Genomic DNA, 62,360 nt, shown 5'->3' with positions numbered 1-62,360 from the left:
ATGACAATAACATTATTTCGGATGCACAATTCGGATTTCAGAAAGGGCGATCTACTATTGATGCGGCGTTTATTCTCATGTTTTTAATTCAACATTACTTGTATAAAAACGAGCGCTTGTATGTTATCTTCGTCGATATGATGAAATGCTTCTATTCTATTTATAGAGACGGCCTATGGCTTAAATTGTACAAATCCGGAATTTCCGGTAAAATTCTTAGAATTGTACGGGATATGTATAGTAAAGTAAAATCGTGCGTAAAACATTGTTCCTCATTTCTGATGTCTTTTCATATGCAGTAGGGCTTCGTCAAGGTGAGGTAATGTCACCTCTGTTATTTTCTATATTTGTGGAGGACCTAGAGTGGTTTCTACAAAATGACATAGAATGTGGAATACAAGCTGACGATATTTTACTTATACTTCTACTTTTTGCCGATGACATGGCTATTGTTGGTAAATCACCGAGGGAAATTCAGACTCAAATGGATAATGTATACGAGTATAGCAAAACTTGGGGGTTACAAGTAAACACAGACAAAACAAAGATTATGATTTTTCGTAAAAGAGGTAGACTATTGCGCTCCGAAAAATGGACATATAATGACATACCAATATAATCTGTAGATAACTTCAATTACCTTAGGCTGGTATTTAAATATACAGGAAACTTTAATCTAAATCAAGAGCATCTAGCCGGAAAGGCCCTTAAAGCGATGAACCTTTTATTACACAAATGTAAAATTTATGACCTAAAACCAAAAGTTCTTTGTCAACTATTTGACGCATCCGTTGGCTCTATTTTAAGTTATGGGTCAGAGATATGGGGCTTCACAAAAAGTAAAGTAATTGAAAGGATTCACTTAAAGTTTTGTAAGCGTTTACTTAATGTCCCTACAAATACATGCACTGCCGAAGTCTATGGAGAACTGGGTAGATACCCTCTGTTTATAAATCGCTACGTTCGCATTTTAAATGATTGGCTCAAGATTATTTCGACTGATAATATTATCTTAAAGCGTATCTATTCCCAGGCTGTAGCCGATTTTGACGATGGTAACCGAAATTGGGTACACAATATAAAAAATGCTTAACGAATACGGACTTACTTTCTTATTTGATAATGCGCATTTTTAGATGTAAATTCATGTGTATGTACCTTTAAAAACAGGGTAATAGATAACTTTAAACAAGAATGGTCTCGTTCGCTTGAACGTAGCTCTGTGCTCGATATGTATAGGCAGTTCAAAGTTACCTTAGAATATGAAACATATTTAAATGAAGTCCCTAGAAGCCTAAGATATTTTTTTTGTAGATTGAAAATGTCTGCCAATCCTTTACTAATCCAGACTGGGAGACACATTAATAAACCTAGAAATGAAAGATATTGCTTGTACTGTTTAAATAACAACACATTTGATATAGAAGACGAATACCACTTTGTATGTATATGTTCTTGCTTTTCCGATTTAAGAAAAAGGAATATAAATAAGAAATATCGTATACGACCATCAGTGTTTAAATATATAGAGTTATTGAAAAGTGTAAATAGAATTGAACTTATCAAATTATCTTCATTTATAAAAGAAGCATTAGGTGTACGTTCTGCCTTATATAACAATATTGTGTAATTGTTCATCTCCACTGCCTATTGGCAGTCATTAATAAACCGACTGTAATTAACTATTGTTACATGATTAAAACTTACTTCTTTCTTGCTGTTTATAAACTGTATGTTTATTTAATAACTATTGCTGTAATGTATTTCTTATACACCATTGTTTAAATGAAATGTTGTTAGTGTGTAAAATTCACGTTGTCACTTTGTAAACTATTTCTTGTGTTATAGACGATGTACCATGTACAAGTCTGAAATAAACTATATATCTATCTATCTATCTATCAGCATTACTTTGTAACATAAACTACATATGCTAGAGCTAAGTGATTGTTTATGTGTGCTTGGCACTAACAGACAAAACGTTAGCAATAATGTGGTAGATACATGAATACTCATTTATTGTCTACAAAAAATCTGAAGATATGTTTCTTGTAAATTTATAGCACAATCATAAGTATTTAAAATAGTACAGCAAAAAAATAATTGATATACATATGTTAACAGGTTTTTAATAAGGTGACAAATAAATATTTACTTCCTCACAACATTCCAAGAAGACAGTTAACATTGTATACAGATTGGATGACTTATATTAACCATACAATGCACATTTTTGGTGCATTAACAATTCATTTCATATAACCATTTTTTGTTCAATAAAACTTGTTTATTGTATTGTAAGGTAGGGACAATCGATCACTTATGATGGGTGTTTTTTCCATTGTTATGTTTACTGCACACCTAAGGCATTTTTGCAAAAGTAAGGCTTCCAATATCAGTATGATTATTTGTGAAATTAATATAGTCTAATCGACAAGCTTATGCAGAGTTTATGCAGATATATGCGTGATTATACAAATGACACTTTCAAAATTCATAGGAAAAACAAATACAATATTTATATGTTCCCAAAACTGTAACATTTTCACTCACGAGAGACATTAAAACTAACTCTACAGAGAATTAATTAACACATTTGGCAGACATCCAGATTCAAGCTAGAGGGTCATATTGAACTATTCACACATTTGAACACAGTAAATACATGCAGAAATCTTGTGACAAATTCAATAATTGCTTCCATGGTGATGAAACACTGTTGATCAATTTGCGCTAAAGACTTAAATGGTCACTTGCACGCAAACTGTCTACAGGCTGTTATCACACATTTCAAACAGATTTTATGAAGTAGTTAAGGGTTTGCTTCTAAAGAACAAATTATCCAAATATTAAGAAGCATTTTAAATTTATGTGCTGTTTAAACCGGTGGTCTATTGCATACCAAGGTGTTAAAAGGCAGACAGAACAACATCTAGAAGGATAGTATTGCCTCCATATAACATATTCTGAATGAATTTATATGTGCTTTTTAGTTTGTTAATGTCAAGTATAATATTGATCTTTTAGGTTCTTAAGTCATTTCATCTAATATTTCTCAATATTCATACCAAAATTATCTAAACAATATTATATGTATGTCTAAATAAATATAGGAATCTGGCACGAGTAGTCATATCATATCATATTTTACGAAACGAGTTCAGAATTTTGTTAGTAAACGAGCCTTTGGTGAGCTAACTAACAAATTTCCTGGACGATTTTAATTAAATATGGTATGAAATGAAAACGAGTGTCAGATCTTTTTTATCACATGCATTGCTCTGAGCAAATTAAATAATATTTACGCAAACAAAATGATAAATCCCGAATGTTGTTTACAGTTCGTGACGTCATTTGACGTTGCAACGTCATTTCAGCAAAATATCAAAATGCGACTGGTCAATCAAACAAAATAAGCCAATGAAAACGCTTAAAAATTATATAAAACATGTGTAAGATAAAAATATTCGTAATCGTTATATTACATGGGAAACAGGGTATGCCATGTGATAAATCAATATTTGCAACGTCATTTTATACCATACATTAACTAGCAAGCAAAGAAGAGAGTTGCTTCATACATAACGTTGAAATTATTGAAATCCAAATTGACAACAGTTGGGATATTTTTTCAACAAAACACAGCCGGCCATTGTTGCATTTTTCAAGCAGGCCAATTTGTTAATGTTGAAAACAATTATTATTTCAAACGTGATTCCCTGATTCACAGTATACCTTTCTTTCATTGTATTCACAAGTTAATTATACAAATGATGCAAAACAGAACAAATCTGACATGGCTGTTGTTTTTTCATCGTAAATCAAATCAAAGCACAAATATTTCACGTACTACTACTTCTTAAGAATCACAAGTGTGAGAAACTGGCGTTAAGTTAAATTAATTTAAAGCATAAGCATCAAGAAAAACATTTTCAAAGAAAGTCGCAAATTGGCCGTTTGAAATGGTATTAAATTTAGTAAAATCTTACGTATAGTTATAACATGTTATATGAACATATATTGTAAATTATTTAAGCTGAATACATGACAAACATAGAAATGCATACCATTCACTTTAAAGTATTGCTAAGGAAGAACTGAACTATGTACTATTCATGAATGTGATATTAAAAAATACCAAAACACAGAAACAATTCAGCATGTTTTAGGTAAAATAATATGATTATTTAGAGCACTACAAGGAATAATTATTATCTAAGATAAATGGGACACTTTCCTGTTAAAAATATTTCTCAGTTTTGTTATTAATAGAATGATCAGTTTGCAACAACTGAATCATAATGGGATAAAGCTCCAATCTGTCTGTCAATTGTATTTTCTCCCGCACAAAACATTGAATGAGACTAGATGATTGGATAAAGCGTAACCTGTTATGTGTACTAAAATAACAGGTGGTTAGCGTGCTGCTATGATATTAATTAGTGAAAACATCATTGTGAATGATGAATAAACATATTATAACGAAAAATTAACTTTTTTGAAAGATAAATGCACTTTCAAAAATATATATATATATATATATATATATATATATATATATATATATATATATATATATATAACAAGGTATTCAACTCGAAATAACCCGAAAACAGGGGTGCATCGCTTAGAACAGTCAATACCTATCAATTTTGCAGCGATGTTCACGAACCTGGTCTTATTCAACGCAGAAATGAATTTTCTTTCTGGAAATGTAAATATCTTGTTATTTTTCGACAAATGCTGGGTCAATTTCAAGAAATAAAACGATACACAATTCGCTTGACCTACTTGAAGGCGATCAGACAGTATTCATGAATGAAATCTCCAGTTGTAAAGACACACCTTCGCATTGGACCAATGAAATCACTCGTTTGTTTAAAATGTCAGTTAGTGTAAATGTATGTAAACAAAGGTTTCAAACGGCGCTGGACGTTTAGTTTTGATGCACAATGCAACGGCAAGCACGATAAGAATGTTGTTTTTTTCATACGTTTTATTGAAATATGGTAACTAGGTCCGTGAACTTTGCAGGGAAAATGCCCTTTACTCCGTGAAAATTTCAGTCTAAGATTCTGTCTGATCGGTGTCAACTGGGTCATACGAATTGTGTATCGTGTTGTTTCTTAAAAGTTGACTCAGTATTTGTTAAAATATTGCAAGACATATACATTTTCAGAAAGGGAAATCATTTCTGCGTTGAATAAGACCGAGATCGTGAAAATCGCTGCACACTTGATGAAATTAAGGCTGTTAAAAAATTATGTAAACACCGTGGCATTTTCAGTTTGTAACGAACAACGAACCAAGCTCTGAACCATGCGATGATGTAACACGCTGAACAATTCACTCCCACAAACATGTTCTAACAGAACAGATACATCAACTATACAGTTTCTTCTAACAACGTGCATACACATGACGCTTGGGCTTGAACATTAAGGGTTTGTTTATATCACAAATGTATGCATGTTGATTCAACTTTCATCTCTGAACGTTATAGAGTGAACTACTGGATAGTGTTATCGGATGATTTCGATCCGCAACTTCCGTTCAATGCCTTGATTTAATCAATCGTATCGCAAAGAAGTAACTTGACTGACCACTCTAGTCACTAAGCAAGAAGCAATCTATTTAACGGTCAGATTTGGAAACACAATTTACGCAACAATTTTGTTTTCGCAGGAAAAGTTATTTTACAAAATGAAAAATGTTCCATGTACTACCTTAAACATGGAGGTACCTCATGTAAACAAAAACGAGCGTTTATGTACGCCATTGTTTTCAGACCGAAAATATTGTTACATGTAGACAACAATTAATCTTAGCAAATTAAACAGCGGTGCAAAAGATTGTCAATTTAATTTCTGATTGTTATCGTGTATACTAGAGCATTACAATTGCATGTTTTGAGCAAAATAAAATGTAATCAATACTAATTCAATGTTTATGACACGATTTCAAGATATAAAACCAACTTCTATCCTGTTGATTTGCCAGAAAACTGATACGTGCAAACATACCATTAATCATGATTTACTGATGACAGTTGCTGAAGAACCACAAAGCATTTTACATCTTTAAGATATTGCGTGGTTGACGTGAATATTTCTAAAGAAAAAATAAAATCTGTTGATTTTGCTTTTCAGATGATAATTCCGAAGTGGTAAGCACATTTGAGTTTCAAAACGTTTCAGAGTTATACTGTCGCGTTTTATACGCTGATTGCGTTTCTGTTTACCTTGCATTCAATTAGGTTTGCATTTTATGTTGCAGTGTTTAACATGACTGATATCCCCTTTAACTTTTTAATTAAAAGTCCTATATATCAAGAAAGAAGCTTTCACATCACGCTCACTTAATTATAACCTAAATTACTTATGCAAATGCATAATTCGATTTAATTATTTAATTGCCATGTGCCTTAAGACTGACTAAAGTAGACTAAAACGGCAATTGGTCTAGACTGCGTCAAAATCTAATGGGACCCGACGGTTATTTGAATGTTATTTGTTTACATTAAAAGTTGATACTGTTCTTATTACTTTACTATACTTTCAACCCTTCTAAAAATGTTCAAGCATTGCTTGGAAACTCTAACAATGACGTCACGTTTTTAAGATCGTAAGCATGAACTAAAGGGACGTTTCTTGAATTCCGACTCCGAACAAGTTGCTACATAAGTTGCGCTTTAAAAATAATTTATATATTCCCTTACAATAATTCATCGTTGTTCAATAGAGACGTTAAATACCCCTGAAAACGATTCATGTTTGAATGCAGCTAAAATAAAAGCTCATGAGTTAAATAACACACTATATTTTTCACTGATTTCAATTTATTGTGTAATTAATATGTAAACAACAAAAAAAAATCACAATTGCAATGTATGTAAGCAAATGAACAATACATTATTACTTTTTTTAATAAAAAATAATATAGCAAATGTATCGTTATCGTCTTAAAGTAAATGCGAATTAATATTTTGTATATTGTAATTGTTGGATAACTCGAATAGAATTTCCCAACAAACTTCGTATACATTCAATTAATTAACTTGATAGAAAACCAGTAAAACAATAAACCGCTGATCTATATCCTTGTTAATACGCCTTGTGGAAAGTATGTGTGATTCAGTATATAGGACTTAAAGCATATATAGTTACCTGCTTCTGTAGCTCCGCATGCCGATTACTGTTTGTTCTTAACTATTTGGAGAGGCTAAACATAAAAATTAATATTTTGAACAAAATTGTTCGCAGATATTAAATCGTAAAAAGAGTGAGAACGATTTCAAAGGAAAGGGCAGTTTTGTATTATTAATTATTCATTGTCATAATCTCCTAAAATAGTGCGTTGTATAATGGTGGCGGCGTAACATGGCAACCAAATGAGGGATCGCAATTTACGGCTTATTCTTGGAATAGAATTATGGAGAAATTTATGTTAAGAAATGAACACTTTTTCGTGAAGACAAAATGTATACACTAACAGATGCACGTGATAATGGATAATTATATTCGATTTTGCTATGAACTGTACACGTGTTTGATGGAACAACAACTGACACACTTGTTCACATGGATCACTGTTGAGTCCCGGTAGGTCGATATGTCGCCATGTAAGTGTCAATCAAAAAGGAAAGAATGCAGAAGGAACTTGTAGTACAAATGTACATGTATATAGTTATTCGGCATGCATTGATCTGCAATCATTGCAACTTCATTATATCAAATAACTTATTGATTTGCCTTGTTGTTGAATGCAAAATTCAACTGCGCACGACGCATTGATATTAAACAATCGACTATAACCCGTTTATTGCTGTTGATGTTAATAAATACATGGTGTCATTCCAACACGCGTTATTCGTAGAATCCTACTTGTAAATAATCATGTCTGAGTGAAAACATATTTAGAACTTAATACATATGCTCATGATTATTAAACTATCATAGCAAATCGTGCCGTCAAATGATATGATTACAACACTCATGGTTTAATATTAATGGCAATTTAGATGTAACTTGAATTTTCTATAAAATCCGATTAAATCAGTATTACATTAACCTTAAGCTATGTTTATTCACAAAACGATAATATACAAATGTTTACTGATACCACTTCAGACCAAATATAACATTGTTGAGTGAAAGAGTAATTTAAATTCGTATCAATCAATAAAAAATAAGGTCTTGATAAAAAATTATTATAGGAAATGTTAAAACATGTGGTCTCTTAGTACATCTTTTAGGTTTAGATAGTTCACCAACACATATTTCATATTTTAAACGTCTATGAACACCAAAATTGAATAAACTGTTAAGAATAGTAGTGCCAGATTGCCAACGATAAACGACTTTGGGCAACTAAAAATAATGTTCCTTTGTATAATATCAAACTTCTTGAATAAACAAAAGACTTTGTTAAGGAGACACACAGAAGCAATTACTTTTTTGCAGCATAAACAAGTTAAAATCTGGGTACGGTCGTAACCTGTTCGTGTTGAATGTCCTTGAAGTAAACAACACTTCATTGAATGTATTCTTTAAAGATAGTTATTGGCCACTGCAAATTTATCTGTTGGTCGTCGGATTAGCCGCACCTATTTTTTCAAAATGTAAAAAAAAAATTTTACCAATCGCACTAATTTATTGTGTCCTTCTGTAACCATAACGCATGTTTTTGTTATTTTAATATGTGAAAAAACGCGATCTAGCAGAAACGATTTTGACGCTGAATACGAATGCCAAATATAGTGATTCTTAACCTTTTTAACCGATAACTGCAGACGCTAATAAATTCGATCGAGACGACCAGAAAATAATGGATTCCTGTGCGAGCAGTATATGTTTCGCTGTGGTGACCGTTTTAACAAATTGCGGTGAAATGTTGCTGCAGCCAACCCTTAAATATATAAAAACATCTTTTACGTTCTGTGACTTATTTAAATGTTTTTGTTTGCGTTCGAACATGCAACTATCAGCAGATACCGTTGAAGCATGCTCAATTTCAAACAACATCGGGAAACATAAAGTAAGATTTTTTTACCGTTTCTTCATTAAATGGGCATATGGACGGTATTTCCCTATATGTAGACAAATGTTTCTTATAACAAAATTTTAACTGAACAAAAAATAAACATAAAAGCATTAAATGCTGGTTCTAAAAGTTTAACAGGGACATTTTTTATTAATTTTTAAATACATGGTTGACGGAACATGTTTATCAGCTAGGTCAGTGTATTTCAGAAACATCAAATACGTTTTTTGTAATATATGCATTTATTTCAGAAAAATACAATACCGTTCTAGCCATCGATATGCCCCTTTTAAATAAGGAAGCGACAATGGATTATATGCATGGCCTTTTCCGACTGTCTGTCATTATTATTTTGATGATTGTCCCTCTTCAAGTGCTATTGCAACACGATTTACCTTTTCACAGCTTCCAACACGGTATACCTTTTCACAGCTTTCACTGTATAAAACTTTACACAAATATAAGCAGCAGTAGGTAGACATGTGTCCCTCACGTAAATGATATTGTTGCATGTACATGTATATTTCGTGGTCAATGGTCATATGCAACTTACTCCTATAAATATTAGGTCGACATATATTCTTTGTATAAGAATTGATTTGAATGTAAAATATAGCTGTTTGAACCTGTATCTCTTGTTAATGCAATATTTTTCTATCGAAATGTGAATTTGTTTTATTCTTCGCTCTTCGCTCGCTCGAGAATTTTCATGTTTTCAAAAAAAAAACATTCGCTCGCCTCTTCAACTTTTTTTTTAAATCCGTAGACCAACAAATCAGTTTGGAGTGGCCTACTTCATTTAATTTACCATTGGCCGTTTAAATTCATGTTTTGGTTTAAAATGGCAAAACAACCTGTTTACATTAAAATCGTTTAAGTTCGCTTTCAGAGTCAAAACATCGAATAACTTCGAATGTGCTTATAAAACTGTTCTTGACGAAAACAAGACAAATTCATGTATACCATTTGTCAGATTGAAAATACAGATTAATCGGCTTTTATCGAATTTTATCTTAATCATGTTACATGAATATTTGCATATTTATAAAAGAATAAAGGTCACTTTAGTTTTGAATAAAATTAAATAAGTTTACCCAATACATTAAGGTCAATTTTATTTGCATTCGAGTAGACTAGCAGAAATGCAGTTTTTTCCTTGATTTCAGAAAAACATATGTTAGGAATAAGCGTAGCCTGATAGAATTATTCAAGGCAAGCCCTTGCCGAGGCTATTATATACTTGCATGTCACAATTCAATATCATACAAACTACGCATGAGCAAGGGCCTATAAAGAGTTTTTCTTTCTAGTAATATACAATATCGATTTGAATAAAGATAAACATGCATACCGTTCTGATATAATGGTTAATATGAGATACAGAAATTTCTTTTATATGTATGTGTAAGGAAATATCAGAACATTCATCGCACAAGTTAATTATTATAAACACACATGTTCTTATAAAATATGCAATAACAAGATTAATATTGTAACATCATAGCAACAAAGCACGCTTAAGTTTTAAAAATACAACACAATTGAAACAACATGGTAAATAAACATTTCGTGAAAATGATAATTTGATACATTATGCAATATAGTGCATAGTAGACATGAATTGTATAGGCCAAAACTGAATGACTATCATCTTCGCTGCCTACTCTGCTGACGTCGCCATTTTGCATTTTTCGCCAGTGAAAGGCTGCCGTAAGACAATAGTATTGACAACATCGAATTATAAACCCTTTATTACACATACATGTTCACACAATACCGAAACATCACATATAGTGTGTGTTTTTAATATAGTTCTAACGTGTATACTAAGGCCATTTGTGGCGATTACGCATTACAATGTTGATATCTGTCATTCATGAATATGAATCCAACTTAAACCCACAGGTGGTTAGCGTATGGCTATGATATTAAATAGTGAAAACATCATTTTGAAAGACAAATAATCGTATTATAACGAAAAATTAATTTTTATGAAAAAAAATTCACTATCAAATATATATATAACAATGTATGAAACTCAAAATCACCCCAAAACGGGGTGCATCGCTTTGAACAGCCATATCTTTATCAATTTTGCAGCGATTTTCACGATCTCAGTCTTATTTAACGCAGAAATGAATTTCCTTTCTGGAAATGTATATGTCTTGCAATATTTTTACACATGCCTGGTCAACTTTTAAGAAATAACACGATACACAACTCGCTTATCATAATAAATGATGCATAACTGGTTGCATTTTATTGACCAGTGAATTTTCATAAGCCGAGATTATTATTATCACGAATTTATAAATTCAAATTATTTTAACTAAGCAAGTCTTAAACACAATAAAATAAGCTACAAAGCAATTTATTCGTCCATAAACTTACTAATTTTACAAACATGAAACTCCAGTATAATATTAACAGGAAAGACATTATTGTTACCATCCGCGAGTCTTCAATATAAGTAAATGACTAATTGTATATTTTATACAGGACAATCCTTTCAACATTGCAATGCTATGCATGCGGGATTTATACCTGTTTGCAATTAAGTCAAACCTCGCACTAAGACCACAATATATGCAAAACAAGTCCTTAAACATGTATGTCTTATCGATTGTATTAATACGCACTGCAAAATAAGGTTAATTACTATTCAATAAATCAACGTTACCATTTTTTTCAAAAACGATGTGCGAATTTTAAGCTCCGTAAAATAAAATAAATGCATACTTCAATGTGTATGACACGGTTACGTGACATTTAAACCAACGAAATCCTGTTGATTTGCTAAAAAACTGAACCGCGCAAACATTCCATTAATCATTATTTACGATGACATAAGCTTCAGAATCATTTGTCATTTACACAGCCGCGGTATCGCCTGGCTTGCAGAATAGCCCTCTCTACAACCGTGATCGAGCATGTTAAACTAATTTTTTTCATAAAGTGTTGGTACCAAAACATTAATGCCAACTAATTGAAGGATTTACCGCTGAAGGTGACATTTCCACCGCGATATAATTATTATTACTGTTACGCCCGAACCCCGTAATAGATAAACACCTTAGGGTAGCGTGGTGTGATCCCCGAGCGGCAAAGTACTGATTTATTCTATAATGATACTAGGGGCTGGACGCAAGCATTTATAAATAAAAGAACAAACACCATAATCACTTACGTATTTATTAATATTTTGAGTACGATAAGACCTAGCTAAGATATATCATACAGGTGTATTTCATTCACTAATCTATACCTTCAACGTACAAAATTAGTTTAACATACCATCGAGCACGGAGACTCGGCTTCCCTCGTGGAATCGAAAGCCCCGTAAACTAAACTATTTTTTATGACGTCACTTTACACAGAGCGTTCTTAGGTAAAAACCGAGGGACACCGAAACTAACAAAAATATAGTTTAACAATCAGCGGTATTTAAACAGATAATTAAGACGTTTAAAGTCGTCGAACAGAGTTAATATTCGGCATAAATATATATTAGTTTCTATATTTTCGATTACATGTACAAATGAATAGTCAATGAGACATGTATCTTCTTAAAACAATAAAAAATATTAACCACATGGAATGGAGGTTACAAACCACTACAATTTCAACTGTGGCGAAATCGACAAGTTCGCAACATTAAATTCACTTAGTATTGCATTTTAAGCTAGAGTTCTAATCATTACTGATGTGACAAGTAATTAATCTATTTTGAAAATATTCTTCAACACCACTCTTACCTTAATAAAAGTAAAAATGTCATCTCAAGTACAAAGTTTGAATGTATGACCATTCATGTTTACCATGCATTATGGCATCCGAAGTCGTCACGCCCTGATTACAATTAAGGTGTAGACAACAAAATCAATACCAATTATAGACTCATCGCTCACTTCATCAGTCTTTTTGTGGAACGTCATGTAGATCTAATGTTTAATATATTATTACAGCATGACAGGACATATGACCTCATGTTTTATTGTCATCTCACTTTGAATAAGGTATACATTACAAATGGGCATACGGGTGGTACATCTTAATGTACATACATATTTACTGATTAGAACAAATTGTCCACTCGACAATGTCTCACAATGACTCAGCCTAACAAAATTACTGAGCGGGGTCCAGAGTCATGAAAATTTAATCCGAAACCCTTGTTCGGTAATCTGTACGATTGTATTGCCTTATACAATATAGTAATAGCTGACATTCAGACTGACTTTTGTGTCACAGACAATTCATTTATTTACGAATACGTGATTTTCTCTTACTTTTGAGCAATATTTCCTAATTTAATGAGCTTATAATCAATTGTGTTTTAGTGCGGTTAGTTGTAACTGACCGACATAATGACATCATTTTCTTCCAATTTCAAGTTTCAAAGTGTATTGGCCTTCCCACATTCTGATTTTGGCAAAGTACATATATACACAGGAAATATCGCCAAGACAGGAAATCGTACAATAATACAAAATAAAGATTATCAAATACGACAATAATATAATATGTGTGACTATTAAATACAGTTTTGTTTGTTAGCATGTAATTCTATTCCGCAACTGGTTTAGTCGTCATTTAAGAAATAATTCGTGTACGTTATAGTTTGTTGTCGAATAACCCACGGCCGGAAGTTTAGATGCGTAGGGATTAAATCACGAGTGCGAAGCACGAGTGATTTGAAACCACGCATCTAAACTTCCGGCCGTGGGTTATTCGACCACAAACTATAACGTACACGAATTATTTCGATTCTAACACGATTTTTACTAAAGATTTATAGAATGTATCTTATTTTTCTTGCATACTATTTTATGTGAAGCTCCGCCCATAAAAATAGCTTTCGGCTGTTCTGTCGATCAGATCTCCGCCCTCAATAACGGCCAAACTGGATGGAAAAAACCCATTTCATTTCTCACGTTTGGTTAACTAAGAACAACAACTTGCGTAAACTAACATGTTTTCATTGTACTCTTTAAATTAACGCAAGAGTGTTGAATCTACAAGACAACAACTCCGATTCGAACTTCAGCCATTTCAGTATCGAAGCAGCAGACGAACACCGTGGGAAATTGGGTCAAGTTTACGCATTTCTGTTCATAGCGTAGTATTTTTTCACGTGACTTTCATTCATAAAATACCGGATTATTACGCTGGTGGAAAATGTATCGGCATGTTTTGTTTAGCTACAGCGCGTGCTTTCAGTGTATAAGCTCCGCCCATAAGTTATTGCAGAATAACCCACGCTTGATTTCCTTCTTTGTCTATAGAAAACAAGTCACGTGCCGTGTTAGAATAAAAATTATACAGCAGCTAGAATATTTAAATTCTCACCTCTAAGTTTGAACGCTTCCACACCAAAAAATGCAATGTTTTTTTAGATTAAGAACAACCTACTATATATGCCAACTTCTATTTCAAGACAATGGTAACTTAATCGAAATTTGCATATGTCGATTCTTTGCTGTTCTTTAGATATACAATCAATGTATTTTTCATTTTCGAGGGTTTTTACATTTTAAATAGAATTCCTCTTTGGAATGTAGAGCTGATGTATCGGTCTACTTTTGAACAAATTTTTACTTTTATTCTTTGCTTTACCATTTATCAAATGTCGCACGTGATGTCAGATGTATAAAGCATATAACCCAAGCCAAGCTTGTCTAAATTTGATCTCAAAGCAGGACAACATAGATTGTTGTTTTTCTTACGATTGAAATAAGAACATCAATTTGTCCACAACCAGTCGCTTTATATTTATATAGTTTGTAAATAAATGTGCTCATTGGGTTCTATGTGATTTGTGTTTTCGTCTGTTTCAAGATCGTAGACGTCAATTTAAAAAATGTTTTTATGGAACCGTGTCTTTCGAGAAATTGGGCGTTTAAATACTATTTTCTATCATGTTACTCAATATGTGTTTAGGTGTTCAATACAATATTACACAAAACAGGACACTTAATGTTCCTGGAAATGTGTAATAAATATAGAAAATATTGCTTAACCCCTTATTCATATCACGCCTTTGTATATGTTCCCATGGAAATCAGACATACTGAAATATGATTTCAATCACTCTAAGAATATCTAGGTAATCTCTGCATCGTAAACGCACTATCAGTATTTTATTAATATAACACTATCACAATTAACCATAATCCTCTAAACTTAACATGCCGCTAGTCGTATTATATATGTTAAAAGACCGTTACAATAAACGCTTGTAAAATAAAGAAACGGGCAATATCATAGTAAAAATGCAATCTTGTAGTATTAAGTATTCATCTTCCTAATCCCTTACGCTGTGTTTTTTCCAAATATGGCGACCTAACATTAAAACCAAATGACATATTTTAATATCCTCCTAATTCATTGAATCGGAGAATCGAATTATGGAATAAGACTTCTTCCGGAAGTGAAGCTTATATTCATCGGGAAGTAACAACTCTACACTTACAGATCGCGTGGTTATTGACAATGCTGCTTGATGGCGGTGTAAACATACATGCTATTTTATTGAATATCTAACAGACACACTTGTTCACAGCGATGACTGTGAAAGACCAAGGAGTCGGTATGTGGCGACCTAAATGGCTATCATACATGCAAACATGCAGCTGATATGCCCTTGTAATGCTACGAAAGCGAATTAGTCTGCATGCATCTGTAGTTCGCACTTTATTTAAGAGCAATTTAAGTATTCACCAGCTTTAATGGACAGCACAAGAGATTGGAAACAATTGCAGTAAATAAGAAACGGTTACTGGTTTAGTTTTAATCATGTTAATTAACACATGTTGTCATTTCAACTTGTTGTACTCTATGCGCGCCTCAATAGGAGCACATCCTGAAAATATTCGTGTGTGAGAGTATAAGTATTTGGAAAAAATCTTAAACATGGTGACTGATCAATTTAAAAATTCGAAGTAAATTTAAATTGCACTATTTGTGCATTCCACACAGCTTGTAAACCTTAGGAATATCAGGCTTCTGTTCATATTTCCACCAGCGTGTCCCAATAGTATTGGTATCATAATAGAAATCTAAATGTAGCTTTACCATTGAAAGATAAATCGGTCGAACGTGTTGAATAACTTCATATAAATTCATGCCCTCTATTCATACATTTGAAATCAAATTATTTAAAAGGCGTGCGCAGAAACTGCATGAATATGACAGATAAGGATGTAAAGACCATAAATAGCATTTACTCCATGTAGTTTTAGAAAAACGTTATGTAATCCTTTATCGTCTTTTTACATAGACAAATAAAGTTAAATTTAGAACAAGTCTTCACCAATTCACTTGCTTCATTCATCCCGAGGTTCAATTATTAGCTCATATATTATTGCACACAGACATTCAGTAAAACACAAACACTGCATGTTCAAGTAGGGTCTTGTTTTTTGTTCTTTGTTGTAACAGCATTCAATTGTTTTTAGAAAACTATATCGGAGTTATGTTCCGAAGTAGTGGTTCTAATAAGCTTTAGTAAGAACTTTAACATAATAAAGCTGAGAAGCAATAAGTAGATGCATCATAAACGTTAAACATAATTAATAACACTGTCCGTTTAAAGCGGCATCGTTTACACAAAACATAGCATACATGCCTTTGGAACCTCAATCGCACAAGTTGCTTCCCATTTAGTTCAATAAAAATAGAATAAAAATCAAGTTCATTGTCATCTATCATTATATAATAAAAGATAGAATACAAAAAACACACACAACAATAACAATATAAAGCAGGCATGAGTTATGCATAAATACCTTTATCATAAGATTAAACTTGGTTTCGTTGCAAGATGAAAACTTGCATTCCAATGCAAAAATATGGTTACTGTAAACATTAAAACAAAGCTTTTCCAAATACAATAGTCATAAGCTGTACATTTTACGAAATTTTACGCATTTAATTAAGCATGCATTCATAAACATTTGTAAGGTAGTTTATATTACATATTAGTTGTTATATTCAATGTTCTTGTTATTTAATGGTATTGAAAGTGCAAGGACTAAGTAAATCACAACTCATGAATTGTTTTATGATTACCAGCACTTACGTTAAACAGATTACACGGTGACAAAACATAAATCAATGATACAAAAATAAGTTGAAACAAAATAACGTATTGACGCATAGGTTCACTTAACATGCAAAAAAGGAACAAACTGAAATGGTACGCACATTTTAAATTAAAATGCATACAAACTTATTTATACAAACAACGAATTATTTAGTCAGTCTATTTATAATAACGAATCAAATTATCTGGCGCCTTTATATGGTAACATATGAAGAGCAATTATTAAAGTAAATTTTCTGGTGCCAATATTCCTTAATTTGCAAAACTGTCAATAACCACTACATAATTTAATGCTTTGCTATTCAGTGAAATCGATGCACATATTTTATTTTTTCAGTATCAAGTTTAATACAAGTGTCACATGCATTGTTTTACTTTACTTTGCATATATATTTTAATTGTTAAGTATCAATTTACATACAAGTGTCACATGCATTGTATAACTTCACATACATAACATTGAATACTGTTATGCAATCAAATTGACTCCTGCTTTTTTCGCGTCATTTTTTCGATTCTCTCCGCGCTTTTTCCTCGTCGTTCCGTGAGCGCCCGTGAGGCATGAAGAAACACGGACAACATCACTCCCTGAAAAATGACACATTTATATAGTATGTGTTATTGGATGGTTTGGTTCAATTTTAACTTTCTTATATTCTATTATAATTATGAATCATTGTTTCAATGCAATAAGAAATCAATCATTCATGTCATTTTACAGAGACTTGTTCACATATATTTGTCATCTTAAAGACGTTTTTAAAAGTCGTGCCTTGAAAAAAAACACCTAGTTTTGAGAAATCTGTTCACTTACGTAAATAAAGGAATAAGAAACAATGCCTTTACCGGTATCAAACCAATTACAATAGAAGTCATATAACGACCGCTGTTTCTCTTATTGTCGTTGAAGGTTTTCTGTACTCATACTTAGGTAAGAATAGCTTTTAAACAGGTTTTAACCCCAATTATTTGTATTAATCATTCCAATGCGATGACCCCGACTTAAAGGGGCCTTTTCACAGTTTTTGGCATGTTTTGAAATAAGTCATTAAATGCTTTATATTGATAAATGTAAACATTGGATTTTAAAAGCTCCAGTAAAATATCAAGAATAAAATTAAAAAAAGGAAAAAAGTAGCCGCAGCTGTACTCGAACCAGTGACCCCCGGAGTCCTGGAGTAACCTGGAGTAAAACGCATTAGCCCGCTCGGCTGTTCTACCAAGCATAATTGGTTGAAGTATTTTATGCATTATATGAGAAATCTTCGTAGTTTCACAACATTTAACGACAACAACAGAACTATCCAAATTATTCAATCGTTTCGCGTTGCAACGCTTTATAATTTTAAGGATTTTAAATGATGCATATATTGGCTATATTAGAGCATGCTAAATCTTCAGTAATACTATTTCCTCACAAATATCATAACTAAAACGAAAATTTGCGAATGTGAAACAACTTTTTTCAATTTTGTCAATTTACCAAACCGTAAAAAGATCCCTTTAAATCCGTATTACGTACACGGTTTAATATTCTCAGATGTCTAATATAATAGTTGGTTGTAACAGGACTACCTTTATTTATGTTTCTTGCATACATTTCTAAAATTGTCCATTTGCTTTTCGAGAAGGTAATGTTATTATGACACTACATCAATGGCGTGTTTTATTTATGCCAATTTACGCGGATAAGACAATTAACACGCTAACGAATCGAAGAGCCACTTATCAAAAACAAACATCCTCAATGTACAAGTGGTTGATATTAGCAGCACACACCTTTATTAAAAATCATGACTTTCAATTAATAATAAAATATTAAACAAACGAATTTCGGCGTGGACATTAAACAAAAAAAGTAACTTAGGATAAGAAATACGTATTTTAGTAAATAAGTAACCAACAAACATACATATATTGAAATAGTATACTTATGATTGCAAACTGTATACCTGATGATTTGCGGCGCGTACGAAGCCTGAGTTCGCAGTTACCGTTACTGCACGAAGGCTATCACCTGTGCCGAATATGATCTGAAATCACGTGAGATGGAAGGTCGAGATTCCATTAAAAAAAGTTATATCAGATATGCAAACACGTTATAATTTAAAAGTAAAATGTATAAATGTTGTTAAAAGGTAGCTTCTTAACAAAAGCAAGTAACTATCATGCAAATTGCTTTGAAGTAAACATCAATTGGTGTCAACACATTTTCTTTCACACATATAATAAATACCATGATGTATAAAGTATACCGTAACATGTATTTAAATGTGCATTGCATTTCCGTTCAAAAGAAACATACGCCAGGTGTTCCCAATTAATCAATTGAGTAATTTGAATAGCATAAAACATTGTATTAAACAATTATTGAACACAAACAATAAAACAAACAACAACCTTAGACCTATCCCTAATCTTCCCAGTAATATGCATTGAAGTCGTTTAAAATGATGGGTCATCAGGGACGACGGTTATCGTTGGCAACAAAGTCTCTACTCGAAGGCGTTCATAACGTCTACATTTTAAATCGTATTGCGGCTCCACTTCCATATTAGTTTCCGATGAAAATTGTCTTCCGTTGCTTAATTCACTTAGCGACATACTGTAGCCGAGCTCAGAATTCGGATTTCTTTCTCTAATACGTTGGCAAGCATTTATATCCCGAGAGACGATTTCATCAGAATTGTATTCCTTTTGTGTTTGGCCACATAAGAATCAGTTGTGCCTAATTTAATGTCATGGCTGTTGTCCATAAGTTATGTTCGATTGGTTGTTGAATGTTCAATGTTTGTGCTTGTATTTTGGAGATGAGAACATATAGTCATGTCGACATGCTGCTTTTCTTCACAAGGATCGAAGAAATCTGTTCTCTCACTTAAGGTTAAAGGGGGTGTTGTCAAACTTAGCTTGCTTTGAACGACCGAATCATAGCAGCCGAAAGATGTACATGAAGTAACAGCAGTGCATTTACCATCATCAGATATATCTTTTCGCATTTGTACAATTGATTGCTCACCAACTGACACCAGCTGTTTGTCTTCGTCGTCACCCACAGGACGAAGATAATTAGTTGCCAGCCGCTTCTCAAATCGAGATTCATTTACTACACAACCCGTTCTATATACACCTTTTAGTACTGGTTCTTTTTTACCATCGCTAAATGCTATCCGTGCATCGACACTATCAAGTATCTCGGCGGCGTTTTCTGTTCCGATTGCGAGGCCTTCACTATCATCCGAATAACTCAGATACACGCTTTCTAGCCTAGCTTCAAACGCATACTGGTAATCAGATTGAGGCATTGAAACTGAACTTTCAGACTCGTGAAAGACACCTTGAACAAAATGGTCCCACTCGATATCCGCTTCATCGCTTTCGTCACCCAACACACTTAAACTTGCTATTTTCTTTACAACTGCATCGTCTAAAGAAACGCTATGTCCTATGACTACAATACCAAGATCGCGTATTTTTTCCGCCAGTGTAGATGTAACCCCGCCATAGAAGGCAAACACAATAATCGGGTCCGTTAAGTCTACCGGATGTACCTTCGACGCCGCTATGTAATCCAAACCTTGGTCATAGGTCGCCGTTGTGTAATGGATATGGTGTCCGCCTAGCGACCGGGAGGTCACGGGTTCGATCTCCACCGTGGAGGCGTTCTTTATATCTCCCCAAAGACACCAAGTACTGGTTCTAGGCCCAGGAAACGGAATCGAGAGCGTTTTATATAAGCCTTAGGCTTTCGATGCAATCCAGCTAAAAAAAATAGGTTTAAACTAAATCTTGGTCAACAATATCTCGCTCACCAAATTGACCTTGTCCTATACAACATAAAACCCGAAAATCATAAAATAAAACAAATAATAAACTGGTTTGTCTCATGAAATCAATCAACCAGGAATTTCATGCATCAGTGTGATCTATAAATTTTATTAAATCCGAAAATAACACTACAAATTACAAAAACCTACAGTAGAGCTGTAAATGAGAGGCAACAAAGGTAGCCCAGATGAGATGCAGAGCTTGCGCTTTTCTTGCAACGACTTTTATCTATAGATGCCCTTGGGCACTCACTACGTCAACGTGTACGGCTTCCGACCGTTCAGGACATCTGAAAGCTTCCAAAAGGTGTGTTACCTGCGGTAGAGATTTAGCTGCATGCAGAACACCCGCGTAGTGGTTGATGTTGCTGCTGCGTAAGTGAGTGACGTCATAACCACCCCGTCGCCTTGACAACTGGAATAAAATAAAGTACACTATAATTAAATGTGATACTTACATTCAGCAATCTTATAATGTAATATAAAAAGATCCATTAAAAAAGTAATAAAACAATCAGGTAAACCTTCTTAATAATACACAGGAGCTGTCTCCATGCGATGACATATGCCCCCGAAAAACGCTTTGATAGAAGAGTTATGAGCATTTTTCGAAACCTAAACGCAGATTTCGAAACCTAAACCCGGACCCTAAGTTCTAGGTCAAGGTCACAGGGGTTAACATTTGTGTGCGTATGGAAAGGCCTTGTCCATATACATATTCCTACCAAATATGACGGTTACATCTGAAGCGAAATAGGAGTTATGAGCATTTTTCGAAACCTAAACTCAAAGTGTGACGGAAAGATGGACAGACAGAGAGACAGACGGACAGACGGACGGACGGACAGCCGGACAGTGCCCCCACTAGATGCCCTCCTGCGGGGGCATATAAACTTAACAGGAATTATGTTAACAAAATTGGCTTGAAACATAAACAGAATAAGTATTTTCCACTTCAAAGTAATTCACTAATAAATCAACGTGCATCTTAAATACATCAACATATTTAAGCAATGAATAATAATAGTGCTTCGTGACTATTACACTACTTAATCTAGATAAAGGCATTTCAGTATTTCTGCACAGTAAATACAGAAGACTATGCAAAGACAATATTTCAGCAAACTTGGAAAGCGTGTTGCAGCTTGTTTTTGTATAATACAATATAAGATGAAAACAGCTTTCAAGACACGTCATCATCGACTTTATGCAATACAAAAATCTTAGTGTATGTTGTAAACGCCAGATTCCGCATGAGTGTTGAAATTGCTAATTTAACAATGTTTGTTAAAAATGTTCGCATTAAGATAGAGAGTGAGTTTCCAATGACTTAACCCGTTATCGACCTATATTAAGTACAATGAAACATAGACACAAGTCCTGGACGTTATCAATACCATCTCTCGCAAATACTATTGAATCCTTGTTTTTTTGGCCGGATCGATCAAGGTCACGTCCACGATTTGTTAAATTAAAACATAGTTTCCGCTAATAAACTTAATTTTAATAAATATTTTGCACTGCAACGTTGTAAATATTACGCTTAGACAAAGACCAAGTTTGAAATAGCGATTTGAACACGGCGGATCGAGGTCAAGGTGACTGTTTCGTATAACGGACAAAACAGCAAATATGTGGTTTCCGATGAATTCATTTTATTTAAATCGACCAACCTTGATGAAAGGCTATGATATTGCAAGCTTTCATGGTGATTTAGATTGGGATTGTATTTTTGGATTTTCTTGCAAAGGTCAATGTCGCTTTTACTAAAAAAATGAGTATCTCTCAATTACGTGACGTTGGATAGATGTATTGTGACACAAACTTATGAGTAGGTCAGTTACATGCAGAACTAGCTTAGGGTTGTTTTTGGGACCAGTAAGGTCAAGATCTTTGTCACTGTAACGGAAATATAAAATTGGTTTCCTATAAATAAATATAGTTGTTATGAAGGTATGTGCTGAAAATTGATTTGCTAGTTTCTTCTATGCATAGGCGTGGGTTTTAACTTTGGGTAAGTCGGGTTATTTCGTTCGAAAGTCGGAATATTCCGTTCGGAAGTCGGGTAATTCCGTTCGGGACAAGTTGGTTCAAGATCTAGGTAACTTTTTCAAAAACAAATCACAAAGTGTGTTCACTATATATGTTTAGTTTTGATGCTGATATTGTTCTAAAACTTTGTATGTTGGTAGCTTATATGTATACCTAGCTTGGTATTGCATTTGAAGAGAGTTGGATGAAGGTAATCACAGCAACTGAAATTAGATAATACTTAAGTTGGTATGTTACTAAATAGTTTGGGTTTTAATTGATGTATCGCGCTAGAATTGTGTGTGTATGACTGTACATGTATTTATTATAGGCTATTTTAAACAACCAGTTACCTACGCACTTTCGTCTCGACTTTCAACTGTGCTCAAACTAAGGCAAGACGCACTTGTGTCTGCTTTATTTCACGCAAATTTAGAACATGTCTGATACCGTGTCGTGTCTTAAAAATATATATTAATTTTTCACGTGTAGCGGTTGTAACTTAAAGGCGCGCATACGATGCCTGAAGGAAAGGAACCATTAATATGTATATATCAACATGTTTATACATCAAAACATCTGAACGTAAACTGATATTTTTATTTTTTCTTAAAATAAATAATTTTTCATTATTTTATTTCAGGTAACATTTTACAATTTGTTTCCTAGTTTCCTGTAAAAGAAATTGAAAAGCACAAACATTTTGTCTGCATGGTAAAATTTAGTTATTGTGAAAAATTACGAGTTTTAATTTCGGAGGACGTAAAATACTTTGGTAGTATTATGATAGAACAAACGTACAACGCATTCCAAAGAAGCTCTATTAGAGATACGATACTTATCATGATTATTTTATTTGGTACCTTGTAAAATAAATAATTTACTTCAAAGTTCGAATACTGTTCACAATACTTCAAGTCATCTTTAACACCGACTAGTACATTTCATAAAAATCAATGAGCGGATTTTAAGATACATTTAACCAACCGACCAGTTGTATTCCGTTAAAATCTGTAACTGATTCACAATTTTGAGTCTACATGCATTATTGTTCAAATTGAAGGACCTATATATTCATGTATAAAGTCTTAATTAACCGATAGCCTAACTGCACAAAAGCACTAGAGGGTAGTTCAAGACGCGAATTGATGTTTTTAATGTATTTTTTCATGATGCAAATGAATGTTCACATTAACTGCAAAGTTGTTTATGTATATAATTGTTTCGAACATAAGAGCATTATATTGCAGTCAAGAACAATTCTTATTGGACAATTTGACATCCCGTGGTTGGCTATTAAAGACCTGCAAATAAAACACAGCTCACATTCCTCATTGTTGCAACCGTATTTATAAAGAAGAAAATGTCATCGATGTCAAAATTGATAATTGGCTATGTGTCTGTCAAGTGAATATTTCAAATCTGCGGCAAATATACCAACGTCAACATTCCTCATCGTTACAACTGTACCAATATACCGGACAATATAATGGCATTGACCCTTCAAAATAGTAAATTGGTAATGTTCATTTCACGGGAATATTTCTACGCTGTGGCCAATGGTCCAGGACAGTATTGTTTCAAAAGTGCAATCTGTATGAGACTCGTGGGAAGCAAGTCATACACAGATGGAAACATGATATTATTAATTATGTTACATCGATTAGGCAGGTAAATTGTTAATTTGAATAATTTGAATAATACATAATGCTATTGCGTGTCCGCCATTCATAATCTTGTTTCTATGTTCGTGAAACAATGATTACTCGAGAAACAAATGTATTTGTGTTATTGTTCAAAACTATCATTACCTTTAAGACGGTACATGCTTCCCAATCAGTTACTACATCTGGCACATGTATTCATGGTATACAATGATATAAAAAATATGTTTAATGTCACGTGGAAAGATTTAAGTTGAAACAAGTCTGCGTTGACGACAATTTATTGACTTCAGGTCACAAAGAGTGGGTTCCTGAACCTTTCACATTTCTCCACACACATATATTTTTCTAATTAGAGTCTATTATCCTTAAATGGCGACAGACTGAAATCTTTATTAAAAACTGCGATTATGGCCAGCTTCACTTAAAATCCGTTGTTATGCTACAAACAAATTATCTCTATAAAATGATCAAACAGTGGCAGTTGACGTTCATAAAATATTTATTGGATGCCATTATAAGGCTCTTTGAAAATGTAGAGATATGTGTTTGTATTTTTAAAGTTGATGTGGTCTGGTTTCATTATGTTCGAACCGTAGTGTTTCCAGCACTCCTACCTAATATATTTACCAAAAGAGGGTACTCACGTGATTATTTAAATGAAGTCAAGATGACGGAGTTCATGCCAAGACAGGTATTTTAAGACGAGTTTTACCCTTTATTACTTATTAATAGTTTATATGCCGCTAACTTTCCAGCCATATCAGCAAAACAGTGACAGTGTCTTTTAACATTCGCTCTAGTTCTCGACTTTTCTCGCAACGAAATTTCTAAGCGGGATCACAAAATTGCAGCCTCCGTTTAGAAAATTCTTTGCGCAACAGTCGAGATATAAAAGCGAATATTTTTAGGAAATAAACGCCGATCACTTTCTTAATGCTATGGTTGAAACGTGAGCGGCATTTACACTTTAAACCCAGGTAAAAATGCGAATAAAACGGCGACAAATACCTGTTTCGGCAGGGACGTAACCATCTTGATTGTCACGTTGTAACCCACTAAATTACCAGACTCAAAAAAGTTTAGACTTATTTTGAATAGCAGCATCATTGTCATGCTTTTCAGATTTTACTAATAGATTTTTCAGTTTTAGTGTTGCCTTATGCTGTTGGGGAAATTCAAAGTACTCGTAAGTAACCACAAATTGGCAGTATTAAGACCACTAACAAGATGTTGCCATGGGCTGAGATTGAACCACTTATCAATAAACATGTTATTCTGAGAAATATTCATTCATCAATCAGAGCTGGAATCTTTAGCACGAGATTTCTCGATTCTTCGTATAATAATCGTTTCAAAGATAACACACATATTTATTTTTAACTGTTCGTTTTATAAAAGATACAGCAGTGCGCGGCCATGTATCTAAGTGTACGTTTCTTCATTATCATATCTTTAAAAAAAATATAAAACACCGTTTCAGTAGAAACGCACGCATAAAAATAAAAGCTACATTTGAAGTTTTACTTCTTAAACAAATATCTATCAAAGCCACTGTGAGATGAAATGCAAATAGCATATATTTATGTATAAAAGTGCAGCACAACTTGTAGAGTATAACATTTACACCCACGTTCATTAAATGCGTTAGAATATAGCGTAATTTGTATTTCTATATTAACAAAATCATCGCAGCACATGGTGAAATCAAATGATTTGATAAGGGCTCTCCAATCTTATAATAGCATTAACTTTAACTCTGTGAATGACATTCACCATATCAATTACGCCCATCCGTGCCTGAATATCAATAAACATCAATTCAGACCAATAAAAATACGAACTTGTGCCATAAATAGAACCCTTATCACTATTTGATTTTAAGGTCATGATAAAGTATCTTTTTGGAAGATGGTTAACTGCATTTAGCGTAGTTTATCATGATGATTAGTTTATGTTTCTTCGAAGTTGAAAATTTAGAAACGATATTGTCAAAAAATAAACTTGAATGATTTAAATACGTATTTCATTTAAAAAAAAATCATATTTCATTAAAATCATTGGAAAACAGATTATATATTATAATCAACAAGGGTTGTGTTTGTAAGAAACAGAATGTCCCATTATGTGCCCCTGTGAAGCCATATATTTTACCTTTGACCTTCGAGTATGACCTTGACCTTTCACCACTTAAAATGTGCAGCTGCATGAGATACACATGCATGCCAAAATCAAGTTGCTATTTTCAATATTGCAAGAGTTATGATTAATGTTAAAGTTTTCGGACGAACATACAGACTGATTGACAGACAGACAGACGGATGGAGTGACGGACAGTTAAAAAAAAAATGCCATCCTTCGGGGGGCATAAAAAGGATTTTTTAATCAAACAACGTCGTGATGCTCTATGCATCAAATATAAGCATTTTTAGCGGAAAATACTTCTACAAATACATTTGTTGAGTAGAATGCTGCGTTTGTTGGTTCTCTGTTTCTGCTTTATTATCAACAATAAAGATTCCACAATCGAACATCAATTTAAACGTCAATTCAAAAACGAAATTTTATCTTTAAGTGGAAACGACTAAACTATGGTAGGTTTGTAGGCAAAAAAAATGAATCGTCGATAATTAGTCCAGAAATCGTTATCATGGCAAAATCATCGCTTAAATGCAAAGCTTCGTCCGTATGGTACAGCCGGTCTTTCTAAAGCAAGAATTTTTTTCTCTATACTCACTATCGACGAACGATCAATTTCGTAACATTGACTCGCAATCGCCATGCTGCTTCTTCGCTTTCTTGTGGCATTTATAAATATGTACAGCGATGCTCGCAATAGAATGTCATCTATTGTCGGCAGGCAGTCAATATATGGAGTATATTTATTTTCACAATACAAGTTACTAGATACGTGACTGGAAATGTCAGTCACCGATGTTCTATGATAAGTAACGGAACGGAATTGTGGATAGCTAACATAGCAGCCAATGCGCACGCTCTGGTTTTATAGACCTTTGGGAATCGTGTTTAAATACAAATAACCACAGTGTACTTTATCAAATATGCAGATTGAAAAATATTTTGCTTGTTTGTTTATGTGTTATATATACAATTAAACGAAATTGAAAAATAAGGATATTTAGTGTTGTGAGTGGACTAAAACCGTATAAAATACACATCAGCTACCTGACAATATCGGAATTCAATTAAGTTCAACGAAGAAAACAGTTGTATCAAAAGGAAAATACCACTGTAAGTAAACGATATTAATAACTGATTAGTACAAATATATAAATGACTTCTAAACAATTTAACTCAAAAAGCTGATAACATTGGTCCGCATATTCAACCATTAAAATGTCATCACGAATGTTTCTTTTGCAAAAAATAAAACCATATCTAACCGTTGAAATGCGTAAGCTCTTCTATAATGGTTATATCTCACCTATATCCGACTACGCATGCGTTACCTGGAGTTCAGCGGCCAAAACGGAAATTAATAGAATAGTCAAAATACAAAAGCGTTGTGGTGCACATATTTTAAATAAAAAGTACAACACTAATTCAAAAACACTATTTAAAGATCTAAAATGGTTGACTTTCGAACAGCGTAATCACTATTTCACGTCAGTTATTGTATTTAAAGCATTTCACAATCAAACCCCAACATACATACGTGACCTTTTGACACCTTCACAAAATAATCACTATAACTTGCGATCTTGCGAAAAGGGGGATTTAAAGCTAGTGCGAATACCCAAAACAAACTATTTCAAACAATCGTTTGAATTTTCTAGCAAAACAATTTGGAATTCGTTACCCCAATATATACGTCAAACAAACAATTTAATTACATTTAAGAAAAAATTAAAAGCTTATCTTATTTCCACACTTTATGAAATAAACTGAACATGCTTCATGTTGTTTTAGTAAATAACATTAGTTTAATGTTTAAATACTGTTCTTGCATAGATGGTTATTGTATTTTTATGTCTGTCATTTGTTTTAAATTATAATATATATCATTATATGTGCATGCATATATGATTCTGTATGTTTTGTTCTTATTGCTCAAGATGAAATATGATGTATTTGTTGTAAATTGTATCTGGTTAGAAGACCTTGTTGAAAATAAGAAATGTATTATATAAATTGCATATTATGTAATTTCATCTGATGTATTTCTTAACAAGTCTATCTTCTTTAAATAAAGATTTTATTATTATTATTATTATTATTATTAGTAGTAGTAGTAGTAATTTAATATTTTGCTATGCGGTGTATGAGTGGAAAATTCCATAAAATTTTAGTTTATAATGCTAGATCTACTATAGCAAGAGTGAAATTATCATGTGTATTTTTTTAAATAAGGTAACACTGAAATACTTTTTTTAATTTGTGAATATCATTCTTGTCAATGTAAACTTCAAACTCTTCAATAATAGACACCAATGAAGAAACAAAACATTTACGACAGTGAGTTACATTTTTGTAATCATATGACGTCTTATTTATGATGCATCAACTATTTTCGCTTCTAAACAAACCTTTGCGCGCATTCGCGTTGTACAACATATGATGTGAAATAGTAAGTACTATTTGTGTTTTGCGCCAATATATGCATGAGACGCTTTCAATAAACATTTGCTCAAAATCACCACACGATTTATTGGTTATGTAGCATTTAAATCAAATTTAAAATGCTTTCTCGCTAGATATGATATATAAATAAACGTTCATATGAAATTGTGTGCTTGTGTACGCAAGTTAGTGCATTAAAACGCGCAATTTTAGTACATATACGTGTATTAAAACACTGTAGTTTGGTTTCCATACAATGGTAACGTTATCACGTTAAAACGTTCATGAAAGTATCCTTGTTAAGAAATAATTTTATTTTTTCCATGGACAATATATTGGCTATGAAATTACTTCTTATTCGCGCGATGATTTATACTTTTGATATTATGAAAACATAAGCGTATGTAATTTAAATAATAAACCTTAATGTGAAAGTCGTGTGTATATTATTGGAAAGTCCGCATAGAATGTTGAAACTCTCGGAATCAAACCAAGATGTTGTTGTAATGTGACTTAACGTCCGTGAAAACAGGTTAAATTACGAATATGTGCAATCCGGAGAGCATCGAAACCTTATACCCCGCATTAACCTGTATGCGGTGTATACAACAAAATAGGGAGCATTCCAGGAAAAACATATGTTTACGAACCATTTAATGAAGCTAGTTTGTTGACGTTTATGAAGAGAACACATATCAGAAAGATTGGACAACCTCCCAGATAAATTGGACTTACTCATATAAGAAGAGAAAATAATCATCAATACAAATCTAATTCAGTTGTGCGCAGCTTTTAAATTTCGTTTTTTTTTCAAGATGTCGTTTGTAAATAATTTTGTTCAAATCACGATTGTTTTTCCGATAAGATGTTCCTTCCCGAAGTAAAGGCAGCAATTGATGGATCAGATGCAATATCTTGATTTGGTATCTATTGTTCTTTGTGTCGTATTTCGGGGGAAAATCTTCTTTAGAAGATCAATTCCGGACAGAAAAGGGTTTTGGCTTGTACTTATTAAACTTGACCTCAAAACACAGTTTTATATAACAAAATAAAAAGGTTCGCATTTACGAAAGATTTCGTGCGTGTTTATAAATACACATATGAACCATTTACAAACAATCGTAAGTTACATGCTAAACAACGGTCATATACAAGAAAAGCTGCACATTAACATAAATTTTTAAATAGTAATTATAAGGTCAAAGAACTAATGAAAAAGGCTACAACAAAAATATGTACGGTATATACATATATATATATATATATATATATATATATATATATATATATATATATATATATATATATATATAGGGAATCATATATATATATTAAGCAATTCAGTGCGTTACTTAGGTCACAGGATTGTCAAAATGAGTGGATCAATAATATTTGCACTATTCATTCAAGTCGCATGTGAAGCATGTCACTCGCGGTTTAAGTGAAACTGAATATCACCCATGGCAATCGCACAATACTTGTCAATCAGCATAATCATCTATCAGATCAGTTCCGTCTCTTATAAAACATTTCAAAAAGGTAATGGTTGGTTCCATATGTCATTCGCGTTTGCCATGCACTTCCAATATACAAAGCACACATCAACCTGCGATCTTTAAGCGCATTTAAAAGCGACGCTTGCAGAATATTGCCATGATTTATTTATTTATTCAGAGAATAATTCATTTATTTTGAAGTGCAACGAACACCTGCAGACATATATGCGGATATGATTTTACGAAAATTTGACATTAACATAATAATTACAACAACACTTTATTGCTAGTTTTTGTGAAAAACTGAAATTCGTGAAATCATGTTATACATAGAGGGTCCAAATTTACCGTACTAGTATTCAACTAACGGGTCGAAAGTATAGAGCTTATTGTAAACGACGTGTTAAAAGCCCAACAAACTCAAAATCCACGAATTTTCGTACAATATTTCGTAAAAAAATATTAACATAAACACAATCAATGTTTCTTATAGCAATAGCTAAAATTTCAACGCTAGATGTGGTCTGGTTACAAAGATTTGACGCGATAAAATATGCTCGTTCTTTTTTTGTGTCACAATATATTCCATGTGAATTTCCGGCTACGATATCCGACCATTTACGAGCGAATGCGATATTAGCTTCGGGTAGCTTCGAAGCACGACGTAGTTCTCTTGCATACGTCGTTCTTCCGACGCTGCCCACAGCCAGTCTCGCGTTCGCTCGAAGCAGTTTGGATATCTTGGCGCAAAATTGACATGGTTATAGCTTGGAAAAAATATTGAACAAATAACACATCAAAGTGACGTGATCCGATCGGAACTATGTATAAATGCAGAACATATTAGCATACATATCACTTTCACGGCGTTAATATCTCTTCGAACGCAACTGAACGTTAGAAGTCAATTCATATGGAATAAAAAACGAATATATCTACTAAGTGGTTCCTATAAAGAGTTTTAATGAAACGGTCAAATCTAATGAATTTTTCATAATTCTCACGCATTGTATTGCATAATCATTTACAGTCCCAACTTTGAAATACATTCATTAACGAACAATCAATTTTATAAAAAATAATAAATTTTAACATTTTTATTAAATACTTTTGTGATAACGGATGAGACTGCATTAAATGAACATAATTATATAACCAGACTAATTAACATTTACATGGAACACTCAAATGCGGTTGTGAGTTGAACCATAACCCATTTATGGCTGCCTTGATGGCAATTCTAATGCCATATGGGCCTAAATGGAAGTTGTATTGTGTTAATACATATTGTGCATACAAGTCGCGTTGATTGTATTCTTAACATCAACAACAACTTCAACATTCCTGATCGTTAAAACCGTAAACAAATAGAACAAAATGTCGTCGACGTCAAAATGGCTAATTGGCAATGAGTCTGACAAGGAAATGTTTCTACGCTGCGACAAATATATTAACGTAAACCTTCCTTACCGTTTCAATTTTACCCATATACAATGTAATGTCATCGACTTCAAAAAAGCTTATTGTTATGTTCATTTCACGGGAAAGTTTCTACACTGTGGCGAACGGTCTATGACAATATTGTTTCAACCGTACAATATGTATGAGACTCGTGGGAAGCAAGTCATACGCAGATGGAATTATGATGTTATTAATTTTACCACATGTCATACCCTGATTCCACTGTAATATGACCATTACATGATACGGGCAAAAGCCCGCGAAGCGGGCGTTGACCGTTCATACAATTGGGAATTTATACATAAAATTACATAAGAATACCACATATGGATACGTCTCAACAAAATTTGCCTAGCGACATATATTTTCGCGATGCTATTTATGACCTTGAACAAATCAAAAACACTTTGACATATGCTTATTCAACTGAAAATACATACCTCAGGAAAAGTTATATCAATGACATCATAATTGTGTAGCGAATCGCACTAAATATTCTCGCATTATTTGTTTTTCTTCGCAACCGTTCCAGAATTAAGTCATCACTCAATTATCTCCCCTGAATGCTCTTCTTCAGTGGGTATAAGCCGAAGACTGGTTCACTTCATATAGTGACAGTCTTTACCAAACACAAGTGAACATAACCCGTCTTTAATATATTGCCGAATCTCAAATTTCTGTCGAATTTATTTGCTTTGATCTTTTCGATATCTTATTGGCATTATTATCCTGACAAATCAAAAACGCTTGTTAAAAAAATATTTGTTTGAAACATTATAGTTGGCATCTCAATTCTTCCAGTATTCTCGCGGTATTTCAATAACGACACCCTACTGTTTATTTGTCAGAATTTGTGACGCATTTTGCATTCGCTCTCAGAAAGAAGTTTTACGTGCGATCATGGGCAATATTCTGGTAAGTTGTCGTTTTTGTCCACCAGTAACACATTTATTCACAAAATTTAATGATATTCCGATCTAACTTTTTAGTCTTTTAGCTTTATTTTTTAACGTATTTACACCACGTCTGCTCGCACTTTACCGATATCCCGAAAGGTTACATATCACTATAATTAGTTTAGGCCTAAAACCACAAAATCCGATACCGTTGGATTTTCTTACCACAATCTTACATAAAAAAATCTTCCAGATTCGAAATGAACAAAAACAAGACATTTATAAATTGTCTGCATAATTGATCAAATTTTAAGATATTTGTTGGTTTTCTGTTTTTAGAAGCTGTTCTGCCAAGGCAAGAGCTGGGCATCATACAAGCCATTCTATCCAGCAAAACTGACATTTTGGTTTACAGAAATCAACAAAGGAGGGATTCCTGAACTATCAAAATTTCCAAGCTATACACACAGTTATTATCTGTGGTGATCTTTATTGGTTCTGTTTGTTTACTTGGATGGAAGATGTGTGAACTTTTATAGAACTTTAAAAAGTCTGTATATATGTATATCTATAAACAAAAATCAGCTATGGTATAATAAGATCAGATGTGCAAACAATGTCAAAGGGTTGTTAAATTAACAATTTGAAGGCAAGTATGCTGAAAAAATATGAAAGTTCCCATGCAAATTGTGTCTGTATATCGACAAGTGTCTGCCGATAATTGTCAAACTAGTAATACAAAACTTACCACAAGTTTTGTAAAAGCACTAAGTACCTGTGATCATTTTTAGTAAAATAGTGTAATTCTAAACAGTAGCAAATAGATTGTTTAGTAAATGCATAATGCAATTAATATGATTTTGCGTTCTATTGTGTAATTAATAAATTGGTTGTTACTTGTTAATCCATGATAAATGTTTTATGGCTAGTACAAAACCAGCAATGTTAATTTTGTAAAAGGTAATACAATAAAACCACTTTGTAATTTCATATACGTAAATATTTTTGAAATGTAGGTTGATGACAGTGTTTTAGTTTTACTTATTTTGTAACTATTATTTTATGTGCAAATAAATGATGTGAAGTGTTTTGTATCTCCACACAATACCACATACCTTTTTATATATGTTCTGTGTTATGTGTTATTTGTATGTTTAAATAAAAAAATATGGATGATATAACATGATGCATTCTAATATTTGCATTCAAATTGTAACTATAGAGCTAAGTGTATGCAGTTTAGACTGTGATTTTAGAATTGCTACAAAATGGCTAGTTTTTTAGTGGCGACAAAATTTAAACTATTCAACAATAGTTTGCGAAAGAAAATTAGAAACCTGCAAGATACCTGTATTTATTAAATATTTTAATTGCAAAACAAGTATGTTGTTATGCTATTACACATAATTATACATTGATAATAAATAATAAGACAATTAGTGGTGTTAACGTTTCCCAACAGTAGAAATTATTCTTCTGATGAAGTCAGTGATATACAGACAAAAGCTCCAGGTATGGCTTTCAATACGTAGTGTGTGTTATTTGACAGTCTAAAACTTATTGAATTAAAAAAATCCTGTCAAATTTGTCAATCAAAATTGATTTGACACATCACATGATTTTGATTATGTTAAATCAGTGTACTGTATGCTAAATGCAACTGCTTTAGCAAGCTGTCCAGTTGAATTGAGACATTTGATGAATCAAACTGTTTCCTGGGTAGGACCAGTACTTAGTGTCTATATGACATACCATGACGTCGAAAGTCTACAAGACCTTCTAGGTAGAACAAGTAATGTACTTCGACGTACAGTTTTTACCGACCTTTGAGAGTAAGCCAATCAGAAGACACCTTACGTCTGTTGCTTTTAGAGATTTTTGACATTGAACATTATTATCATTATTATTTTTACCGAATTATGCGACTATCGACCGCTAACTCATAGATATTGTGCGTATTTATTAAACATTATTATTATAATTATTTATACCAAATACGCACAATATGAGTTAGCGGTCGATAGTCGCATAATTTGGTATAAATTACCCACTTAAGGGATCAATACAGAGACCTCCCAGTGACTAAGCCAGTTAGCAGACACCCCATCCCTATACCACAGACACCGAACAAGCTATAAATTCCTGTGGCTAGAAAAAAGAAATAATAAGATGCTAGATCTTTAAGCTAGGAACATGTAACTTGTTTTAAGATTGATTTTTTTGGATGCATTACTTAATTATTGCAACAATTATAATATTTTGAACACAATCATGTCCATATATTTATTAAAAATACATGGTTATCAAAAAAACTTAAAAAGCTTTTGCCCGTAAATTAGGTAGCACCTATAATCATATTATTTTTATATTGCACATGTGTAATATACACTTTACGCATTTTCATTGGCTTATTTTCGTTCGATTGACAAATTGAATTTTGTTATTTTGCTGAAATGACGTTGCAACGTCAAATGACGTCACGAAATGTAAACAACATTCGGGATTTATCATTATGTTTGCGTTAATATTTATTTACTGTGCACATTTAAAAGCATGTGATAAAAAAAGATCTGACACTCGTTGTCATTTCATACCATATTTTATTAAACTCGTCCATGAAATTCGTTAGTAAGCTCGACAAAGGCTCGCTTACTAACAAAATTCATGAACTCGTTTAATAAAATATGGTATGATATGACAACTCGTGCCAGATCCTATATATATTACATCGATTCAGCAGGTGAATTGTTACTTTGAATAATAGATGATGTCAGTGCGTGTCGCCATTCATAAGATCGTTCCTTTGTTCGAGGGACAATTATAACTTGAGAAGCAAAAGTATAGTTGTTCTTATGCAAAGCATCGTCCGTCGTTTGCAGTCGGTCTATTTAGAGCAAGATTGTTCTCTATACTCTCTTACTACGAACGATCAATTGTTACATTGACTTGCAATCCCTACGCTGCCTCTTCGCTTGTGGCATTTATTAATATGTACAGCGAGGCTCGAAATAGAATTTCATCAATTGCCAGCAGGCAGTCAATATATGGAGTATATTTCTTTTCATCATACAACGTTACTAGGAACGTGACTGGATATGTCCGTCAGTCGATGTTCTGTGATAACTTACGGAACGGAATTGTGGATAGTTATCATAGCAGCAAATGAGTGTGCTAAGGTATTATAGAGCTTGTGGAATCGTGTTGCAAATAACCACATTTCATTTAATAAAATATGCATATTGTTAAGTATTTTGCATGTTTGTAAAAGTGTAATTCATTCAATTAAACCAACTGGAAAAATGAGAATAATAACTAGTTTTGTGCGTGAAATAAAAAAAGTTTAAATATATATCAAAGCATAGGGGGATTCCTGGCAATATCGGAATTTAATTTAGTTGGACAAAGATAACAGTTGTCTTAAAAGATTCATACTACTATCAGTAAACTATATTGATAACAGTTTCATAGAGACCTATAATGACTTATACACAACATAATTGAAACAATTTACAAAATATCCGCATGTACTTCTATAAGTTATTTTATGACATGCTACGTGGTGTGTGCGTGGTAAATTCCAATGAATTTTAACCTTGTAATGTTACTCTTGCTAGAGTGAAATGATAATTTGTGATTTTGTTATAAGATAAATTTGTGAATTATTTTTAAATAGTTTTTTTTAATTGGTAAATAACTATTAAACAATAGATGAACGGCAGTAAATCACATATTTGTTGTAATCATACGATGTCATATTAATGAAGCCTACATGCCATTTCATCAACAATGATCGCTTCTAAACTAACTTTTGCGCGTATGCCCGTCGTTTGATGGTATATATGAAGAACTATTTTGCGTCAATATGTGCATGAGACGCTTCCAACAAACATTTGCTAAAATCACCATACTACTTATTGGTTGTGTACAGCTGTGCAGCATTTAAATTAATTTTAAAATGGTTCCTCGCTGGATATGATAAATAAATAGAAGCCTATTTGAAATGTATATGTTTGCATACGAAAGTACAACTTGTATTACAAAGAGCATTTTGTAGCATATATTTGTATTAAAACACAGTTTTTATGATTGGATGTTCGAATCATGATGCCGTGATCACGTTAAATCATTCAAAAATAGTATATTTTATAAGGCATAATTTCATTACTCCGCGGACAATATCTTAACGAATGCGCATTCGGAAAGTGTAGCAATTCTAGAGCATTTTATGCTGTCGTCTAAAAGCATGAACTAAAAGAAATTTTCTCTTTATCATGAATATCGAATATCAAAATACTTGTTCTTCGCGTTGTAATTGGTACTATTGAAATAGCATATTCAAAAGTAGTTCATACGCGAATAATGCAATTTATATCATGTAAAAGTTCGCACACATAATTGAACAAACAAGCGTGAAAAAAGCCAAAAGTTGAAACTTTCGGAAGCCACCTAAAATATCGCTGTAATGCGATTTTACGTCCGTGAAACCAGGTTTAATTACATATATTTTCAGGAGATATTCGAAACCGTATACCCCTCATTAACCTGTCTGCGGTTTATACAACATAATGGTAAACATTACCAGGACAACCATGCGCTGGATTCCAGGAATAAGAGATATTTACAAAACATTAAATGAAGCTAATTTGTTAACGTTTATGAAAGGAACGCATATCAGACAGAAGAGCAAGATAATGATGAATATCAGTGTAATTCTGTTCTACGAAGATTTTAAATTCTATCTCCTTTTCTTATATGACATAATTTTAAATTATTGTATTCAAATCTTTATTGCTTTTCCGATTAGATGTATTTTCTTGAGTTAAAGGCAGTGGATCAGATGCAAGTTCTTATTTAATAATCTCATTATGTCGTGTATGTTATATCTTGGGGAAAATGTTCTTTAGTAAATTGGTTCCAGACAGAAAGTGTTTGTTGGGTTATTTTATATAGCTAATATATAAATGAAAACATTAATAACAACAACACGTTTTATAGTATATGAATGAACACCAAACTCAGGTCAAACGTATGCGCTAAATGTTAATGATGTGTGTATCACCTGATGTGAAATAATCTTCCATTAGGATTAAAAAATGTTAACGATAATATGATAATAATATCGAGCATTATCTTTAGTAAACAATGTATTTTATGTGTAATTGCAAAATAATTACAGTTGTTTTATTAATAAACTCAATATTGTCTGAAAGTACCTGTATTTATGACAAATTCGTCGTTGTTATGGCTTGGACAAAAATATTGAATAAATAAAGACATCTAAGTGACGGGATCCAATCGAAACAATGTATAAACGCAAATGAATGTTTTTTCGCAGAAATTATTAGCATACATATCACTTTCACGGCGTTAATGTCTCTTCGAACGCAAGTGAACGTGAGAATCCGATCAATACGGAATAAAAAAGACGAATACATATGAAGTGGGCATTAGAAACTGATGTAATGTAACGGACATATCTCATGGATTTTTAATGAATGTCACACAGTGAATTGTGCAATCATTCACATCAAAGTGACTCAGCGTTACAATACATTAATTAAAGAACAAACAGTGCTTGAATGGAATATATATAAAACATTCTTTCTTTAAATACTTGCTTAAAACCAGATACGTCTTCTTGCCGATAATATAAGTGCTTATTAGCAGACTTATTAAGAAGTACAAGTCCGAAAACATACGTACGTTTAAGATTTGGCCATCCTCAGCTTTATGGCCGCCTGGCTTGCCACTCCTAACATATTTCTTATATATTGCGTGTGCATGCATGTCGCGGTGATTATATTCTTCACATAAACAGTGCGTCTGTTTATATACATGAGCGTCATTAATAAACTTGGTGATAATTCAAAACATTTTAATAGATCTAAAGCTTAGAAACCTTCATTACCACTTAGTTTTAATGTACTCGGTCATCAGTCATACAAAAACAATCTGAAGCGTATTACATTTCACATGAAAGAAATGCAATTTCATTCGCAACCATGCAAGACACATTATTTTAATAATTTACATTTGAAGAAATCATTTGTTTGTCTTCATGTATTATGGAAACCTTTATGTTTTAAGGATTGCACATCTTTAAGTACATTTTGTTATGTCTCGATTGCTAATAGTTAATCTCTTGTCTCCAAGCAATAATCATCCGCATACTTATACTTCCCTTGTTCGTCATACAATAGTTAATCTCTTGTCTCCAAGCAATAATCATCCGCATACTTATACTTCCCTTGTTCGTCATACAATAGTAAATCTCTTGTCTCCAAGCAATAATCATCCGCATACTTATACTTCCCTTGTTCGTCATACAATAGTTAATCTCTTGTCTCCAAGCAATAATCATCCGCATACTTATACTTCCCTTGTTCGCCATACGATAGTTAATCTCTTGTCTCCAAGCAATAATCATCCGCATACTTATACTTCCCTTGTTCGTCATACAATAGTTAATCTCTTGTCTCCAAGCAATAATCATCCGCATACTTATACTTCCCTTGTTCGTCATACGATAGTTAATCTCTTGTCTCAAAGCAATAATCATCCGCATACTTATACTTCCCTTGTTCGTCATACAATAGTTAATCTCTTGTCTCCAAGCAATAATCATCCGCATACTTATACTTCCCTTGTTCGTCATACGATAGTTAATCTCTTGTCTCCAAGCAATAATCATCCGCATACTTATACTTCCCTTGTTCGTCATACGATAGTTAATCTCTTGTCTCAAAACAATATTCATCCGCATACTTATACTTCCCTTGTTCGTCATACAATAGTTAATCTCTTGTCTCCAAGCAATAATCATCCGCATACTTATACTTCCCTTGTTCGTCATACAATAGTTAATCTCTTGTCTCCAAGCAATAATCATCCGCATACTTATACTTCCCTTGTTCGTCATATGATAGTTAATCTCTTGTCTCCAAGCAATAATCATCCGCATACTTATACTTCCCTTGTTCGTCATACGATAGTTAATCTCTTGTCTCCAAGCAATAATCATCCGCATACTTATACTTCCCTTGTTCGTCATACGATAGTTAATCTCTTGTCTCCAAGCAATAATCATCCGCATACTTATACTTCCCTTGTTCGTCATACAATAGTTAATCTCTTGTCTCCAAGCAATAATCATCCGCATACTCATACTTCCCTTATTCGTCATACGATAGTTAATCTCTTGTCTCCAAGCAATAATCATCCGCATACTTATACTTCCCTTGTTCGTCATACAATAGTTAATCTCTTGTCTCCAAGCAATAATCATCCGCATACTTATACTTCCCTTCTTCGTCATACGATAGTTAATCTCTTGTCTCCAAGCAATAATCATCCGCATACTTATACTTCCCTTGTTCGTCATACAATAGTTAATCTCTTGTCTCCAAGCAATAATCATCCGCATACTTATACTTCCCATGTTCGTCATACGATAGTTAATCTCTTGTCTCCAAGCAATAATCATCCGCATACTTATACTTCTCGTGTTCGTCATACGATAGTTAATCTCTTGTCTCCAAGCAATAATCATCCGCATACTTATACTTCCCTTGTTCGTCATACAATAGTTAATCTCTTGTCTCCAAGCAATAATCATCCGCATACTTATACTTCCCTTGTTCGTCATACGATAGTTAATCTCTTGTCTCCAAGCAATAATCATCCGCATACTTATACTTCCCTTGTTCGTCATACGATAGTTAATCTCTTGTCTCCAAGCAATAATCATCAGCATACTTATACTTCCCTTGTTCGTCATACGATAGTTAATCTCTTGTCTCCAAGCAATAATCATCCGCATACTATTACTTCCCTTGTTCGTCATACGATAGTTAATCTCTTGTCTCCAAGCAATAATCATCCGCATACTTATACTTCCCTTGTTCGTCATACGATAGTTAATCTCTTGTCTCCAAGCAATAATCATCCGCATACTTATACTTCCCTTGTTCGTCATACGATAGTTAATCTCTTGTCTCCAAGCAATAATCATCCGCATACTTATACTTCCCTTGTTCGTCATACGATAGTTAATCTCTTGTATCCAAGCAATAATCATCCGCATACTTATACTTCCCTTGTTCGTCATACGATAGTTAATCTCTTGTCTCCAAGCAATAATCATCCGCATACTTATACTTCCCTTGTTCGTCATACGATAGTTAATCTCTTGTATCCAAGCAATAATCATCCGCATACTTATACTTCCCTTGTTCGTCATACGATAGTTAATCTCTTGTCTCCAAGCAATAATCATCCGCATACTTATACTTCCCTTGTTCGTCATACAATAGTTAATCTCTTGTCTCCAAGCAATAATCATCCGCATACTTATACTTCCCTTGTTCGTCATACAATAGTAAATCTCTTGTCTCCAAGCAATAATCATCCGCATACTTATACTTCCCTTGTTCGTCATACAATAGTTAATCTCTTGTCTCCAAGCAATAATCATCCGCATACTTATACTTCCCTTGTTCGCCATACGATAGTTAATCTCTTGTCTCCAAGCAATAATCATCCGCATACTTATACTTCCCTTGTTCGTCATACAATAGTTAATCTCTTGTCTCCAAGCAATAATCATCCGCATACTTATACTTCCCTTGTTCGTCATACGATAGTTAATCTCTTGTCTCCAAGCAATAATCATCCGCATACTTATACTTCCCTTGTTCGTCATACAATAGTTAATCTCTTGTCTCCAAGCAATAATCATCCGCATACTTATACTTCCCTTGTTCGTCATACGATAGTTAATCTCTTGTCTCCAAGCAATAATCATCCGCATACTTATACTTCCCTTGTTCGTCATACGATAGTTAATCTCTTGTCTCAAAACAATATTCATCCGCATACTTATACTTCCCTTGTTCGTCATACAATAGTTAATCTCTTGTCTCCAAGCAATAATCATCCGCATACTTATACTTCCCTTGTTCGTCATACAATAGTTAATCTCTTGTCTCCAAGCAATAATCATCCGCATACTTATACTTCCCTTGTTCGTCATATGATAGTTAATCTCTTGTCTCCAAGCAATAATCATCCGCATACTTATACTTCCCTTGTTCGTCATACGATAGTTAATCTCTTGTCTCCAAGCAATAATCATCCGCATACTTATACTTCCCTTGTTCGTCATACGATAGTTAATCTCTTGTCTCCAAGCAATAATCATCCGCATACTTATACTTCCCTTGTTCGTCATACAATAGTTAATCTCTTGTCTCCAAGCAATAATCATCCGCATACTCATACTTCCCTTATTCGTCATACGATAGTTAATCTCTTGTCTCCAAGCAATAATCATCCGCATACTTATACTTCCCTTGTTCGTCATACAATAGTTAATCTCTTGTCTCCAAGCAATAATCATCCGCATACTTATACTTCCCTTGTTCGTCATACGATAGTTAATCTCTTGTCTCCAAGCAATAATCATCCGCATACTTATACTTCCCTTGTTCGTCATACAATAGTTAATCTCTTGTCTCCAAGCAATAATCATCCGCATACTTATACTTCCCATGTTCGTCATACGATAGTTAATCTCTTGTCTCCAAGCAATAATCATCCGCATACTTATACTTCTCGTGTTCGTCATACGATAGTTAATCTCTTGTCTCCAAGCAATAATCATCCGCATACTTATACTTCCCTTGTTCGTCATACAATAGTTAATCTCTTGTCTCCAAGCAATAATCATCCGCATACTTATACTTCCCTTGTTCGTCATACGATAGTTAATCACTTGTCTCCAAGCAATAATCATCCGCATACTTATACTTCCCTTGTTCGTCATACGATAGTTAATCTCTTGTCTCCAAGCAATAATCATCCGCATACTTATACTTCCCTTGTTCGTCATACAATAGTTAATCTCTTGTCTCCAAGCAATAATCATCCGCATACTTATACTTCCCTTGTTCGTCATACGATAGTTAATCTCTAGTCTCCAAGCAATAATCATCCGCATACTTATACTTCCCTTGTTCGTCATACGATAGTTAATCTCTTGTCTCCAAGCAATAATCATCCGCATACTTATACTTCCCTTGTTCGTCATACAATAGTTAATCTCTTGTCTCCAAGCAATAATCATCCGCATACTTATACTTCCCTTGTTCGTCATACGATAGTTAATCTCTTGTCTCCAAGCAATAATCATCCGCATACTTATACTTCCCTTGTTCGTCATACGATAGTTAATCTCTTGTCTCCAAGCAATAATCATCCGCATACTTATACTTCCCTTGTTCGTCATACAATAGTTAATCTCTTGTCTCCAAGCAATAATCATCCGCATACTTATACTTCCCTTGTTCGTCATACAATAGTTAATCTCTTGTCTCCAAGCAATAATCATCCGCATACTTATACTTCCCTTGTTCGTCATACAATAGTTAATCTCTTGTCTCCAAGCAATAATCATCCGCATACTTATACTTCCCTTGTTCGTCATACGATAGTTAATCTCTTGTCTCCAAGCAATAATCATCCGCATACTTATACTTCCCTTGTTCGTCATACGATAGTTAATCTCTTGTCTCCAAGCAATAATCATCCGCATACTTATACTTCCCTTGTTCGTCATACAATAGTTAATCTCTTGTCTCCAAGCAATAATCATCCGCATACTTATACTTCCCTTGTTCGTCATACGATAGTTAATCTCTAGTCTCCAAGCAATAATCATCCGCATACTTATACTTCCCTTGTTCGTCATACGATAGTTAATCTCTTGTCTCCAAGCAATAATCATCCGCATACTTATACTTCCCTTGTTCGTCATACAATAGTTAATCTCTTGTCTCCAAGCAATAATCATCCGCATACTTATACTTCCCTTGTTCGTCATACGATAGTTAATCTCTTGTCTCCAAGCAATAATCATCCGCATACTTATACTTCCCTTGTTCGTCATACGATAGTTAATCTCTTGTCTCCAAGCAATAATCATCCGCATACTTATACTTCCCTTGTTCGTCATACAATAGTTAATCTCTTGTCTCCAAGCAATAATCATCCGCATACTTATACTTCCCTTGTTCGTCATACAATAGTTAATCTCTTGTCTCCAAGCAATAATCATCCGCATACTTATACTTCCCTTGTTCGTCATACAATAGTTAATCTCTTGTCTCCAAGCAATAATCATCCGCATACTTATACTTCCCTTGTTCGTCATACGATAGTTAATCTCTTGTCTCCAAGCAATAATCATCCGCATACTTATACTTCCCTTGTTCGTCATACAATAGTTAATCTCTTGTCTCCAAGCAATAATCATCCGCATACTTATACTTCCCTTGTTCGTCATACGATAGTTAATCTCTTGTCTCCAAGCAATAATCATCCGCATACTTATACTTCCCTTGTTCGTCATACGATAGTTAATCTCTTGTCTCCAAGCAATAATCATCCGCATTCTTATACTTCCCTTGTTCGTCATACGATAGTTAATCTCTTGTCTCCAAGCAATAATCATCCGCATACTTATACTTCCCTTGTTCGTCATACGATAGTTAATCTCTTGTCTCCAAGCAATAATCATCCGCATACTTATACTTCCCTTGTTCGTCATACGATAGTTAATCTCTTGTCTCCAAGCAATAATCATCCGCATACTTATACTTCCCTTGTTCGTCATACGATAGTTAATCTCTTGTATCCAAGCAATAATCATCTGCATACTTATACTTCCCTTGTTCGTCATACGATAGTTAATCTCTTGTCTCCAAGCAATAATCATCCGCATACTTATACTTCCCTTGTTCGTCATACGATAGTTAATCTCTTGTCTCCAAGCAATAATCATCCGCATACTTATACTTCCCTTGTTCGTCATACGATAGTTAATCTCTTGTCTCCAAGCAATAATCATCCGCATACTTATACTTCCCTTGTTCGTCATACGATAGTTAATCTCTTGTCTCCAAGCAATAATCATCCGCATACTTATACTTCCCTTGTTCGTCATACGATAGTTAATCTCTTGTCTCCAAGCAATAATCATCCGCATACTTATACTTCCCTTGTTCGTCATACGATCCCATTGTGGTTGATAATACGCAGTATAAAGCACTGACGTATTATTATCGGTAAGTATGATTTTCACAATAATGTGATTAAAAGTGTGTGTTTCCTTTTTCAGAAACCTCGCTGTGTTTAGAACAACGAGCAATTGAACCCAGTTCGAAAACAAAACAAATACAATAAAGGTCAAAAGTGTTCTCAGGGAAAATCTACAACGGATTGTTTATAATAATTAATCGTTGGTGTAAAATGACGTATTTTTCTATTCAATTCAATTCCTTGAAGTGACAGCGGGTATATTATTTAATTGACAAGATATGCCATAATGAAACTTTGTATAGTATTATTTCTGTAAGTAACATATTTTATAGAGTTTGATAAATGAGATGTTTAAAACCAATCTAGGTAGTCATTCAAAACTTAAATAAACAGAAATCGATTATTTTTGTTAATACCAATAATATTTGTGTAGGCAGGGGTAAAAGGTTACATGAAAACATGGATACTACAACACAGTTTGAAGACAATATGCTGGATACGTTTGACGTATCGTCCTCGACAGCGTCGTCGATACAAGTTGGCTGGAATATAAGGTCGGCCCATGTGCCATTTGTGCAAGGTTTTAGGGTACATTATCAGAAGATCTCCAGCACGTACGTGCAATATGGACCAAGACTGTACCCGACCGAAAACGAATATGAAATCGGAAATTTAGTTGCAGATACATATTACAAAATATGTCTTGTTGTGTACAGGAACTACACGCATTCACCATATCGCACTTGCACGGACGCTTCAACAACGAATTGGCAACTGCCGGTTTCTATCGGCAGTAGTATTGGAGCTGTTCTTGCTTTGTCGGTGATTGTTCTTATAGTATTGCTTTCACGTTGTCAAATTCCTTTCAAAAACAGAGGGATAAAATCAAAGCGATTGCAAAAATATGACACAATTTTGTCGACATACCACGACGATCAATACGAATTCAGTGAGACAGTCACTCACGGAAACGATGAGGAATTTGTGTCAGAATTTGATGATGAAGCGTTCTACGATGTCTCTTTGCATGACAACAAACGACCTACGCGGCCGATTGTCGGGGAAAAAGTATGTGTTCATAATGGCCAATGCAGGGACCATATTAATTCTCACAGCAGTTCTCACAAACCTCAGAAGACTTATTGCGGACGAGCACAGTGTTCCCAGCCACATCCACATTCGCGCCAATTTCGGGCGTACTCAATCCAAGCAGATGGCAACGTGTGTTTTTTCAATCAGCCATGTTCACCTCTAGCAAAGGAACCGCGGCGATCAGCGTTTCACAGACAAGACTCGAAAGATTCGAGAACAAAAGAAGAACAGGGCTCACCACAAAAAGAATCATGGACTATCCCAATATTAAGTCCAGTGCAAGCCAAATATAACCCCGAAGAGACACAAACAATAATGCACAAACCTCACACAGTGCCGCATACATCAACGTTTCTGGACGAGGGAAAAGATGCGGCTTTGAAAGAGCCGTCAATAAAATTGAACTCCGGGCCTGAGAATCAAGCTATGAAACCACAGGTGGAGAAGCGCCTACTTATTACTGACATTGACTTTGATGATACAGATCTCAGTAATTACGGGGGGACAGGCGGAAAACATCGAAGAGATGCTGCATCGAACCCTATAGAAATGACAAGCAAAGAAAGAATGATTGCTCTTCCAGAGAGCGACTCATTCGACGAACATACCGTTTAACGACGAACATACAGTTTAATGCAGTTCAAACATTAGTGTTTTACATTATGGTTTTTGTAAGTCTCCTTTCAGAATAATACATGTAGGGATTTTATTAAATGGTAAAAGTGGGCATGCAAAACATTGTACGAGTAAACAAATAATAATATCATCAAGAAGTGTGAAAACAAGCTTTATAATGTATTTGATAATTTCAAGCACGGGTATATTTTGATTTGCACCGGTTTTATTGATACATTTTACCTATTTGAAATGATTGTTTTAATTTTAATAAAAAGTATTAAAAATTGATTTGTTACGTACAATATACCACAAATGATAATTATCATCTGTTAAAAATTAAAACAGTTAGAATATTCAGTAATGAACATGTGAAACTGGATTAGGCGAGAGAGAAAAACGTTATTTTCTTATTAAAATGTAAACATACATGTACATAAAGACATCAAGACATCACTCTCTCAACTGCAACGGGAAATTTTAAATACCGCACAAAAAGACAAAAACATAACACAATCTTACGTTTAAGTGTGAATATAAAGAAAGTGAACAATTTGAAACATTTCTGCTGCATTCCTTTTATTTACTAAGTTATTAAGTAAAGCCACTGAGTCAGGCTTTCTTTGATGATAAACATTATATTTCCACGTCATTCGACATCTTAAGTACGTTACATTTTATACTGATCTCCTATATAGTCGTTACTTATGAGAATAATCAATGATTTTCCCACACAATCTTAATAGCGCCCCTTGGTGCAAAAAGGTGCCATGTGACATTGCAATTAAAAGGCACATGGTTCCTTTTTGCTCCATTGGGGCGATCTAATCTTAAAGATAAAATATTATATTCTGTTATTGAGCTGTTTGTATTCCCTTGATAAATCCTAATAATAGTGACCCTCAGCCATGGCACATTGATCAATAATGCTGCAAATAAATGTACGCACATGCTCTGTAAAATGTGGGTAAAATGCATGTGCGTAAAGTGTCGTCCAAGATTAGCCTGTGCAGTCTGCAGTCCGCTTTTTTATATTTTTCGCTTACAGAGTCTCTTCTAAGCAAACATCCAGTTTAGGCGGAAAGTGTTGTCGCTGACTAGCCTATGTAGACTGCAAAGTGTTGTCGCTGACTAGCCTATGTAGACTGCAAAGTGTTGTCGCTGACTAGCCTATGTAGACTGCAAAGTGTTGTCGCTGACTAGCCTATGTAGACTACAAAGTGTTGTCGCTGACTAGCCTATGTAGACTGCAAAGTGTTGTCGCTGACTAGCCTATGTAGACTGCAAAGTGTTGTCGCTGACTAGCCTATGTAGACTGCAAAGTGTTGTCGCTGACTAGCCTATGTAGACTGCAAAGTGTTGTCGCTGACTAGCCTATGTAGACTGCAAAGGCTCATCTAGGACGACACTTTGCGCATAAGCATTAAATCCCCTTTTTCAGAGCATGGCTCATATGAATAATACCTGATAGTCCAGCGATTTTAAAGCCTCCGACTGTCGCTACTGATGGATTTGCCACTAGCGTAATATGAGCATTACTTTGTAACATAAACCACAGATGTTAGAGGTAAGTGATTGTGTTACACAAACAGACAAAACGTATGCAATAATGCGGTAGGTACATGAATGCTTATTCTATTGTCTCCAAACAAAATCTACAAATATGTTTGATGTCAATTTGTTACAAAATCATTTGTATTTAAAATGGCACAGCTGAAAATTAATTGTCATAGATATGTTAAAAGGTTTTTAATAGGGTGACAAATAATGATGGATTTCCCTCACACAATTCCACTAACACAGTTAAAATTGTATACATGTTGGATGACTTATATTAACTATACAATATATATTTTGGTGCATTAACAATTCATTTCATTTAACTATTTAATTCTTTGTTCAATAAATAGAGAACACATGGTTGGTGCCGAGATGGAGAAAGTTTATCTGGTGAGGCTTAGAAAAAGAAAATAGGGCGAGCTTTAGCGATTTATCCTGCCTCATGCCGTTGACACATTTTATCAAAGACAAATGATAAATTGATATAACAATTCTTGTCGGGCCACCTACATTCCTGACGATCGAATAACTACCGATTGTGTCACGTAAAAAATAGTTCCACATGAAACTTTTCCTTTTCATACTTTCCTATTGAAAATATGAGAAGAAATAAAAAACGAATCGAGAATGTGATAATTTTCTTGTTACAAAAATGAAAACAAAATGCAGCAGCAAAACAATAACTAAATTTTATTCACCTTAATGACAACTTTAATCCATTGCTTATAACAAAACATTAACAACGATATACACATCTATTTTCTGTTCTTCAATCCCTTTGTCGAAATCCATTTCTGTTTTTCCATCTGTATCGAAATGTATTTTAAACAACACTGTCACTATGTTTTGCTAGCGTTTGAATCGAATGCATACCATTCTGACCCAAATCCCGATTTACGAAATAGTAATCCTGTCGTAGCGAGTTATTTTATTCCTATCGAGGTTAACACTTATGAATGACAAACACACAATCCGGAATACGTTTATGATTCGTTCGATGCATTAAATTCTTTGAAAAAATACTGTTAAAACCACCACGTCAAAATTGTGCCTAAAATCCTAGGGAGAAACTAGATAGTATGTTTTGTCTGAGAAATGACGTCACACTAGATACGTCATAAATTGCGTCATCAAGTCAATGAAAATAATAAATACGGAGAGCTGGTTCGGAAATATGATTTTAAAAAGAAAAAAGGATGATATATAATATTAAACGATAACATTCATGATGCGTCCCAATAAATTTCAAAGGCCAAATATTAGAACACGTTAACATGTTAATCGGCGCGTAGGAATACCTACTTATTAAACGCTCACGTGATGTACTGCCGGATATAAACTAGTTTATACGACCCTGCTTTATTTGGTCAATGTTTGCCATGGAGGCAGGATGAAACTTGTTTATTGTATTGTAAGGTAGGGTCAATGGATCACTAACCTAAGGTTTTTTGTTACAGTAAGGCTTCCAATATCAGTATGATTATTTGTGAAATTAGTATATAGTCTAATCGACAAGCTAATGCAGATTTTATGCAGATATATGCGTGATTCTACAAATGACACTTTCAAAATTCATAGGAAAAACAAAATTTATGTTTATGTGCCCAAAACTGTGAAACTTTCCCTCACAATAGAACATTAAAACTAAGGCAACAGAGACTTAATTAACACATTTGGCAAACACCCAGATGCAAGCTAGAGGGTCATATTGAACTTTCCACACTTTTGAACATAGTAAATACATGCAGAAATATTGTGACAAATTCAATAATTGCTTCCATGGTGATGAAACACTATTGATCAATTTGCGCTAAAGACTTAAATGGTCACTTGCACGCAAACTGTCTACAGGCTGTTATCACACATTACAAACAGATTTTATGAAGTAGTTAAGGGTTTGCTTCTTAAGAAGAAATTATAAAATTTAAAGAAGCATTTTAAATGTATGTGTAACTTAAACCGATGATCTATTGGATAATATGTAAAAAGGCAAACATAACAACAGAACAACAGCTTGAAGGATATTATTGCCTCCATAAAAGCATATGCTGAATGAATTAATATGTGCTTTTTAGTTTTTTAATGTCAAAGTATTATAACTGATCTTTCAGGTTCTTAATTCATTTTTATCAAATATTGCTAAATATTCATACACAAATTATCTAAACAATATTTTAGCACATGCGATACCCTCTTTTCCATGAAATACAACCATTACATATTTTTTTTATTACACATGTGAAATACAAATTTTTTAACCGTTTTCATTGGATTAGTTTTCGTTTATTGACCAATCGCATTTTGTTATTTTGCTGAACTGACGTTGCAACGTCGAATGACGTCACGAAATGTAAACAACATTCGGGATTTATCGTTATGTTTGCGTAAATATTTATTTAATTTGCTAATTTAAAAACATGTGATAAAAACAATCGGACACTCGTTGTCATATCATACCATATTTTATTAAACTCGTCCAGGAAATTTGTTAGTAAGTTTGCCAAAGGCTCGTTTACTAATAAAATTCCTGAACTCGTTTAATAAAATATGGTATGATATGACAACTCGTACTAGATCCTATATATATGCATGTCTAAAATAAATTAATATTTGTACTGTCATTTTTTACCATATATTCACCCGCAATCGAAGAAGAGAGTTGCTTCACATAATGTTTAACACTGATCATAGTTGGAATATTTTTTTAAACAAAAAAACACTTGTTTATTCAAGTCGGCCATTTTTGACATTTTTCAAGCAGGAAAATTAACAAGAGCTGTCAGAGGACAGCGCGCTTGACTATTCGAGCGCTTGACAGTATAACATAAACCATCATGGGGTAATTGTTCAAATTATTCAATAAGGTTATAGTTCAGGTATAGTTTCCACAATCTATTGAACATTTGTTAAGACATTAAACAAACTAATAAGACTTTATTTAAAGTTTGATAGCAAAAGCTTGGGTGGGAAGTTTGGACGGTCCTTCAAAAATAAAGTAAATGAATATTTGTTGTTGTTTTTTAAACCATGTTTCATATAAAAAATATTCTTTTTGGATTGGGTGGGAGGGTTGAATGGGGGTTTAAATGTGGGTTGTGGTCATTTATTAGACGATCTATCAAAATGTCATGCTTTGAAGTAAACATAAATTGCTGTTAACACATTTTCTTGCACAATACTTTCAATAGCATAAAACATTGTGTTAAACAATTATTGAACACAAACAAGAAAACAAACAACAACCTTAGACCTATGCTTAATTTTCCCGGTAATTGGCATTGAAATCGTTCGAAATGATGGGTCGTCAGGGACAACGCTTATCGTTGGCAACAAAGTCTCTGCTCGAAGGCGTTCTCCAGGTCCACCCAATGTATCCAGAATGTGCTTGAAACTGTCGACCGCAGTTTTACAACTAAACATTTGTTTTCCTATGTAACAAATATCAGGAAACAAATGTAATTCAACAGTTGGTATCTTCGATAAACAAAGTCATTATAAATATATGTTCTTAAAAATTTATTATTATTTTAAAGTCATTTCATTATCTGAGTTTACCTCGAGGAAAGCTTTTAACGAGGGCAGAACAGGATTATCCCCTTCATCTTCGGCTTGTTGTGCAAGAATCTTTTCGTGAAATTTGAAGAAACAGTTGCCATTAGCAACCGAGGAAACCAATGTTACTAGTTTTGTTTCATCTAGGTTCACCCTTGGATTACTGTTGATCGACTCAAAAGTACTTTTCTCAAGTACATAGTCTAAATTGGCATAAGTTATTAACGTGTTTCCCAGTATCTCATTCTCGATGAAAACTTGAATCGTTTGATCCGGGAAATTCCATTTTCCAATATATGCATAACGTCTACATTTTAAATCGTGTTGCGGCTCCACTTCCATATAAGTTTTCGATGAAAATTGGCTTCTGTTGCTTAATTAACTTAGCAACATATTGTAGCCGAGCTTAGAATTCGGATTACTTTCTCTCATACTTTGGCAAGTATTTATATCCCCAGAGACGATTTCATCAAAATTGTATTCCTTTTGTGTGGTTGTAAGATCGATAGTTTATAATTGGTTTTTGCATTTTGACCATGGTCGCATAAGGATTAGTTTTGCCTGATTTAATGGCATCGCTGTTGTCCTTAAGTAATGTTCGATTGGCTGTTGAATGTTCAATGTTTGTGCTTGTATTTTGGAGATGAGAACATATTGTCATATCGGCATGCTGCTTTTCTTCACAAGGATCGCAGAAATCTGTTCTCTCACTTAAGGTTAGAGGGGATGTTTGTATGCTCAAACTTAACTTGCTCTAAACGACCGAATCAACGCAGCTGGAAGATGTACATGAAGTAACAGCTGTGCATTTATCATCATCGGATATATCTTTAAGCATTTGTGCAATGGATTGCTCACCAACTGACACTAGCTGTTTGTCTTCGTCGTCATCCAAATGACGGAGATACTCCGTTGCCAGCCGCTTCTCAAATCGAGAATCATTCACAACACAACCGGTTCTATATACACATTTTAGTACTGGTTCTTTTTCACCATCGCTATTAGCTATCCGTGCATCGACAGTATCAAGTGTCTCGGCTGCGTTTTCGGTTCCGATTGCGAGGCCTTCACTATCATCCGAATAACTCAGATACACGCTGTCTAGTCTAGCTTCAAACGCATCCTGGTAATCAGATTGAGGCATTGAAACTGCACTTTCAGACTCGTGAAGGACATCTTGAACAAAATGGTCCCACTCGACATCCGCTTCATCGCTTTCGTCACCCAAAAAACTTAAGCTTGCTATTTTCGTTACAACTGCATCGTCCAAAGGAACGCAATGTTCTATGACAAAAATACCAAGATCGCGTATTTTTTCCGCTAGTGTAGATGTCACCCCGCCATAGAAAGCAAACACTATAATGGGGTCCGTAAAGTCTACCGCATGAACCTTCGACGCCGCTATGTAATCCAAACCTTGGTCAACAATATCTCACTCACCAAATTGACCTTGTCCAATGCAAAATACACCCGAAAATCATAAAATATTTTTAAAACAAATAATACACTGGTTTGTCTCATGAAATAAATCAATCATGAATTTCATGCATCACACTGATCTATAAGGTTATTAAATCAGAAAATAACACTACGAATTTCAAAAACCTACAGTTTACATGTAATTGAGAAGCAACAAAGGTAGTACCAGCCCAGATGAGATGGCCGACGCCGGGGTGAGTAGGATAGCTCCACTATATATATTTCATATATAATAGTCGAGCTAAAAACGGAATACGACGTAAAGAGAAAAAAAAATTGCCTCCGTCAAGCGGTATACATAAACAGCGAACAATATAAAGAAGTGGAACTCCAGCTGCTGGATCAGTATTGAATTCTCATTATATACAATTAGTTGGTCCTTTATTATAGATAAGTTACCAATTGCCAAATCAGTACAAAACAGCACAATACAAAACAACATAAACACATACAAGATTAAAGCTGTGTTCACCGCCTTTGAACGGTCAATGCAAGGCATTGGGGGATTAAACCGGTGTTAGAGCGCTCAACCTCACACTTGGCCCAGCGATATTCATGATACATTTAACCTCATAGCATTGCAACTCAAATTAAACAATAATAAAAGGGAATTAAAACGCATTCAATTTAACTACCATTTTATTACTCAATGGTAGGAAAGAGACCAGAACAACAGAGTTACAACCTTTTGAGGAACGATGAAATGAAACTACGAACAAGTGTCAACCACATTACTTTTTTTAACAATAACTCTCACTGGGTTAGAGAAATGGATTAATGTGTAGCTCGCGAGCCGAATGTCAAAGGTTCGAGCTGAGCTTTTTTATTAACAGTAAAACTTTATATGACTGTGCATTGTAAATACTTAAACATACAATATATATTGTTGTTTGTCTTTTTCACTTTCTTGCCTATACAATATCAGAAAAATTAACAAAATAACCCATACAACTTAAAATTAGGAAACACATTGTAAAAAGGTACCTCAAATAAAATAATCAACACTTAATTATTTCAAGAAAAAAAAATCATTTGGACATTCAGATGTTCTTATGTATAAAAATGTTGATATACATATTAATGGTTCCTTTTCTTTAGACTTCGTATGCGCGCCTTTAAGTTACAACAGCTACATGTGAAAAATTAATATATATTTTAAGACACGACACAGTATCAGACATGTTCTCAATTTGCGTGAAATAAAGCAGACACGAGTGCGTCATTGCCTCAGTTTGAGCACAGTTGAAAGTCTAGACGAAAGTGCGTAGGTAACTGGTTGTTTAAAATAGCTTATAATAAACACATGTACAATCCTAAGCAACCTACTCACACAATTTTAGCGCAATACCTCAATTTAAACCCACGCTATTTAGTAAAATACAAACTTAAGTTTCTTCTAATTTCAGTTTCAGTGATTACCTGCATCCAATTCTCTTCAAATGCAATACCAGGCTAGGTATACATGTAAGCTACCAACATACAAAGTTTGCGAACAATATCAGCATTAAAACTAAACATATATAGAGAACACACTTTTTGCAATGTTTGAAAAAGTTACCTAGATCGTGAACCAACTGGTTCCGAAAGGAATAACCCGACTTTCGAACGGAATAACCCGACTTACCCGAAGTTAAAACCCACGCGTATGCATAGAAGAAACTTGCAAATCAAATTTCAGCTCATGCCTTCATAACAACTCTTTATTTTTCGGAAACCAATATTCTAGTGTCGTTACAGTGACAATGATCTTGACCTTACTGGTCCCAAATACAACCCCAAGCTAGTTCTGCATGTAACTGACCTACTCATAACATTGTATCACAATTCATCTATTCAATTTAACGTTATTGAGAGATACTCATTTTTTGTAAGAGCGACTTTGACCTTTGCAAGAAAATCCAAAAATACAATCCCAATCTAAATCACCAGGAAAGCTTGCAATATCATACCTTTTATCAATGTTAGTCGATTTAAACAAAATGTATTCATCGGAAACCACCTATTTGCTGTTGTGTCCTTCATACGAAACATTTACCTTGACCTCGATCCGCCGTGTCCAAATCGCAAATCCAAACTAGGTCTTTGTCTAAGCGTAATATATACAACGTTGCAGTGCAATATATTTATTCAAACTACAACATGTAAGGTTTACGAGCGAAAACTATGTTTTAATTTAACAAATCTTGACCGTGACCTTGATCTAACAGGCCAAAATTACAATCCGACTGTTTTCTTTTTTAAGTAACAGTGACATTGACCCAAAACGTCTCAAAATCAATTAGACTAGGTCTCCTGGTAAGCTTTCTATATCCAAAGTTACACTTAAATAGGTTAATGCAATTGACCCGTCTAACGCCGTCCGACTTCACGCCAAGACGATCGCCAAACCTAAATCGCATAACATGTATTTTCAACTTCGTAGAGAGTATTTCAGAACATTTACGATATGACATACATGTGAAGAGTTCGACGTTCAAATAACGTATCACAAGCAATGACACCTTACACAAAACAAAACAACATTTAAACTATGCAAGTAATATAACAAATTTTATAACCTTTTATCAAATATAACTTCTGTCTAGTGTCCTATATAATTGTTTCAAACATAAGAGCACAATATTGCGGTCAATAACACCTCTTATTGGACAATTTAACATCCTGTGGGTGGTCATTAAACACCAGCAAATACAACACAGCTCACATTCCTCATCGTTGCAACCGTATCTATAAAGAAGAAAATGTCATCGATGTCAAAATTGATAATTGGCTATGTGTCTGTCAATGGAATGTTTCAACTCTCCGGCAAATATACCAACGTTAACATTCCTCATCGTTACAGCCGTACCAATATACCGTACAAGTTGTCATTGACCCTTCAAAATAGTAAATTGGTTATGTTCATTTCGCGGGAATATTTCTACGCTGTGGCGAACGGTCCAGGACAATATTGTTTCAAACGTGCAATCTGTATGAGACTCGTGGGAAGCAAGTCATACACAGACGGAAATATAATGTTATTAATTACATTACATCGATTCAGCAGGCGAATTGTTATTTTGAATAATACATAACGCTATTGGGTGTCGTTATTAGTGCTCAAACGAGTACCCGAACAAACCAGAACCCGCGGGTCAAGAAATACCCGCAGATGCGGGTCAAAGTTTTTGCGAACGATACCGGTTCGGGTCGCAAGCTACGAAGTACAAAATTACATGTTGAACATGAAGTTAAATCATCTCCTTTAAGCACTTTAAACAAGTGAAGTAAAAACACATCCTCTATCATTTTAAGCAGTGTTGTTATTACAAATAGTCCTAAATATATAGAAGTAACTCACCAAAAGCATTAGTATCAAGTTTCATATGTTATTCATATCCAAAAATGGCGAGGTTGTTATACCCTTTATGATTTTAATAAATTCCGCTCACTCTCCAGCCATATCAGCAAAACAGTGTTAGCGTTTATTTCGTTATAAAATTCGCTCTAAGTCTCGACTTTTCTCGCTTCGAAATTTTTTAGCGGGATCACACAATTGCGGCTCCCGTTTAGAAAATTATTTGCGAAACAATCGAGATATAAAGCGAATATTAATAGGAAATAAACGCCGTTCACTGTCTTAATGATATGGCTGAAATGTGAGCGGCATTTAAACTTAAAACCCAGGTAATAATGGGAATAAAACGTGGACAAATATCTGTTTCGGCAGGGACGTCACCATCTTGATTGCATGTTGTAAACCACTATATAACCAGACTTACGAAAGTCGAGACTAATTTTATCAGCTTCATTGTCATGCTTTTTAGATTTTACTAATACATTTTTCAGTTTTAGTGTGGCCTTATGCTGTTGGGGAAATTCAAAGTACTCGTAAGTAAACACAAATTGGCAGTATTAGAACCACTAACAAGATGTTGCCACGGGCTAGGATTGAACGACTAATCAAAGAATAAACATGTTATTCTGAGAAATTTTCATCCATTCATCAATAAGAGCCGGAATCTATTGAACGAGATTTCTCGATTATTTGTATCATTATCGTTTCATAGATAACACACAAACTTATTTGTTGCTGTTCGTTTTATAAATGATGCAGCAGTGCGCGGCCACTATCTATGTGTAACGTTTCTTCACTATCATAAATTAAAAAAAAAACAAAAAAACATCGTTTCAGTAGAAACGCTCGCATAAAAATAAAAGCTACATTTGAAGTTTTACTTCTGAAACAAATATGTATCAAAACCACTGTGAGATGAAATGCAAATGGCATATATTTATTTATAAAAATACAGCACAACTTGCACAGAATAACACCCACGTTCATGAAATGTATTAGAATATAGCGCAATATGTATTTCTATACTAACAAAATTATCTCAGGACATGGTGAAATCAAATGATTTGATAAGCACTCTCCAATCTCATAAGAGTATAACCTGCAACTCTGTGAATGACATTCGCCATATCAATTAAGCCAATCCGTGGCTGAATATCAATCGATATGAATGCAGACCAATAAAAAATATGAACTTGTGTAATAAACACGTAAATAAACCCCTTATCACTATTAGATTCAAAGATCATGATAAAGTGTCTTTTTAGAAGATGGTTAACCACATTTAGCGTAGTTTATCATGATGATGAGTTTATGTTTCTTCAAAGCTGTAAATTTAGAAACGAGGTTGTCAAAAGATAAATTTGAATGATTTATATACGTATTTCATTAAAAAAGTCATGGTTTATACACATCATTAGAAAAAAAGATCTGGGTAAAAATGCGTTCGTTGTATTATTAACAAGAGATGTGTTTGTCAGAAACACAATGCCCCTTTCTATGCCGCTTTGAAGCCATATATTTGACCTTTGACCTTGAAGGATGACCTTCACCTTTCACCACTCAAAATGTGCAGTTCCATGAGATACACGTCCATGCCAATTATCAAGTTGCTTTATTCAATATTGCAAAAGTTATGACCAGTTTTAAAGTTTTCGGACGGGCGGACAGACATACTGACAGACAGACAGATAGACAGATAGACAGACAGACAGACGGACGGACTTAAGGACAGTTAAAAAACTATATGCCTTCCTTCGGGGGCATACAAAATTATTTTTATCGAAGAACGTCGTGTTGCTCTATGCATCAAATATATGCATTTTTAACGGAAAATACTTCGACATTTGTGTTGAGTTTGTTGGTTCTCTGTTTCTGCTTTATTATCAACAATAAAGATTCCACAATCGAACATCAATTTAAACGTCAATACAAAAACGAAATTTATTTTTCAGTGAAAACGACTCAAATATGGTAGGTTTGTAGGCTAAAAAATGAATCGTGGAAAATTAATCCAGAAATCGTTATCATGGCATAATTATTGCCTAAATGCAAAGCATCATCCGTCTTTTGCAGCCGGTCTAGTTCGAGCAAAAGAGTTTTCTCGAAATATAATTTCATCAATTGTCGGCAAGAAGTCAATATATGGAGTATATTCCTCTTCACAATACAAGTTACGATGTACGTGACTGGAACTGTCAGGCAGCCGATGTTCTGTTATAACTTACGGAACGGAATGTGGATATTTATCATAGCAGAAAATGCGTGCGCTCAGGTATTATAGAGCTTGTGGAATCGTGTTGAAATACAAATAACCACAGTTCACTAAATAAAATATATAAATTTAGATTATTTTGCTTGTTTTAAAAGTGTTATTTATTTAATTAAACCAGATGTAAAAATAAGGTCAATTACACGTTTTGTGAGTGAAATAACACAGTTTAAATGCCAATCAAAACATGGGAGGTTTCCTGACAATATCGGAATTTAATTTAGTTGGACAAAGATAACAATTGTCTACAAAGGAATATACTACTGTCAGTAAACTATATTGATAACAGTTTCATGCAGACCTATCATGACTTATGCACGACTTAATTAAAAAAAATACAAAATATCCGCATGTACTTCTTCAATTAATTTTATGTCATGCTATGTGGTGTATGCGTGGTAAATTCCAGTGATTTTTAACCTAATAATGTTACTCTAGCTAGAGTGAAATGAAATGTGTGATTGTGTTATAAGCTTACTTTGAATTATTGTTTAACTAGGTTTTTTTAATTGGTGAATAACTCTTTAACAATAGACACCCATGAAAAAATTAAAGATCTACGGCAGTGAGTCACATTTTTTTGTAATCATACGATATCATATTTATGAGGCCTACATACCATTTCATCATCAATGATCGCTTCTAAACTAACCTTTGCGCACATGCCCGTCGCATGATGAGAAATATGATGCAACATTTAAATCAATTTTAAAATGCATTTCCGCTGAATTTGATAAATAAATAAACGCCTTTTTCAAATGTATGTGTTTGCATACGAAAGTAGAACCTGCATAACAACGCGCATATTATTCCATATATTTATAGATAAAACGCATTTTTTATGATTGGATGTTCAAATCGTGATGCCGTGATCACGTTTAAACAGTCAAAATACTATTCCTTAAGACATAATTTCATTATTTCGCGGACAATAACCAAGCGAATGCACATTCGGGAAGTGTTAGCAATTCTAGAGCATTCATTTTGCTATCGTCTAAAAGCATGAACTAAAATAAATTTTCTCTTTACCATGAATAATCAAATATCAAAATACTTGTTCTTTGCGCTGTGATTGGTACTATTGATATAGCATATTATAAAGTATTTCATATGCAAAGAATGCAATTTATATGATGTTAAAGTTCTCACACATAATCGAACAAACAAGCATAAAAAAACAAAATGTTGAAACTTTCGGAATCCAACCAAGATATCGCTGAAATGCGATTTTACGTCCGTGAAACCAGGTTAAAATACATAATAATTATATTTTCAGGAGATAATTGAAACCTTATAACCCTCATTCACCTGTCTGGACATACTGGGAAACATTACCAAGATCAACCAGGAGCTTTATTCCAGGAATAAGAGATATTTACGAAATATTAAAGGAAGCTAATTTGTTTACGTTTATGAAAGGAACGCATGTCAGACAGACGAGCAAGATAATGACGAATATCAGTGTAATTCATTTCTATGCTGATTTTAAATGCAATCTCCTTTTCTTTTATGACATCATTTTAAATTATTGTATTCAAATCATGCTTGCTTTTCCGATAAGATGTTCTTTTTCTTGAGTTGCAGGCAGCCTTTGGTGGATCAGATGCAAGTTCTTGTTTTAGTATGTATTATGTTGTGTGTCATATCTTGGGGAAAATGTTCTGTAGTAAATTGGTTCCAGACAGAGAGTGTTTGTTGGGTTATGCTTCAAGGTTAATATATAAATGAAAGCAATAATAACAACAAACACGTTTAATAGTATATGAATGAAGCACAAACGTTGGTCGAACGTATAAGCTAAATGTTAACGATGTGTTTATGTTCTGATGTGAAATAATCTCTCATTAGGATGAATAAATGTTATATAACGAGCATTATCCTTAGAAAATAATGTATTTTATGTATAATTGCAACATAAATACAGTTGTTTTGTTAATAAACTCAATATTGACTGAAATTATCTTTATTTATGACAAATAGTTCGTTGTTGTAGCTTGGAAATAATATTGAATAAATAAAGACATCAAAGTGACGTGATCCCATAGAAACAATGTATACACGCAAATGAATGTTTCTTCACAGAAAATATTAGCATACATATCACTTTCACGGCGTTAATGTCTCTTCGAACGAAAGAGAGCGTGAGAAGCCGATCAATATGGAATAAAAGACGAATACGTATGAAGTATGCATTATAAACTGATGTAATGTAACGGACTGATCTCATGGATTTTTAATGAATGTCACACAGTAAATTGTGAAATCATTCACAGCAAAGTGCCCCAACGTTTAAATACAATAATTAAAGAACAAACAGTGCTTAAAGTGAATATATATTAAATCATTATTTCTTTAAATAATTGCGTTATACCAGATGAGTCTACTTGCCGAGAATATCCTACTTATAAGCAGACTTATTAAAAGTACATGTCAAACATACGTAAGTTTGAGATTTGGCCATCCTCAGCTTTATGGCCGCCTTGCTTGCCACTCCTGACATATTTCTTAAATATTGCGTGTACATGCATGTCGCGGTGATTGTATTCTTTACATAAACTGTGTGTCTGATTATATGCATGAGCGTCATGATCTAAAGCGTTGAAAGCTTCATTTTAAATTTACTCGGTCACCAGTCTGTCATACAAAAACGATCTTATGAAGAGTATTACTTTTCACATGAAAGGAATGCAATTTCATTCGCAACCATACAGGACACATATTTTAATAATTTACATTTGAAGCAATCAATTGTTTGTCTTCATGTATTATGGAAACCTTTATTTTTTAAGGATTGCACATCTTTAAGTACATTTTGTTATGTCTCGATTGCTAATAGTTAACATCTTGTCTCCAAGCAATAATCATCCGCATACTTATAATTCCCTTTTTTGTCATACGATCCAATTGTGGTTGATAATACGCAGTATAAAGCACTGACGTATTATTATCGGTTGGTATGATATTCACAATAATGTGATTAAAAGTGTGTGTTTCCTTTTTCAGAAACCTCGATGTGTATAGAACAACGAGCCATTGAACCCAGTGCGAAGACAAAGAAATACAAAACAACGGTCAAACGTGAGCTCAGGGAAAAATCTACAACGGATTATATATAATAATAAAACTTTGGTGTATACATATAACGTGTATTATATTAAATTGAATTCATTGAAGTGAAAGCGAGTATAAGATTTAATTGACAAGATAAGCCATTATGAAACTTTGTATAGTATTATTTCTGATAGTAACATAAGTTTA

At 33.7% G+C, this 62,360-nt stretch overlaps 1 protein-coding gene across 1 annotated transcript; it reads right to left on the bottom strand.

Annotated features, from left to right (window-relative positions):
• Positions 1 to 17,623: 17,623 nt before the first annotated feature.
• Positions 17,624 to 53,161, bottom strand: LOC127855938 (UPF0415 protein C7orf25 homolog). Its single transcript, XM_052391855.1, has 5 exons — positions 52,876 to 53,161; positions 52,022 to 52,220; positions 51,709 to 51,895; positions 19,099 to 19,179; positions 17,624 to 17,734 (listed from the first exon to the last, which is right to left on the bottom strand). Exons 1-5 carry the CDS (start codon positions 53,159 to 53,161, stop codon positions 17,624 to 17,626), a joined length of 864 nt encoding a protein of 287 aa, XP_052247815.1.
• Positions 53,162 to 62,360: the final 9,199 nt, after the last annotated feature.

Source organism: Dreissena polymorpha, chromosome 13 (genome assembly GCF_020536995.1).
Source record: "Dreissena polymorpha isolate Duluth1 chromosome 13, UMN_Dpol_1.0, whole genome shotgun sequence".
Lineage (NCBI taxonomy): Eukaryota > Metazoa > Mollusca > Bivalvia > Myida > Dreissenidae > Dreissena > Dreissena polymorpha.
Note: the sequence above shows the minus strand (reverse complement) of the source record. Positions and strands in the feature narration are given on the sequence as shown.

Coding starts and splice junctions, on each gene's coding strand:
- LOC127855938 (XM_052391855.1), bottom strand. CDS start 53,161: ATGCCTCAATCTGATTACCAGGATGCGTTTGAAGCTAGACTAGACAGC. Junction 51,896..52,021: donor TCGTTAAAAGCTTTCCTCGA/GGTAAACTCAGA, acceptor TATTTGTTACAT/AGGAAAACAAATGTTTAGTT. Junction 19,180..51,708: donor AAATTAAGCATAGGTCTAAG/GTTGTTGTTTGT, acceptor ACGTGATTTCAG/ATCATATTCGGCACAGGTGA.